Genomic DNA, 65870 nt, shown 5'->3' on the forward strand with positions numbered 1-65870 from the left:
TCTGGCTCGGCAGGTTTGAAGCACTCCTGTAACCACGTTTTTGTAGCAAAGTAAACAAACCCCTCGGTGTACATTTGAAAAGGCATTTGATATTGTCTGTGGGGAAAAAAGGCAGTTTTGTGGGATGTAAATAACTTAAACAGTGTAAGATCAATCTGCTTCCATTATAAGCTGCTGTGGTGATGCAGGGACAGACTGAAGCAACAAAAATAAAACAAAACTTCAAATGTGTTATTTGTTCCTGGTTAAATAATTTTTGTTAACAACAATGTGTTTATTTCCTTTAAAAACATTAAAGCTATACCGTATGATGTGGCATTTTTACACTTTTCTTTTGTCATCTTAAAATGCTCCTAGTCAGCATGTCAAACTAAAATGTAAAAGAAATCCACTCAAAAATGTTTAATTCTTATATATTGCTAATATTTCTGACAAAATTCTGACCAATCATTTTATTCAGTCCGAATGAAATAATTGGCCAAACCTGGCTGAGCCTCCTGTCAATCATCCATTACGGCCATCCAGCATCCGATCCATTATCGCCGTCCCGCATTCGATGGGTACCTCTGAATCTGACGCTTCACTCGCGCTGCTTCTCCTGTCACTGACCACAGTCTACTATATAGGATGTGAATGGACAGAACTCAAATGCATATGTGGAAGGGAAAAAATGGATTTATTAACAGAAACGACAACTGAGGGGAACAAACAGGAGTCTGATGAATGAAGGATGGAGATAAAAGTCTTGAAGTCAGGTGTACTAGACTAAACAGACAGGTCTGCACAAAGCTCAGCTTTTATGACCGCAGGACTCATACATGTATATGTACATGGTGTCACACGATGTAGGATTATGTAGGATGATAAATGTATGGACTATGAAACCTCAAATGTCCATGGAAAACTTGCGAAGGCCACGCGTTCACAGTGTGCGCCCCCACCGCCTGGGCACCTCATCTCCGTGGTGCAGTGAAGACACTGACCCAGCACTGCACAGACCAGACCCTTAAATTCAGGGTCTACTGATGGAAAGGGGGCTGTGGCAGGTGGATGATGTATCTGATTACTGAGGGAGGGGTCCGCGGGCACACCAAAGTGGACCAGACCTCCGCCTCCACCTCTGCTTCCACCGCTTGCATCAGGTGAGAGGAGGAGAGCATCAGAGCTCAGGCAGGGGGAAGTGGGCGGGGCTTTGGAGGGAGGCGGGTTGTTCATGTTCAAACTTTTACTAAGTGCCGTGAGAAATGCCACATTGGTAGGTATAGCTTTAATGTTGTAATACAGCACAGCTGGCCAAATTGTTTGCTATTGTTGTTACTCCAAAGTTGTCATTTGTTTAGTTACAATGGCTATTGTGCACCAATAGTGACGTGGTGAATCAGAAAAAAAATGTGATCAATATTAACGGCCATCCCACTGACAACAACAACTGTCTGATGTGGTGAATCAGGGGGAAAGAATGTCGAGTTTTGCAGGGAAGTCCCAGGATGCTCTATCCTAATTCTGTTTTAAGACTTTACTAGTGCTTTGTAAATAAGCACAAAAAATTGTTGTTTCTGAAATGTTATTCTCTGTGAATATCTTGTCTAGGTTTGTGGTAGAGTATCGTGACACACTGGCAGGTGGTTATTTAAATGTGTAATTGTGTATGGGTTGTGGGCCTAAATTTTAGAAAAAGTTCCAGGCTTTATTTTTGCTCTCAGTTCATCCCCGTCTGTCTGTCTATCCATCCATCCTGTCTGCATTACTCTTCATAGCTTTGCACAACACAAGGTGTAAACTTTTTGCAAAGATTGATGCACTCTTAGTCTTGCATTCTAGTATTAAATACCAATACTGTGTGTGTGTGTGTGTGTGTGTATACAGTACAGGCCAAAAGTTTGGACACACCTTCTCATTCTTTGCATTTTCTTTATTTTCATGACTATTTACATTGTAGATTCTCACTGAAGGCATCAAAACTATGAATGAACACATGTGGAATTATGTACTTAACAAAAAAGTGTGAAATAACTGAAAACATCTCTTATATTCTAGTTTCTTCAAAGTAGCCACCCTTAGCTCTGATGACTGCTTTGCACACTCTTGGCATTCTCTTGATGAGCATCAAGAGGTAGTCACCTGAAATGGTTTTCACTTCATAGCTGTGCCTTGTCAGGGTTACTTAGTGGAATTTCTTGCCTTATTGATGGGGTTGGGACCATCAGTTGTGTTGTGCAGAAGTCAGGTTGATGCACAGCTGACAGCCCTATTGGACAACTGTTAGAATGCATATTATGGCGAGAACCAATCAGCTAAGTAAAGACAAACGAGTGGCCATCATTACTTTAAGAAATGAAGGTCAGTCAGTCTAGAAAATTTCAAAAACTTTGAATGTGTCCCCAAGTGCAGTCGCAAAAACCATCAAGCGCTCCAACGAAACTGGCTCATATGAGGACTGCCCCAGGAAAGGAAGACCAAGAGTCACCTCTGATGCTGAAGATAAGTTCATCTGAGTCACCAGCCTCAGAAATCGCAAATTAACAGCAGCTCAGATTAGAGACCAGATGAATACCACACAGAGCTCTAGCAGCAGACACATCTCTACAACAACTGTTAAGAGGAGACTGCGTGAATCAGGCCTTCATGGTCAAATAGCTGCTAGGAAACCACTGCTCAGGAGAGGCAACAAACACAAGAGATTTATTTGGGCCAAGAAACCCAAGGAATGGACATTAGACCAGTGGAAATCTGTGCTTTGGTCTGATGAGTCCAAATTTGAGATCTTTGGATCCAACCACCGTGTCTTTGTGCGACGCAGAAAAGGTGAACGGATGGATGCTACATGCCTGGTTCCCACCGTGAAGCATGGAGGGGGAGGTGTGATGGTGTGGGGGTGCTTTGCTGGTGACGCTGTTGGGGATTTATTCAAGATTGAAGGCAACCTGAATCAGCATGGCTGCCACAGCATCCTGAAGTGACATGCCATTCCATCCGGTTTGCGTTTAGTTGGACCATCATTTATGTTTCAAGAGGACAATGACCCCAAACACACCTCCAGGCTGTGTGAGGGATATTTGACCAAGAAGGAGAGTGATGGAGTGCTGCGCCAGATGACCTGGCCTCCACAGTCACCGGACCTGAACCCAATCGAGATGGTTTGGGGTGAGCTGGACCGCAGAGTGAAGGCAAAAGGGCCAACAAGTGCTAAGCATCTCTGGGAACTTCTTCAAGACTGTTAGGAAACCATTTCAGGTGACTACCTCTTGAAGCTCATCAAGAGAATGCCAAGAGTGTGCAAAGCAGTCATCAGAGCTAAGGGTGGCTACTTTGAAGAAACTAGAATATAAGAGATGTTTTCAGTTATTTCACACTTTTTTGTTAAGTACATAATTCCACATGTGTTCATTCATAGTTTTGATGCCTTCAGTGAGAATCTACAATGTAAATAGTCATGAAAATAAAGAAAATGCAAAGAATGAGAAGGTGTGTCCAAACTTTTGGCCTGTACTGTACATCTGTTAGATGTCGTTGTGTTGTGAGGAACAGACAACTGAGCAGCAAGACTTCCTCAGACACCATTTCCTGACAGCGCCTCTATGTCATGGACCCATCCATGGGCCTTCACTCTGGGCAGCGTCTGTATGAGCATGTTAATGCTCTCCAGGCTGGTCCAGGTCCGGAAGGATGTGCTGACTGCACAATCTCTTTTTTAGGGACTGAGCTGAGAGGGCAAGTCCCTATTGTTTTTCATTCGTTTTTTATTATTTTCCCAATGTGACTTTGAACTGGAATTTGACCCCCTGAACATGTTCAAAAACTCACCAAATTTGGCACACATGTCAGGTCTGGCAAAAAATTTCATAAAATGTAAAAATTAACCCAATAGGTACCAAAATGTGCTCTGTAGCGCCACCTATGTAAAAACAAAACAAAACATGGAAACCACCACAGTGGCCAGCAAGAATGTCAGAGAGACATGAAACAAATGCCAAAATTTTTGTTACATTGAGCACTACAAAAAATACAGGAGGACGCCATAAGCAACTGGAACTCCAACAGGAAGTTGGCAAATTGCCTTTCAAAGTAAAACCTTCAATTTAAAACTAGTCTGAGGCCATTTGTCATATTGGTTTCTAATTTTCAACAAAAATAGCGTAAACCCTTCTGAAAAAACTGTCTAATCAACTTTTTAATTACTGTCTTAGTTTTCTTTTTTTTTTATAAGCCCGGAAAAATGTGATGTCCAGGACTAATTTTTCAATTGGGACTTTTTCCCACATGTTATATATCCATACATTCACAAAACTCACCACAACGCTCCTGTGCAAACATTTTTGACATAGGATGTACGGTTATGGATTAACCACAGTTTGTTTGTTTTTATGCTTTTTACACTTTAAACTGCCATTTGACCCCCTCAACATGGTCAGAAACTCACCAAATTTGGCAGACATGTCAGGTCTGGTGAACATTTTCATACAATATCAAAATTAACCCCTTAGAGGCCAAAATGTGCTCTGTAGCGCCAACTATGTACACAAAAATCGCCCTAGTGGCCCATAGGAATGTCGTACAGACATGAAACAAACACAAAAATGTTGGTCTCATCAAGCCCGACAAATCATATGCTCACATCCATGAGGAAGTTGGCAATCTGCCTTTGAATGTACGTCAAACATCAAAGAATTAACAAGACAATCTCTTTCCACAGTCACTGCTTATTCAGCTCAAACTTTTTTGGTACATATTATATATTAATCCATTCAGGAGACTCTGTACAAGCCTTCAGTCCAAGAATTTTTGAGATAGGATGTACGGTTATGGATTAATCACAGTTTGTTTGACAGGATCGCTGTCTGCATCTGTCAGAGAGAGTCTGACCTAACGAGCCGAGAAAGACACAGAGAGATTCCTCGGTGTTGTATTACGAGTGCAGACACAGAGGTAGTAAATCAAATTCTGAAAGCTGATTGGCTGAATTCCTTTCTTGTGGAATGCATACAATGAAAGTGTGGAAAAAGCACTACATAAGTACTGACCATTTACCATTTAAACGCCTGTGCATTTGATGCACTTTGTCAGAGCCTATGTAGTGCTTTCTGTGACAGCCTTTCCTTTCAAAACGTTGTTAGCAACAATGAATTCAACAACCAGTTCCTCCAGATGATGAAAGCCATGGCCACACAGGGCATGAGCCAACAGGTGTACGTACAGGGGGCAGAACTACTGAGGGCAATATTCAAAGCTGAAGTCTGGTGGCGTCCAAGTGGATGCACAGTGCCACATCTCTGCTGTAGTGGAGAGAACACTGAGGAATCTTCCAAGTGTTTATTTCACCAAACAATGTTCCTCACAGCACTGCAATCTCACCAAACAAAGCACAAGGGAAGTTGTGTTTGTTTCCACTTCCATTGCTGTCCTACAGACCTCTGGCATGGCTAATCTTGGGACTGCTGTGGAACAAGGACTCAGCCTTCCTGAGTCTTCCTACCTCAGATCAATCCAACAAGCATGTCAATGTCCCCCTGCATTCCAAAAACAAGACCTCAAACCAGGAAAAGGGCTATATGCAGGCATGGTTACTCACAGCTACAGTCTGGGAGAACCTATATGGACTGACACGGACCTTGGCAGCCATTTCACACAAACTACACCAACTCCACAGCGCCTGCAGAGAGAATTCCCTTTGAGTGAATTTCCCCCCGTTCTGGTGCGCCAAGGAAACACATTTACTTTGAGGGCAGTCGTTGTATTTATTTATTAATTTGCACATCACAAACAACAACAATGAAATTAAATAAAAGGAAATTATCATGGAAGTAACACCATTGTGCAGGAGAGGATAGAAGCCAAAAAGATTTATATAAATTCCTCCCCAGAAATAAACAATACACAAAAGAGAAAGAAATAATAAAAATACAACAGCATCATAATAATAATAACAATAATGATAATAATACTAATAATAATAATAATTATAATAATAATAATAATAATAATAATAATAATAATAATAATAGTAATAATAATAATAATAATAATAATAATAATAATAATAATAATAATAAATGAATCAATAAATAAAAATCAAAAAATATAAAACATTAAATTTTTTCATAAATTAGAGTCCTTTTCAGATGCTTTTTAAATAATGATAAAGAAGATGTTGATTGAAGTTCAGGACGTAGATGATTCCAAAGATGTGGTCCACCATATTTTAGAGGATACTGACTGACAGAAGTTCAGCAGTATGGAAGATGAAATTTGCTAGAGTATCTTGTAGGATAATTGTGAATAACAGAAGACAACATAAAGAAGTTGTGGAAAACTTTAGGAAGGACATGAGTTAAGTGAACATATTTGTACATGAAGACACAGGTCTGGTAAACATTCACATCAAAAAACTGAGAGAAGTTTGAATTTTAATGAAGAGAGGAGCAGATGAGTCGAGTCTATTTGAAATCTATTAGATCAGTCTTAAAAATTTCTTTAGAATTAGAAAATTTCTTATTGAGCTAAGTGGGACAGGTTGCCGCCCAAACAGTGTTGCAATAAATAATATCAGGATAAATTAAGCTGTAATAAAAAGTGAAGAAACAGAAAGGTTTATCAATGAACGAACTCTGCTCCAAATGCCAATTGACTTCATGATCTTTTTACAGACAAGATCAGTATGGTATTTCCAGCTCAATTTATCATCTACAATAACAACACCTACAAATTTGATATGGGAAACCTGAGTTATTTCAAAATCATCTATGAGTATTTAGTTGTTTTCATTATTATACTTCCTTTTTTTTGTTACAAAATACCCTAAAATTGGATATTTGGGTACTGAGAGAGAGTTTATTCAACTGAAAACATCTAGAAACATATGATAGTTCTTCATTTGCTTCTCCAATCAGTGTATTGAAATTTTCATGTGATATAACTAAACACGTCATCAGTAAATAAGAGATGCAGTACATTTTTACGTACCATATGAAGATCATTCATGTAAATCAAAAAAAGGAGAGGCCCAAGAATCAAACCCTGAGGAACCCCACACATTATCTTAGCTTTATTTGAATTATGATTATTGAATAATACATACTGTTCTCTGTCCTTTAGATCATCCCTTAACCATGTCAAAGCAATGTCATGAAATCCATATTTCTGTAATTTTACTATGTGGATGTGGTGATCAACTGTATCAAATGCTTTTGATAAGTCTAAAAATATACCAAGAGATATTTTTTTGTTATCTAGGTCTGTAAAGATTTTATGAACAAACTGTAGAAGGGCCATTTCTGCTAACATATTTTTCCGAAAGCCATAATGATGGTTATATAATATGTTGCTTCCATTTAAATGTTTTATTTTTCTTGCGTACACTAGCTTCTCAATTACTTTAGGAAAAGGGTAAAACAGCTATAGGGCAGTAGTTTGTCAATGTGCTGGAATCATCCAATTTTAACAGTGGTATTACTTTGGCTACTTTGAGGTCTCTTGGTACAACACCTGATTCAAAAGATAAAGTTATAATATGTGTCAGGGGTTCAGTAATGGAGGAAACTACTTCCTTAATCAAGCCTGGTCTTATTTCATCTTGTCCTGCAGAGGAATCTCTTCTTCCAAGTATGATGTCATGTACTTCTTTTATGGTAGAAGGGTCAAACATACTTATATTAGGATATTGCTCATTTATATGTACTAAGGAATTATCATCTGAATGTACAATATTTTTTAGCTAAAGAAGGGCCAATGTTAACAAAAAAGTAATCGAGTCCATTTGTTATTTCAGAAGGATTAGTAAAGTTCCTCACACCATCAGATAGCTCAGATGGAATAAATGTAGCAGTTCATTTATGAGTCTCCATGTATTATGTCATTGCAGGATTCTAAAAAAAATTTTTGTGAAAAATACTTGTTCTTTGCAGTTTTCAGTAATTTAGTAAACTGATTTTTGTATTTTTAAAAAAAAAAATAACAATCAATATTAAATAATGTGGGACTAAAAACACATATTTTTAATATCATTTATTTTTTGTAGCTCAGGCCTTCTGTAAACCAGGGGTAATCCAAGGCTTAGAGTGTTTATGCTTTTTTTTTAATCTTTGAATAAGTGGAAAACAATTTTCAAACACAGTTGTAAGTATATTCATAAACGTTTGATAAGAACAATCAGTATATTTTGAACACCTCCTCCCACGAAACCTTCTCTGTTAAGATTTTTAAATAACTCCTGATTTTTCTTTGAAAACGTACGATAATTCATTTTCACATCAAAGTTTTTTGAGAACTGTTTTTTTTTTGTTTTTTTTAATAGAAATATTGGAAAATGATCAGAATGTCAACTAACACTAAACCAGAAGTGATTTAATTCACAAAATAATTTGTAAAAAATATTGTCAATCAAGGTTGCAGATGAACTCCTAGTTGGTTTGTAAATGAGACGGTACAGGTAAGATGCATGAAGTGTATTCAAAAATTCAATTGATAGTTTATACTCACTTTTTAGGAGATCAATGTTAAAATCTCTGAGAAGAATACATGTTTTTCCTTTCATACTTATCAGCTCCAGAGTTGAGGGTAGAGCATCATTAAAGATATCAACATCACTATCAGGAGGATGATAAATGCAACCAATGATAACATTTTGTAGTCCAAAAGCACTGCGTGTTGATATTTCTATGTTGAGAGATTCAATGTCAATATTATCAAAACTAATGCTGAACTCCGGGTTGCGGGGGTAACAGTCTAAGCAGGGATGCCCAGACTTCCCTCTCCCCACACACCTCCTCCAGCTCTTCCGGGGGGACCCTGAGGCGTTCCCAGGCCAGCCAAGAGACATAGTCTCTCCAATATGTCCTAGGTCTTCCCCAAGGTCTCCTCCCGGCAGAACATGCCTGGAACACCTCCCCAGGGAGGCGTCCAGGAGGTGTCCGAAACAGATGCCCGAGCCCCCTCAGCTGGCTCCTCTTGATGTGGAGGAGCAGCGGCTCTACTCCGAGCTCCTCCCTGGTGGCTGAGCTCCTCACCCTATCCCTAAGGGTGCGCCCAGCCACCCTGCGGAGGAAACTCATTTCGACCACTTGTATCCAGGATCTTGTCCTTTCGGTCATGACCCAAAGCTCATGACCATAGGTGAGGGTAGGAACGTAGACTGACCGGTAAATCGAGAGCTTCGCCTCTCGGCTCAGCTCCTTCTTCACCACAACAGACTGGTACAACGACCACATCACTGCAGACGCAGTCTGTCAGTCTCACGCTCCATCCCTCCCTCACTCGTGAACAAGACCCCAAGATACTTGATCTCCTCCACTTGGGGCAGGGGCTCCCCACCAACCCGGAGAGGGCAAACCACCTTTTTCCGGTTGAGAACCATGGCCTCGGATTTGGAGGTGCTGATCCTCATCCCACTCGCTTCACACTTGGCTACAAACCACCCCAGGGCACGCTGGAGGTCCAGGCTCGATGAGGCCAACAGGACAACATCATCCACAAAAAGCTGTTACCCCCACGACCCGGCCCCGGATAAAGCGGAGGAGAATGAATGAATGAATGAATGAATGAATGCTGAACTCCTTTTTCACAGTAAACTGAAAATCTCTATCAATAAACATTGAAACTCCACCTCCCGTTTTGTTCTTTCTGGATGATTGTACAGCATTATATAAAGATACTGAGTAAAAGGAGGTTATGTCATCATTGAGCCAGGTTTCTGATAGAGCAAGCACAGAAAATGTATGCTTTAAGATTAGTATTGGATTAGATTAGATTATCATAATTCTTAGGCACAGTACGTGCTAAAGTGAAAAGTTGAAAAAAGATCCTTATGTCCTTGTTCTGATAAATTAGTAGAGAGAGTATTAAACTCCACTTCATTATAATATTTACTATTACCTTGGACCGCTCTGGAAATACTGAAATTTATATTAGGATCCATGCAATCATAGAACCTCGTACATTTACTATCTTTAATCTCATGTGGATTAAAAACTAAATCTGAAATTGGATACTCTTTAAGATTGGACATAAACAGAGAAAAGTAGAGAAAAACAAAAGAAAAAAGAAAAGAATACCCACAGTAGCCCATTTACAAACCATTTGCAGCTGCGGATAAAGCATGAAGTATTAAGCAGTGGAGATTGATCTGGATTGGGGAGGGTGAACAACTAGTTGGTCATATTTCAGAAAGCCAATATTCCCCTTCTTCTTCTCCTCTCTGAGCTCAGGTAGCAGTTCTTTTTGTTTCATTGCTTTCCAGGGAGGCTTGACCCAGGATGCTCCTGGACATGATGTGTCATACTGCAAGAGGGCTGCATGTATCTGGGAGATGGATGAAGACCTGGGGAGTGTAGTGAAAAGAGCATCAGAAAAAAACCAAATATGACCACATGCTGTGTCGTACACAAAACACTGATCAATCAAGACTTGCTTATATCATGCCAGAAATATCTGCAAATGTCTCCTGTGAGGCCAGGACGACCTATAACTGCATCAAGTTCTGCAAATGTTATTTGATTATCACACATTTGTTCGAAACTATCATCCAATTGGGGAATATATTCTGATACATCATTTAAAAATGAATGGCAGTCCTCATTAGAAAATGTAGAAGTGTAGAGTTGGCTGTAAAATGTAAGACTTTGTAAGTAGATCAATTTTTCATCTGGGGTTTCTTTATCAGCAATTGTTAGGGATCTAATGTTATTTTCTTTCTTCTTTTTTCCAGACCACAGAAATAAGTTGAATTTTTTTTCTCTATCCGTTTAGCTCTTGACCATATGAAGGTCCCTGGTGCTCTTTGAGTGTACATTCCATCTCATTTGGATTGGAGAACTGCTTCTCATCTTCAGTAGGCTCAGGTTTATTGCAGAAATTGTTAAGTTATTTGATAATGTTCAATTCTCTTTTTTTCAAGATCTTTTTTGATTTTTTCCCCCCTAAATGATATGGTATATTGGTGTATTTTATATTTAACAAATTCCCATTTTTTGTTTGGTGTTTTTAATTCTTCAGAATCCCTGATTTCTTCAATTAGCAACTTAATTTCCTGACAATAGTCATTACTTTCAAGCAGTCTGGAGTTAAACTTCCAGTATATGGATGAATGGGATATTTTGTTTTTAGGTTTAGTATGTAATGAAATAACACTGTGATCCATTAGTGGAGCAGCTGCAATGTCTGAACTGATTTCATGTCATAATAAGCGGTTCAATATCAGCCGGTGGTTGAGTCCTGATTTCAGATTATGATTTGAGGTGAACCTTGAATACTGACACTTTACTGTGTGAAAGTGTCTCCATGTGTCTATTAGGCTGTGTTTGTTGCAGAATTGAGTAAATAAGGTGTTCAGGTAGCTTGTAGAGTATCTTTGAGGAAATTTATCCAAATAATTATCATGAACCACCATGATCATGATCATGATCATGATCATGGATCACCTCCAACTACGATATTATTGGGTGAATGTATTAATTTGAGAGTATCTGTCTTTAAACCAGTCTGTTTAAAGAGTTTCCTGTTTTCTTTTATGTCTTGTCATAAACATTGATTAGGATGAATTTCAGTTCATCAATATTCAAGATAGGAGTCAGCCACTGACCGTGTTCATCTACCATATGGGATCGTGCTTGACCTCTGAAATTTTTGAGAAGGATGGTGACCCCTGCTGATCGTGAAGTGCCATGGCTGAAATAGGCTCCTCTCCCCATTGTTTAGACCAAAATATAGTATCCTCAGTGTTGGAGTGAGTTTCTTGTAGAAAGATAATATTACCATACTTCCCTTTACAATATAAGAATAATCTTTTTCTTTTTGTCATGTCCCTTAGTCTCTTTGCATTAACAGAAATGAGAGAAACATCACTATTTAAATTCAACGCTTAACAAGACACAAAATGTAATATAAGAATTAGTCGAACTGTTACAGAACAAGATAAGTACTTGATCTAATAGGAACTGGATTTTAGGTAGCAGAACCCTGAGAATGTTTGTATTTAGTAAAAGAGAACTCACTTTTTTAAATACAGGATTTGAAATCTCAGCCCTGATTATGGCACGACTCTTTGCCCATTAACGAAGGCATGCTTGCTCAACTTTTGGCCCCACACCTCTCTTTGCCTGTCTTTGGTGAGGTAATCTGTAAAACAAATGCAATGAACACAGAATATGATATAGTAGTATAGTATTTAGTAGTTTAGTTTTTTTTTAAAATGTGCTTTTTTATGAAAAGCACATTTTTTTTGTGCTTAACAGAATGACTAATATTAAGCACAGAGTATGTTTGTGTGCAGAAAGCAGTACATTTTGACATGATCTTTCTATACCTGGATCTTTTGATCCATTATTCTGAATGTACATTAAAAAATAATTTATTCTTGATCAAAAACACATCTCTTCCTGTGACTGAAAAAAAGGATAAGATGCTTTAATAGGATCCATATCTGTCCTTTTTTGTCAATAAAAAAAGCCTGAAATCCAGACTGAACAAAACCGAACATAGGCATTGCATCAAAAATATTTTCCTTCTGTAACCTGCAGACATTTGTGAAGATGTAGATTTGGCTTAAATTAATGTTTTAATGGATTTTTCTGCTTAACTGCCCATCTTAAAAATGTGTTAGAAGAGTAATCAAAAGCAGAGCTGCAGTGAATCTCTGAATATTCTAATTATATTCTTAGATTGTGAAGTGTTTCCAAAAGCCCAATATGACAAACGTACAGAAATTCACCTTGTTGGCCGATTTGATGAAAATGGTTAAAATTTAACCATATTCAAGTTGCTTTTAACCAGGGGCTCTGATCACATAAAATGAAGATCAGTAATTGATCTTCCCTTGAAATTACTGACTCAACTGACTGCAGGTCAAAGTTGAAGCAGACATCTGTGATGTTAAGTAAAAGGGAACTCCGACAAAAGGATTTCACACCTCTCAGACGTACAGGTGTCACCAATATGAACTACAGCTGCTCTATTTGAGTATTCCAGAGCCTCAGCACTGACACAAGCAGCCAAAAACACAACATGATCAATCATCTAAATGGAATCCACTTTTTACACTGCATCCTGGGAAAACAAATTAAATCCTTGGTCTAAACAAGATGCGAATCATACAATACATCCAATTATGTAGATATTAAAATATAATTTAGTAATGAGAAAGTTTAGTGGATATAAACCAGCTCACTGAGGGATTAAATTCCAAATTAGTCGAGTGTCAACTCAAATAGGAACCAGCATATTTGGACAACTGCAGCATTATTCCCTCTGGCTTGAAGACATACAGAATTCAGTTTTAATTTTGTTCAGATTACTTTGTTTCATTTTAAGCCAATATATTAAAAATAAATTGGAAACCACTTATGCCCCTTCTCATGAAAAATAAAAACAGCAAACAAATGCCTGATGGACACTGGAGCCATCTGAAAACTCTGATTTGATATCTTTATTTACAACCATGTTTTAGAAAAGTCATGTTAAAAATAGTATGTACAATACATACAAAAAAAAAAAAAAAAAAAAAAAACACAAAAACTTCATGTTACATGAAAATGAGACAAGGACAGTGGTACAAGTATGAAGTAGAGTCAAGGTTATGGGGAAAGTCACCTAGAAATTGAAAGTGCTTTGGTTTTCACTGATCTGAAAAGCATAACCATCAGTGGTTGTTTCAGGGGCCACAGACTGCACCTCCTCCTCCTATGAAAGACACAAGAGCAATCAAAACAGGCAAAGACCGATCAAGTTAAAATGAATTGAAAAGAAATGTTGCAATACTCACTTCTCCAGAGAAGTATTTCTCAATCAGGTTCAGAGCTGCTTTGTAGACCACCTCATTCTCATGAGATTGCAGAGACTCAATCTTGTCCAGTCCGCCACATTCTTCAATCATTAGACACAATTTGTCTGTCTCTCCAATTTTATCTGCAGCCTAAAAATAAAAATTGCAGTGTTCTCATGTGGAATTTGAGGAGAGTATTTATTTTTAGATATTTATTGCAAGTCACTGTGTTATTGTCTTAGTTGTTTTTATACTGCTTATCCAATTGTATCTTAATATTTTATACTTATACACTGAGAGACCTCTGCCCAAGAATTCCTATGTACCTCTGATTATGTGTACAAATGGAAAAACTTTCCCTTTAAAAAACAAAACCAAAAAAAAAAAACCCAAACAAACCAAAGACGCATTAGGCATTACAGCTACTTCATGTAATGCAGGATCTACGTTAAAAAATAAGAGTGATACACTTACTGTGCAGATATTATTGACAGCATCCAAGATGACGAGGACAGTTTTACTGTCCTTGGAGGCCAGCAGATTCAGAAGAGGCTCGAGCACATTGGCTTGAACAAGGTAAACTACCTGCTCAACAGTGCCCCCGCTGGTTAAGTTTGTAACAGCCCATACAGCCTCTTTCTGAGTTTTGTAGTCACCCTGCAGAACACCAAGGGGTTGATCAGTCACAGTTAAACCTTCACCGATAGATTCCATTTACCCCTCAGATGCATTTCCATCCGGCTGTTTCTGTTTGCGTTTTCAGCTTAAATGAACTGCAATAATTTTGTCTGAGGTGGAAAGCTATTATTCCAGTGGAAATGGAATGTCTACTTGCATGAACCAATAAACTGTTGATTGAATTAATAGAATAAACAAATGTTATATTAGGCAAATACAGCAATCAAATGGCACCACCTACAAGACAAAAGTTAAATCAAGGCTTTGGAAAGTAGTCAGAATATCTCTTACATTTATCTGCTTCTCAGGTTAGGTACCATGTAATTTTATACATACATACATACATACATAAAATAATAATACTACATGTGTCTGCCTAACTTAGAAACTATAATGAACAACTTTGTACTATTAAAAAGTAGTGGCTGTACATGTGAATAAACAAATATTCCTGTGCAGATTCTGAAAATTGATAATATTAATGAAGTGTTCTTGTACATACTCGCACGAGAAGGTCAACCAAGTATGGAATGAGGCCTGCGTTTAGGACCTCCTGGATTTGGGTGTCTTTTCCTGCAGTGATGTTGGACAGAGTCCAGGCTGCCTCTTTCTGAATGTTGGCTTTGTTGTGGTGCAGCAGTTTAGGGAACATGGCCAGGGCTCCAGCATCCAGCACCGCCTGAGTCTGCTCATCAGTACCAGTCACAATGTTGCCAATGGCACGCAGAGATGGAGTCTGAAAGGGAGGGATGGGTGTTGAAAAAGGACATTATACAGCTTGTTAGATTAAAGAGTTTCCTCAGGGTGAAAACACCATGTACCAGACTACATTAGCAACACAGCAGTGTATGATTAATAAACATAAGCTGTGAAAACTGGAGACACCGAACAATACACAAAGACCTCATACATACTGTGATAGTCAGCTCCCCATAGCCGAGCAGCTTCACCAGGCGAGGAACAACGCCAGTTTCAACCACCACTTCAATGCGGTCATTGGGCCCATCTGTCATGTATGAAAAAGCCCAGCATGTGTCAGCCAAAACTTCTTTGTCTTCATGGTGCAGGAGACGAAGAAGGGTGGGCAACATCTGCCTGATTGCAGGCATAGGGGGGGAGGGGTTCTTGTTGCGACAGAGGTTCGAGATTGACCATGTCACATTTCTCAGGTAGTCGCGCTGTAGAGAAATCCAGTAGGGAGAAATACAGAAATTTGTCAGGTGCATGTAGAGTTAGGACCCCCCCCTAGTGGCCAGTGTATGTAGTTAATGCACTCAGGATGAGCATTTTTATTTGACAGCAAGAGAATGTTGTACACTATTAATTTACCGGTATTTCAGACAGATCCGGGACTGCCAGCACACTAAGAAGAGGGGCCACAGCTCCATGTTTGATGACCAAGTCCCTCAGTCCTGATCCATCACCTAAATAGTCAAAGAACATGTCCTGTGGTCAATTATTAGGACAACACATGCTCTAAAATGAATTAACTTCTATCTGTACTAATTTTAAATACATTTTTGCATGTTGTATCTTTACTCACTATTCATATTTGATTTATTTAATTTTTTAAACTCTTGAACTTTCATATTGTTTGTATCATTTTAATCCATTTGTCATTTTAACCTTAACAATTTGTTTTAGTTAAAAGTTTTAAGGACAAGTATAACAGTAGTCAGCCAAATACCAGCAATGTTTCCCAAGGCCCACACGGCTTGCTCGCTGATGTGCTGATGGGTGGATGTGACCAGGGAGATGAAGGCAGGAATGGCCCCGCCGCTCACCACAGCAGCCGTCTGATCAGAACTCCCAGAAGCGATGTTTGTCAAGGCCCAGGCAGACTCAAACTGGATACATGGGACATTAGTCATCCCCAAGAAGTGGACAAATTTGGGGATCAGACCAGCACTGATCATCTGATCAATGGGAGGGTTTCTGTCACGTGACAGCAGTTTCCTGCATGGGAGCAGCACAGAAAAAATAAATCATCATGGTAGTAGTTGGAAGCATGTTGGATGTGCAATATTCTTTATAAAACACATTATTACCGTGCTGCCTGCGTAGCCTGAATCTGAGTTTCGATATTGTTGCTGTTCACTCCCTCAACAATCTCTGAAACTGTCCATGGCCTGGATGTCTGCAAATAGTCAAATTATATAATAAAGAATTAAATCAGTTGTGAAAAGAACAGTTAGTTAAAATACACCAGTATAAAGAATACACATTAAACTATAATAGTAATTAGTCACACATCAACATTTAACTTCTATCAAAACGACATGTATAATGAGAAAATACTTTACAAACATTTGACACACTTTCCATTCATTGAGGAAATGAGCAAATTAATTGTTTTTTTGCAAGGGGTAATTTATGTAAAACATCCAAAATTTAATGAAGGTTTTCTTAGGTCACTTAATTATTCTTAAATACAAATTTAAGCTCTGCATTTGACCCACCCAAGTAAACACGGGTAACTGGTTACCTCCACCAGGAGGTATTGTGATTACTCTGCTTTGTGTGTTTGCTTATGTTTATTTGATAGCAGGATAACTCAAAAAGTTGTGGACGGATTTTCCATGAAATTTTCAGAAAATGTTGGTGGTGATGGGGGGGGGGGGGGGGGGGGCAGATGGACAACAGATCTGTCTTGGTGGAGGTCTGCGCTCTCCGAGTGCTTTTCTTGTTTTAAACTTTTGTAATTATAATTCTTTATTTATGATGCATACAGTCAGTCTCAAATTGAGTTTAAGGTGCTTGAAAATGTATTGAACTGATAAAAACAAGAAAAGCACTCAGAGCGCAGACCTCTGCCAAGACAGCTCCGTCTCTCCCCCCCCCCGATCACCACCAAAATTTAATCATTTCTTCCTTGTGCCAGTATCAACATTTCCTGAAAATTTCATGAAAATCTGTCCATAACTTTGAGTTATCTTGCTAACAGACAAACACACAAAGCAAAGCAATCACAATACCTCCTGGCGGAGGTAATAATAAATGTCAAGCATACTACAGGTATATTTCAGTTGTTTAGACGAGTGCTGTCAGACAAAGTCCCCCAAAGCATCTAAACAGGAATTGTGGGATAAATTTGTGACAAGTGTAATCCACGAATTACACTGAAAGGGGGTCAAAATCAGTTTAGTTCAGGGGCCACATACAGCACAATTGATCTCAAGTGGGTCAGACCAGGAAAATACCATCACAATAACCTATAAATAATAACTACAAATGTTTCTCTGTTTTAGTGTGAAAAGATATAACCCCCCCCCCCCCCCCCCCCAAAAAAGTTTATATTTACAACCTATCCTTTTACAAAAATGTGAACATAAACCTGAAATGTCTTAAGAGATGTGAATGCAATTTTAACAATATTAGGCCTGTTACTAAACGTTTTGTGCCTTTGAAGATCTACTGTGATCTGTAAGTAGCAAAGCACATGTGAAAATGATAAGCTGTGACATAATATTGTTAAAACTGTACTCAAGTTGTTCATGGTTGTTCACATTTTTAAAAGGATAGTTTATAGAGGTAAACTTGTGTAATTTTACTTTTCCCCCACTCTAAAAACATGAAAAGTTCGGAGTGGACATGTAAGGTTAGAACATACAATGAACAAAAGGCACTGATCTGCTCTTCTGTCTCCAGTGCTTTTACCTGGGCGTTTTGAGATTTCTCTTGCAGAGGAGATGTGGGCTCGTCAGGGCATGAATTCACATTTCGTCTTTTACACATTAGGTCATCTTTCTTCGCCTTGCGGAGTTCGACATTCACCTCCACCCTCCTGCGGCGGCATTCCTATATGTATTAAAATAAAAGAGGGTAAAATAAAGCCGTTGTTACGTTGGTTGAAATAGGAACAAGTGGATGGTGAAGGCAGCTGGGTGTGTTACAGGACACAACTTACACCAACATCTTTGCCTTTGTTCTTGAACTTGTTGAGACGTGCCGCGTTCTCAGACATTTTCAAAAGACAGGAGAAGCTGGACAGCAGTAAAAACCCAAGTTTGACGGGATAATACCTGCACACAACGTTTAATCGTTAGTCAGTCGACATACTTTACCTCGTGAGTTTCCTCACCGAACGTCAGCCATGTCGGCCAGGCCGCGTGTTTGACAGTGAAATACATATGTGACAGTTAGGTCAGGTTGGGTGCATTAAAACACCACTTAAATACACACAAAAGTTGAATACTTAACACATTAAAGTTAAAAGCCGTCTAATAAAAATGAATTAGGGAGTTAAAAGGTCTTACCTCAAGCGGTGTTAAAAAGCTGTGCTACTCACAAAGTGCCGCACAGACCTTTAAGTTTCGGCCTCTCGGCCCTCTGATTGGACAATTCGAGTGAAAGCAACTGGCGCCCTCCGCTCATTGGACGGTTTAAAAAAATCACGGAGCGGACGGGAAATGCTGTCACAAAATCGCGAGATCTCCGTAGAAAAAAACACGTCAACATTTCTGACTCTAGATCGGTTTTCTGATGGTCTGGTACTTTGGTAGTGCACATTTTTAAGTGGATAACTGTTTTTGAATCGGTAGTTACGTAGTGCGTTCATAAACGCTCCACCTATGGCAAAATGAAAAGAATGCGTATAAATATAGTCAATTACTTCCCTTAACACTCACTTTGTAAATATGAAATATTTTATATAATCTTTTCACTTGTATTCTTAATTCGCTCGTTGTAACAGTGCGCATGTCAGCTTTGAACACTTTCTGAAAAGGGGAATAAAACACTAAGTTAGTTCAGACCTATCAATGCGATGATTTTCGCACATCTTATTTGATTAAAATAAACGGGCTCATGTAATCTGTTTTAGCGTATCTAATAAACATTTATTCACCGAAGGATTTAGACCTTATCTAATCGTGTACTTGTCACAAAGACACAAAATGATCAGTCTTTTGCATTTTATTAAGTTCCATATACATCAATATTTCTTCAGCTGTAATACAAAAAAAAGAAAAAGGAAGTCAAAATGTGACTAATTTTTACAAACAGGGCAGGACCTTCAAATGCGATGCTTCATCCTTCTCAGTCACTACTGCAAGGCAATCCATTTACAATAGCTTATTATTGTACTTTCAGTAGGTTATACAAATTTCACCAGTCTACTGATGTCCACATATTTAGTACAACTGTCTTTCATGCCACTTCAGATTTAACAATGAGTGGAAATAGGAGAAACAAAGTTGTTCCACTGCAATATCTCAATTTAGACACAAAACTCATGGAGCATGATGCTCAGTGTAACTCAGTTGTTGTATGTCAGTTCTTGGTTTCCTACGTCTCACTGGACATGATGACCACAAGGATGGCCTGAGGGATTTTTAACAAGAAAAAACAAAACAGAGACAAAAATAAAAGTACATGGAAATATGAGAGCTCAATTAAGAGTCTTTTCTCCGAGGTAAACTTTCTTCTGAAATGCCTCAGTTGTTCATGCTCCTCAGTACAGACCCACGGGATGTGGATGAGTCCGGAGAGGTCCTGAAAACGGGCAGATGGCAGCTTTGCCCCAACAGTTCAGCAAAAAGCTGCACAGACTTGTCAGAGGAGCAGATTCCGATCGCAGGATGAGGCAGTCCATCACAGAGTTACAGTTCAGAAAGAGCCATATTCTTGGCCAAGTGCATTTTTGTTTTGAGCAATGTACGATGCTTTCTAAGAGGCTGAAGAAGACTGTAGCTTGTTGTTATGAGACCTACAGAATGCGGAGAAGAGGGGAAAGTTGAGAGCCCTTCGCATTTAGTTTTATTGCTTTGACACCTCAACACTGACCAGACTGACAGAGGGGACGCATAAGGGGTCAGCAACGGTTCTTGCAGCCATGTTGGTGTAATTTACTGGGAATGCCTTTATTAGTGAAGACAACTGAATAGGAATAGGATGATGTTTTTGGGTGTAATTCCTTAGTCTTGGTAGCCCATTTTAGGCTCAAAATGATGCTACCTAAAATTGATTTGTTCCATAATTATTTAAAACATTATATTACAGAGTCAGGTATCTTACATCCACTGTACATGATAAAAGTATGTACATTCAAGACAGTCATCCAAGTCAAATTCAAGGGGAAGTAACATACAAAAGATCATAAATATCTCTTTAATAAAATATGCAGCATGATATATTTATATGGTCAACATAATCATCCATCCAAATCAGAAAATAAATACAAACAAGGACCTAAAATGCATTTAAAATCCTACTGAAACAATATGATTGTTCATAAAGACTAACAACCTGATCTGTGAGATGGAAAGAAAAGCATGTCCCTAAATTACATTGTGATGCTCATCAACATGGCTGCCAGTTTGTCATCATTACTACTGAAATTGAAAACATAACTAACATGAAAGCACATATGGCGTCTTTGTGTTATTTTTTCTTTAGTAATGGATTTTTTTTTCTTTTAGTTGTCACTATTATTAGAGACCCCAGCATCCAGTCCAGACTCCAGCTAGACTGGCCCACTTAAGAATCTGACAATCTGCAAGAAAGAGAAAATGGAATGGCATAAATCAAAGGCATGCAGCAAAAGTGAACACACAAAAATGCAAGATGATAAACGATACAGATGTTTTGTTAAGACATTGGACGGAATGTCTTGACGTCTGTCAGCCCTTTTGGTTTTAGTACGGCCAGGCAAGCCTTAAAACCAGTTGGAAGCGAATTCTGGTCTATGAGTAAAGCACAATCTACTGCAAAATACCATGACAACACACATGCCAGAGAAGTACAAAGACGAGTCATAGTGGATGGCACTTGAATGCACAAAAACAGAGGAAAGGGAAAAGATGAGCCAGGGTGGCCAGCTTAAAGAATATAGACTATATATTAAGAGAACAATCTTGTAAAGTATGACAGTGTGAAGATGGAGGAACACTGGCTGTTACCTGCTCGCTTTGAAGCCTTTAAGCTTCTGCACAAAGAAGGCTTCAAGCACCTCTGCACACTGAAAGAAGGGCGTATCGTTGGGGTTGTAATAGCGGCAGTTGTCGAAGATTTTGGTCACGTCTGCCACAAACTCGGTGAGCTTGTGGTAATGCCGCTTTTGCAAACGGGTTTCCATTGTGGAGAAATCTACAAGGGACAAAGAAAAGTGTTACACAATAAGTAGCCTTTTCCCCCATAGACTGTGAATATTATGGAAATTAACAAGCATTTTCTGTCCAACTACTGTCCTAGCCATTATCTATTATGAAAAAGTGCACCAGAGCCTCTCTTTCACTGCTCTATTAAACTAAAAGATTGAATAAGATTTCAATAACAACCTTCCACATCCACTACATTTACATTTAAGTATTGCATATGCTTGTAAAGTGGACACCGTATATTGCACTGATATTCTGAGTCAGGCTTCATTCAAAATGGAGGATTTTCTGATGAAGGATAAGCTGATATTTGTCAGGTTTTAGGAGCATTCTTTGGACATATATTCAGAATGTCTCGACTGTTTTTTTGTTTTTTTTTAACTGCAGTATCCAATACACCATCTGTTCTATATGTCAGGTCTGTGTGTTGCAAATAAACCAACTAACTGATAGCTTGCAAGGCTGGGTTGGGGGGATGCGTATCCAAATAAACGTCAGAGTTTTCATGCAGGAAGGACAAACATGTCTATTTCGCAACATTATGACAGACTTGGCTGCGTACTGGATTTTGGAATATAAAGACTGAAAGAGGCAGGCTGAGTTTGCCCAGTGAAACAGCTCTGCTGCCAATGAAAATGTACTTGGATGCAAACACACAAAATGGCACCAGTAGCTCAAAGCTGCTACGTTGCTGCATGTAAAGTGGATTACTACAATGTTCATTTCCATTAACCCTTCAGCCCCTGAGACAATATGTCAATGAAAGCAGCTGCTTGGAATTTGCATCTGTAGAAGTGTCATAAAAGCTGCTGTGAGTATGTGCTTGTGTTCCTTTTCTTCAGTGGTTTTGCTTTACTGTGTGTTTTAGTGTCAAAACAGGGTGGAATAAAAGAAAAAGATAAACTGAGGAATTGAAGAGTTACAGGTTTTTACTAAATAAGGCACTAAGAATGTACATCAATAAGAGATTTAGGATGTTTAACATGAACTGTGAACTGAAACATACTGAACAACAACGATTTGAATTTTGGCCCCGTAGTTTTCGTTTTGGGGCTCTTTTTTTTTCTAAATCAGTCCAGCTGCTTTTTGGCACCTGGTTGAACTCCAAAAAGCTGTTACATGGTCAAAACTCAGTAAAAACACAACAACAACAAAAAAAATCATTAACAAAAATCACGAGAAAACTGGAAACAGCAGTAAAAGCAAAAAATGACAAGGAAACTGGTGTGTAAAAAAAAAAAAGCCCAAACCATCTATTTTTATAGCAAGTTGGTCTCACTCACTGCTTTGTGATTTGCCCCCCATTCCACAGGTGGTGGGGGGTGCACTCAGTGTGCTCAGATGTCTAGGGAAAGCACAAAGTCTATTCTCTCAGTGTGTTTTGAAACGTTTTCTATTGAGTAAACAGTTTAATTATTATGAATATTTAAAATAAATCATACGTTCAGAACACTCACTGCAGACACGTCAGGGGGTTAACCATGCACACAGCTGACTAGGAGTATTGTCTTTCACAGAATAAGGGCAGAACCCAGAATGTTGTGTGTATGTAAATGTAGTCAATATGAGGTAGAAACATTAGGTTTTATCCCTGTTTGAAGAAGCTACACAGCTCTTTTGTTCTTACCCATTGGCTCCTTGATCACACGATAATAATCAGGTGCATCGTGTGGGTCCACTGGTTCAAGGAAAGGCCACGCCATTTTATGGGACTGAAATAATAAGAATTGAGTGCATCATATGTTAAATAAAAAAATGGAAAGGAAAGTCACATCAGAACCATTATGTTGGAAAAACCAAATACCTGTAATGAGCGTAATATTCTTTTCAACCCCTCATAGTCTTTGTCAGTGAGTGGCGTGAGAACTGTCATGGCGTCTTCTGTTGACTGACACTGCGGACACACATAGACGTCGATGTGATTGGCCTCACTCTGGAGGATGCCCACGCAGCGACCATGGTACCAGTTCTGGCAGCGGTCGCAGCCGATGTAAAACCTGTGGTGAAAACAGAAATTTAATGCTCCCAAAGGTGGAACAGAGTGGGATTATTTTGCCATTGTACTTTTTTTCCTTATTTTCTCTGACAAACTTTTGCTTTCATTTTAACACGAATGTCTGTACTTTCTCCACCTCCCATTTTGAAAACAGAATCATCAGTTTTGACTTAAATGTATATGATGGGATTGTTTTTATTTGTATCACTGCACACCTAACATCAAGACCAATGTCCACCTAAATCACAGGTGTCAAACATACGGCTCTCAGGTCAAAACCAGCCCGCCAAAGGGTCCAATCCAGTCTGTGGGATGAATTTGTGAAATGTAAAAATTACACTGAACATATTAACAATCAAGGATGTCAAAATCATTTTAGTTCAGGTTCCACATACAGACCAATGAGATCTAAAGCGGGTTGGACCAGTAAAATACTATCATAATAACCTATGAATAATGACAATTCCAAATTTTTCTGTTTTAGTGCAAAAATGTAAAATTATATGAAAATATTTATACGTACAAACTATGCTTTCACAAAAATATGAATAACCTGAACAAATATTCACTCATTTTCTGAATCCGGGTCACAGGAGTCGCTGGAGCCTGTCCCAGCTATTTATGTGTGAAGGCAGGGTACACCCTGGACATATAGAGACAATCACTCTCACATTCACACCTATGGGCAATTTAGATTAAACGACTAACCTATCAGTGCATGTCTTTGGATGGTGGGAGTAAACCAGAGTACCTGGAGAGAACCCACACAAACACAGGGAGAACATGCAAACTCCACACATAAAGGTCCCACCCCCATCGACTGGTGTTGGAATCGAACCCAGGACCTTCTTGCTGTGAGGCAGAAGTGCTACCTACTGGACCATGGTGTCACGCCAAATAAGAACAAATATAAACTACCTGAAATGTCTTAAGAGAAGCAAGTGCAATTTTAATAATACTCTGCTTGCTAGTAAAAGATTTGTGCATGTGTAGATCCACTGTGATCTGTAACTTGTATAAATGATAAAATGCAGCAAAATATTGTTAAAATTGCAATTATGTTTCTGAAGACATAGGTTGTTCATGCTATTCACATTTTTGAGGAACCTTTGTAGATGTAAACATTTTCATGAAGTAACTGTACTTTTTTCATTGTTATTTACTGGTTCAGCCCACTGCAGATCATATCGGGCTGAATGTGGCCCCTGAACAAGTTTGACACCAACAACAACGCATAGGAAAGACCTGTTGGTTTATCGATCACACCCAACAGACCTAAGGTGATGAAAATAACAAAACGAAACAGGATGAAATCAATGTAAATGCAAAAAAATAAATAAAAGCAATGTGACACATAAAAAGAAGAAGGAACTCAAGTTGGAAAAAATAGCAAACTGTGTAAAAAGAATTTCCAATGTGAAAAAAAAGCCGAAGTAGTAACAAAAACAATGACTTTAAAGATCTAACAAGATGAAAAGGACTTAAAAAGATGAAACTGATGAGAAAAGGAGACAGAGAAAAGCTGTCATTATTTCCAAGTTTATGCTCATAATTTTCAATCTACAGTACTTTATATATACTTTTTATTTTATTTTATTTGCTGTTAGTTTTGCACATAAAAAGGTGGTAGAAATGTTTTTCAGATGTCTACTTTTTACTTTGAACACAGTTCAGAGCCTGCACTGTTTGCCTTTCACTGTAGTAAAGCAACTGAAACAGTACTTGTGGTTCTTTTTAGGGGTCACTGCGTCTTGACTAAATGGAAGTACTTTTGCCACCTCCGTATAAAGCCTAATGATGTCACTTATATTCAAAACTGGGGGAATATTATATAAGGAGTCATACTGGGATTCGTCGTATGGCGTCCGGCAGATGCAGTACAGTTCCTCGCTGCTCCCTCCCTCCTGGCCACGTTTGCAGTCATTGCACACAAAGTCCTCCAACTTCTTGGCCTCCTTTTCTGTGATGCCGACACAGGCGCCATGGAACCAGTTGGAGCAGAGGTCACACCCGATGTAAAACCTTATGGGAAAAAAAACCCAAAACACACACTTTTATTTTCCAATTCAGAGCTTATTCCAGGAAAACTGTAGTTCGATAAGATAAGACAAGATAAGATTTTACTGATCCCACCATTGGGAAATTACAGTTGACAGGTGCAAATAAAAAAATAAAGTGTAGGGAAGACAGAAAACAGAAAATATACATTTGAAACATAAAATATAAAGAAAGAAAAAAAATCTGCTTTTTATAAGAATTTCAATGAATTTAGATTTAAATATTATATTTACACTGTGACATATTCACATGATAGAATGACCCAGGACTTACTTGGACTCATCGTAGGGCGTCTTGCAGATACAGTACAGTTTGGTGTCCTTCTTGTGATCCTTTGAGGTAGAAGACAGCTTCTTCTTCTTTTTCTTGTGTTTTAATAAGCTGGAGTCTCTGTCTCGGTCCCTGTCTCTATCCCTGTCCCGATGTCTATCCCGTTCTCTGTCCCTCTCCTTGTCTCTCTCCCTTTCACGGTCCCGATCTCTGTCTTTATCTCGATCTCTGTATTTGTCTCGGTCCTTATCCCGGTCCCGTTTCTTGTCCTTGTCGTGATGTCTGTCCCTGTCTCGGTTTCTGTCCTTGTCCCTTTCCTCTTCCCTCTTGCGTTTGTGGGACGAGGAAGGCGAGGTTACTGTGTGCGTGCTGTGGGAGGAATGTGTAGAGTGTGACGAGTGGGAGGAATGGGAGGATTGGGAGGAATGGGAGGAGTGTCCGGCCGCTTTGACCGTCGCCACAGCCGCCTGGGTGATGGCTGCTCTGGCTTTCTCTCTTTCTTTCTGTAGCCTGGCAATGTCCCGCCGAAGCTCCTCCTGTGGGACAAACAACACACAGACAGAGCAGCTGACCAACGGGTGGACCTGTCTCGCATATTACCAACATGGACAGGGAACAGATGCAGTTTGGTGACGTTAGCCGCATTTGATTTATTGACTTTTATTTCTTCAATGATGCCAAAAAAGTGTGGTAAGATTCATTGTGAATGTTTCTCCAATCAATGTCCTCACACAGGTACTTTAACCCTTTTATGACGGCTGTCACTCCGGCACTACATTTTGCACTTTATGGCATTCAAATGCCAGCGCTATTCACAAGATTGAAACGGCATCAGAAAGCTGAGATTCTGAGCTTTCTGACACTATATAACACTTTAGGGCAGAGATTCGTATTGCCTGTGGGGTAGGGGTAGAGGTGGGCGGAGCATAGACCAACAGGGCAAACAACAGGTACACTCAATCAAAGACACTTATTACTTTTAGCAGTGTTTATGTGGTGAATTCTTGTAAATAATTGTATATAATAGTGACAGTAGTGTTTTAGAGTGGTCTACTAATGTGTTTTGACATGTTTTTGCAGAGTTTAGCTGGTTTTTGTTCTTTTTTTCCGTCATTCTATCACTGTTTTTAAATCAGTATTTTCCGGTTTGTATATTTCATTGATAGTTGTATTTATCTGTAAATATTATATAAATGTATACATATTTATATATATGAAAAAATATATGCTGAGAGCTAGCCAGGACAGAGAGAGATGCACTGTATATAAAAGCAGCAGGTCATGGATATGTTTAGCTTATTTTCAGTGAAATAAGGGGCTCTGTCTATAGAGACAGAGCTAAAGAGACTATCACACAGGCTAAAAATGACTAGAAATAATAACAAATAACAAGGTATAACATGAAAACAGAATGCTCTATGCAAACAAAAATGTTTGAGCATGTAAAATAGCTGAAAGTTTATTTCTCTAATCTCATAAAATTTTGTTATGAAATTTACAGTTGTTTTTCCTCAATATGATAAAAAAAAAAAGCAAATCTGTTTATTTATTTTTTGCTATAACACACTGTTTTAAGCATTTATTACATATAATAATGATAATTAATGGCCAGAGATTGAAAGTTAAGTTCTTCCTGAAAAAAAGTGCAAAAGAATTGGCAAAAGACATTTTCTGACACTTTTATGGCAAAAACCCCCCCAGAAAAAAAAAAAACAAAAAACGTCTAGGCAGCCTGTTATAATGGAAGTCCTTACAGGGTTAAATGAATCGTCGTACAACCAAAATTAGCTGCAATGTATTTATGGCATCCTACTTCTGTTTTTGCCAGTTTATCAAAAACTGTTGCATGTTTTGTCTCATAAATAACTAGCTGATATAGAATATTGCTGAGAATTGGAAATCACATATTATACAGGGGATATAATTTCAATATATTATTGTTGTTTATTTATCTAACTTTACAAAACCAAATGAAATGCAAAAAATACAACACCATACGTAGAAAGTTGTAGTTAAAAAAAGAAACAGCAGGGTGGAAGAGTCAGCTGTCTGATAATAGGCTATGAAGGTTCTGTTTAAGTCCAGGTTTGCACTAACCTGTACTTGCAGTTGCAGCTCCTTGTCCAGCAGCGCCCTCTTCTTCAGGATCTCGGCCTTCAGCTGCTCTTTGTGCTTGTACAGTAGTGCAGTCAGTTTGGTGGCGTTCTGCTTGGAGCGTTTCTGCTCCACCACCTCCTCCTTTTTCCTCTTCTTAGCTGCCTGCTTCTCATCCTTCTCAATTTTGTCAAGGATATACTTCATCACCTGGTTGCACACAATCATTCTGAAGAAAAACAACATTGGGGTTTTAGATACGTACAGAACCATAGTTCGGATCATTTTACAGCAGTGTATGACTTTCATCACACATTTTTTTCTTCACATTTGTAAAACCAGAGTGATAGCCTCATTATTACTCATGCATTATAGTCTTTCAGTGCTTACGCACCTGAATCACTTCCTACAACTTCGAAGATGACTCCATCATAAACACAGTCTGCTTGTTTACATAACAAACCAAAACATCACTCAAGCCTGTTTGGAAATTTTGTCACGAAATGCACTGTGGGAATGGGAATTCCACGCAGCAGCAATTTTGCTGTCTCTTTGTGAGTGCTGAACCCAAATGTTGCCTTTACTTCCATCCACTGACTATACTCATTCTTTAAAACAACCCTGGTGGGCTGTATAATTTTATGTTGTAGTGATCTGGCTCATTTTCTTGCCGAATCTGTGAGATACCACTTTCACTTGGTTGCCATTCCGACAATGCACTTTCGTGACAAAATTTCCTACAAGGCCAGAGTGACGTTTCAATTTGATTGACAGTTTAATTAGGCTATCAGTTTTACAAATTTGAAAAAAATATGCGATGAAAGTCTTACCCCACTTTAAGAGTTAGTAACCTGAAAGTGTTGGAAAATGCAGGAAAAACAATGATTTTATAAAAGCATTGGTGTTAAGAGCGTTATAAAGAGATTAATAGTTGTACTATTATTAAGAGTCAAACCTCTGGTTCTCCTCTCGTTCTGCTGCAGCCAGAGTCTTCCTTTGTTTCAGCTGTTCTGCTGTAGAATTCTGTTTCAGAACCACCTGCCAAATGAAAAAAATATCATAAATATTTACAGTATTTAGAAGTTTAATTTATTGTCCTCTGCGACTCAAAAACTGTTATTTTAATACTTTTACATTTTATCCACTTTAGGTCTCAACATAAGAGTTGCCTGGTACAAGTAAAATGCAATGCAGGGAAAGTAAATTTAGAGGATCATGCACCAAATTGTCCAAGTGTAAAAAAACAAAACAAAACAAAAACAAAAAAACATGTTTTTTTGGGGAGTTGAAGATGGAAGCAGCTGAGGGGTGAGCCATCTCACTTCCTTCCCATCTCTGCATTTTAATGGCGACCAAGATAAAGATGAGGTTCTCTTTCAAATACACATCAACTTTCTGAAAAACATCAGTGGGCAGTCAAGTACCTCTGCCAAAACCTGAACGTAAAAAAAAATACAAGAAAAAAAAAATTTACATTGAACTCTTGTGCTTAAAGCAGCGTATGACTTTCAACATAATTTTTTTTTTCAAATTTGTAAAACCCAACTAATACCCTATTTATCATTAATCCATTAGTCTTTCTGTGCTTACGCACCTGAATCCCTTCCCTCACTGTGAACAACTTCGAAGATGACTTCATCATAAACACAGTCCACTAGTTTTGCATGACATTCTTTGTCTTTAGGAAGACAGAGAGTTGAGTTCCGTTTCTCTTCTTTTTACTTAGCTTTTTACACAAACAGACAAAAAAGTCAATGAACAAACATTTGTAAAATAACCACGCCCCCAGCAGGTAAGTCATTCATGGAAAACAGCTGTGGGACTGCCGAAAAGGTGCGCTGGTTTTATGCAGCTGGGTAACTGCAACAACTTGTTTACATAACAAACCGAAACTTCACTCTGGCCTTTTCGGAAATTTTGTCGCAAAGTGCATTGTAGGAATGGCGACCAAGTGAAAGCGGTTTCTCACAGAATTTGGCAAGAAAGCAAGCCAGATCGCTTCAACGTAAAATTACATTTTATATTTTTTATATTAAATAATGAGTATAGTCGATGGATGGAGGTAAAGGTGACATTTGGGTTCAGCACTCACGAAGAGACAGAAAAATAGCTGCTGTGTGGAATTCCCATTTCCACAATGCACTTCTTGATAAAATTTCCAAAAAGGCCTAAGTGACATTTCAGTTTGCTCTATAAACAAGCGGACTGTGTTTATGATGGAGTCATCTTTTAAGTTGTTCACCATGAGGGAAGTGATTCAGGTGCATAAGCACCAAAAGACTAATGATGAGTGATAATTAGGCTATCATTTGGATTTTACAGATTTGAAAAAAAATTGTGATGAAACTTATATGCTGCTTTAAGGAAACACTCCATGCCAAGCAAATAAGCTCTGGAAATGATCAATATTTACATATAAAGGTTTTTTTGGTATCTTTAACTGGAGGGTGACAGAGGCATCAATTTAACAACTGTAGAAATTTTTTTGTGGAAAATCCATATTGAACTTATTAAAATCAAAATTATTATCCATAGCAGAGTACTTTAATGTTCTGTATGAATACTGAAGCAGGTCTTTAAAATGTTGGTAAGATGAACAGTAAATCAATTACCTTATTTTGGATACCATCCCTGGGACTTGTAGTCTGCAGATTCTGCTCTTTCTGTTCCCTTTTAGCCTCACTGTGTTTCTTCTTCTTTGGTTGTGGTTGTTGTGGTGGTGGTTGTTGCTGTTGCTCTCTCAGCTGCTGCATCCTCTGGAGCTGCTCTTGGACACTTGCCGGTGCCTGTATGGTCACCATGTTCTGGATCTGGTGACCCTGAATTTGCCCCCCTGCGGGCTGAATCTGGATGGGCAGCTGCAGTTTGATCTGCTGGGGAACTGTGCCCCCCTGCTGCTGTGCCTGGGCCTGAATCTGAGCCTGGATCTGAGCTGCAACATGGGGAGGCAAGGCTGACAGCAGCTGGACTGGCTGCTGAATGCCTGGTACTGTGATGAGCTGATGCCTGATGGGAGACTGGACCTGAAGCTGAGGCTGCGCTTGAACTTGGGTTTGAGTCTGAGGTTGGAACTGGACTTGCAGCTTAGCCTGGACTTGAGGTTGGGGTTGGACCTGAAGCTGCTGCGGTGACTGAAGTTGAAACTGGGGCTGAGCTTGAACAGGTGACTGAGTGTGGACCTGGGGGGTCTGCTGCGTGGCCTGAGGTTGTGGTTGAATCTGGCTCTGCTGCTGGAACTGGACCTGAACCTGGGCGTGAAGTTGTGTTTGAATCTGGGGCTGGAGTTGAGTTTGGGCCTGAGACTGAACCTGAGGCGGTGACTGAACCTGGGACTGAGGCTGGACCTGAGGCTGTAGCTGAGCCTGAGGTTGGGTTTGAAATGAAGCTTGTACCTGGGTGTGGTACTGAGGTTGGACCCGGGTTGGGCTCTGGACCTGGGGCAAGGTTTGGTTCTGAGTTTGGGTCTGAAACTGCACCTGAGGTTGAATTGAAGCGAGGGGCTGCAATTGCGGTGGTTGCTGAGGGTGTGCACGTGGCTGAAACTGAACTCGAACCTGGGGGGTGATTTGGGTTTGTGCTTGGGTCTGCAGATGTGGCATTTGTTGGACCTGACCATAAGGCTGGACCTGAATCTGTGCACGGATTTGAGCTTGAGGCTGCGGCTGAACTTGAGTGTGGGTTTGGAGCTGGAGCTGGGGCTGGGGCTGAGAGGGTCCCACAGTGGTCACCACAGAGGAGACCGGTAGTCCCTTCATGTGAACCGGGACCGCTGACACTGGCATCTGAGACACCTGCTGCATGGACATGACGGTTGGGTGCTGGACTTGTGCTTGAGACTGAGGAGTGAGAGAGGCTTGAGGCAGCGGCGTTACAGGTGAATGTGTGGAGACTGGTGAGGGAGCAGAGGGGGGTACGGTGGTCTGGGTGGGTGGCTGAACCGGAGCTGCAGCTTGTTGAACTGGCTGAAGTGGAGTCTGAGCTTGAGACGGGGCTGGAGCCCAGGCTTGCGGCTGAGCTGGTCTGTGCTCCATCAGAGCTGCAATAAGATGAGCGAAGAAGGAGAAAGAAGCAAACCATTAAATATTTCAACTGGAACCATTGCTTATGTGTTGATAAACTCAATTTGCAGTTCTTTACCTGGCACTGAAGGCGTCGTGGAGGTGGCTGTGACAGGTGTGACCACAGCACCAGCTACAGCAGCATGAAGCGGAGCTGTGACTTGGATTTGGATTGGAGTTTTGGCTGGGGAGGGGGCAGTGATTTGGGTGGACACAACAGCTATGACAGGGGCAGAGACTGGAGCAAGAGCGGGTGTTGGAACTGCAACAGGTGAGGGTAGAGAGGCAGAAACAGGCATCTGGACTGGGTTAGTAGTCACCTGGACAGGAGGTTTGACTGAGATGGGGGCTAAAGCAGGGGCTGGAGCATTAATGTGCATCTGGACAGAGGCTGTGGGTAAGGGCGGAGGAGGGCTCAGGTTCTGCGTCTGGACCTGGGACTGAGGTGGAACTTGTCCTTGGACAGGTAGTGGCAGGTTGGCTTGGGTTGGTGAAGGAAATGAGCCTTGGGGAGGGTTGGAGGTTTGAGTTTGAACCACCGCTGGGATTTCAGCCTTGTTTTGCACTGAGGTTGAAGTAAAGATCTGTGTTGGAGTCAGAGTTGAAGCGGTATTTTGTGTTGGCGCAAGCGCAGATCTTGCCACTTGGGGTTGTGTGGGGACTGAGGCTTGAGTGGGGGATGAAACCTGTGTCTGAGGTGTTGTGTGGGCTGCAACTTGTGGCAGAAAAGGTACCGATGCAGGGATCTGAGGCTGGGCAGGGGCTGATGATGGTGTAGGAACTGAACTTTGTGTTTGCATTGTCTGAGCTGCTACTTGCGTTTGCACAGGGACTGAGGACGGGGTCGGTAAAGGAGCTGCCATTTGGGTTTGGGCTAAGGCTGAAGGAGTCGTCTGAACCTGTGCAGGGACCCGGGCTTGAACTGGAGTTGATAGTTGGGCTTGAGGGGTCTGGGCTGTGGTGGGCTTTGTTGGGGTTCCGGTAGAAGGGGTTGAAGCAGATGAAGAGGGGGGCATGGGGGTGAAGAGGAAGCGCTGGACCTGTCCATTGGGCATGGCTGCCTGCATCAACTGCTGACCAGGGCCAGGGATGACCGTCACACCCTGAGGGATGATCTGCAGCTGGCCTTGGGTCTGGCCCTGACCTTGGATTACCACAGTCAGGCCTGGGTTTCCTCCCTGTAGTGATTCAAACAAAATAAATATCACCTTCAGCTAATAATATAAAACTTAACACAAGGTTTGATCAAGTTAAATTGCAAAATACATATGAGGGAGCTTCAAAAAATTTGTGAAAAAAGGATAGTTTAAGTTTTGATGGTTATTTTTAACATATGCTCCATGTAGGTCAATACACTTCTGCAAGCATTGATACAAGGGAGTAGGTTTGATTTTGACAATGGTGGGGACACAAAAGTGTTCCAAGGCAGCACTCCGGAAAGTTGATTTTTTTTTGCATTTGCAATCATAATTTCATGTCATGTTGAGCTGATCAAACAAGCAAACAATCATAGTCAGAAAAAAAATTCAGTAATTGACATGTTTATAATGCATATCTGAATAGCTAAAGAAAACACAAAAATTTAATGCATTCTGCAATGTTATTGTCATGACTAACATATCCATTATTATTTAACCTCACCTGTGAATTTACAGCTTCTCCTCCTCTACCTCTTTACTGTTTGTCACCTGACAAATATGTTGACGCATGACATATGAACAGATCAGGGATACAGTGATCATAGAGTTTGATGGGACAGTTATTGCCTGAGCAAAAAAGGCTTTTACTTTCAATTATTACATGTAATTTATTCCCCAAAAATATGGATAAAATCACATCTAGAATCACATTTAGAACGTGAGGTTTTATTGTATTTTCCCCCAAAATTTTCTTTACGTGTGTTTTTTAAACTGTTGCTCTTCCATAGAAATGCATTAAAATAATAAGTAAAGTAACTTTTAAAAAGTGTATCTGTTTGGTATTAAATAGTGTCTTTTATTCTGTATCTTTATTGAGCTTCTACAGTTCTATACCCTTGAAGTAACTTACACTTTGACTGCTAAAGAAGTGTCTTATGACCAGTTTTCTTTTCTTTGACATCCTTCAAATCCTAATTACTGAGCACAAACGCAAGGGCGTGCACGCAAACAGACACATGTACAAATGTACATGTAAATGACACCACTGATATTCAAATCCGTCTAGCTGATGTGACCCAGGCAGAACTGAATTAGAACAGTTCTGCACAGAATTGAAAGAGAATTGAAACAGAATTGAAAACTTACGTTAGCGGTCCAACTAGCAGGTTCCTTTTACAAGTAGATGGAGTGACAGCGGGGACGGCCAATCACATGTACGTTAGCAAAACCAAAGAGCCAATCAGAGAGCGACATTCATGTTAGAGGTGGGACTTTGAGCAGAGACCGACTGTTAACCCTTTGTGTGCCATAATCATTGACTAAACACTACAGATAGCGGTTGTATTGATAATGACTACACAGTAGTGGATGGATATTGGTAGGGACATGTCCCTTGCATCCCTTCGCCCCTGCATTGATACCAGCCTTCAAGTCCACCTGTGTAAAACTGAGGGCCATGTGATTTAAACCATGTCAAAGGTATGTTCTTTTCCACAAACTTTTCATGCCCCTCTTAGAGAGACCTATTGAGAAATGCCACATTTTATAGCTTTAAAATTAAGACTTTTTAAGACGTATTTGTTAGAGCAAAATGCACCCCATGTGAATGCAGAACAACATTACACAATGAGTTCATTTGTGGTGGCTCTGTGCAGTAGTTATAGGTTTATCTGACTTCTCAAGTGAATCTAATGCCTTTATGGCCAAAGTTAATATTTGAGCATGAGGCAGGTTTGACGTGTCTGATCCAACTCTTTGCTTCAAACCTGCATTTACCTATAAAAGATGACGGTTATGTAAACACAACCTACTTTAACCCATTAGAGTACAGTGTTGACCTTCACCTGGGCACTCTGGGTGAGCTGCATGAGCTGAGCCATCGTGAGTTTGACTTGACCCTGCTGTGGTCTTGTGGTCTGGGAGGAAGCAGCAGGGGGCTGTCCAGGAGCTGTGGTAGCCGGGCGGGGGGATGGCACAGGAGCAGCTGCCCTCGGACCTGCAGGTGTTTGCACAGGCGTAGACCCGGTCTGGCCAAGGTTCATTTGGGTCAAAGCTGACTGAGGTTGGCCTGGACAGGATGAGAATAACAAAACCTGTTATTTTCCTCTGGTAACAATGAGAGGTGATACAAGAAATAAATTTCACTTTTGCTGTCTGTTCCTCATCTATCCTCAATCCATTTGGACTTTATAGTTGCTCATTTGATGAAGAAGATGGATATTATTAATGTCCAATGGGAGTAAATCTTACTTCTTCATAAAAAAATGAGCAATAACAAAAGAAAGAATCAGAGAATAACATCAAATTCAACTGGAGAAGCCGCAACCAGACAGCACCAGTGTGATGCATACCACTGTGCAGTGTTCCTGTTTATGTTTTTATGCTCATTTTAATGCTGTAGCATTGCAAGATTTGTTTTTAAATGAAAACTGCAAAATAAATAAATGTATTATTAATGTATTATTATGTGCAGCCAGCAAACATTACTGACTCATGACTGGACCTCCAGTAATTACTGTACAGGCTAGATACGATGACTATTCAAATAAGGAGAAAAAGACTTTTACAGCACATCTATGAGCTGATAAAATCTTTCAAAATATGACAAAATTATGTGAGATCTCATGAGATGATTACTTGTTACTGAAATGTCCATTTTACTTTCGTTTGCACAATTGCATATCTGTGCACTTGTAATCTTACATTCATTTCTAAAAAAAAAATTAAAGTATTGAAAAAATTATTTGATAAATTTGATACAGCAAGGAAAACAGGAAATTGCAGAATCACCTTGTTGAGCCAACGCTGGACTTCTGACCATTGTTGTACCCACAGAGGTAGACAGGGTGGGTAACTGGCTTGACGTGCCAGCTGGTGTTTGGCCTCCAACTGTGACACTCTGCAGAATAAAAAAAAACAACCAGACAAAAATAAAGTGGTAAAAACCTTTGTTCATCGTATTTAACATTTTAGAACGCCTCAAGTAAGACATGAAATGGTCAGGGTGGGGGGCACAGACCTGCTGCTGAGTGGTAGAGGCCGAGGTGGTGGCTCTGAGGTTCATGTTGCCTGTTGTGGGATGTAGTGTGCTGTAGGTCCTCAGGTTCGCAGGAGGCCCAGAGGGGAAAATGCCCAGGACTTTCTGCTGGACTACACCTGATGATAAGAACAATTACATAAGGACAAAAACAAATATCCAGTCTACAGGGAGCATGTCAGGTATCGACTGATTAGTGATTATGTTTATCTTTGTTATTTCTTGTATTTGATATTTGATTAAATAAATAATATAATAAAAACACAACGTTAGCCTTAATGTCGCGAAAATATATACTTAAATGAAAAAAGAGGATCTAACATTTTCACAAACGTATTTAAAATCAATTTAATGTGAAATATTACAGAATTGTACATCATTTGATTTGACAGTCATCAAAGACGGCATGCCAACAAAATATGGTGTTAGACTAAATCTCTAAAGTTATTCTATATAATAAAACCAGGACTTAAATTTTTGGAGCAAATGTATATCTGCTTCAAATGTTGATTGTGGGAGGGCTTTTATTAATAATTGGTACTGATTGCCCAAAAACAACACATCAATCAAACCTTAGTGCATGTAGTGATACAGTTCAAGGATGTACGCAAATCATGCAATGTGTGTGAAAAAAACATTCCCCTAAATGATCTCCACACAACTCTGAACATACTTTAAAAAGAAAAGCTACATGAAACAGAAAAAAGGCCATCTTTCACCTAATGTAAAAAAAGAAAATAAAAAAGTAAACACTGTGTATGCTCCATGTTCATGGAAACACTAGACGTTTGCTTCTCATCCAACAGTCCTCGCTCATCTATTTTGGCAAGTTTACGCCCAATCAGCGGAAAAATGGATGACACTCGTGCTCCCTACCTCCTTGTGTAATGGGCATGTTGAGCGTGACAATCTTGCTGTTAGCGGGCAGTGGTAGTTTGGCGGCGAGGACCTGGCCAGCCACAGTCACTGGACTGCCAGCGATCTGGAAGGTTTGCTCTGAGGTGGCGATGCTGCTCGCTATGGTAGTCACGGAGCCAGAGGAGGCTGCAAGACACACCATGCCACCTGCAGTCATGCATACCCACAACGGCCACCGTAACAGCCAGTCTACGGCTGTGGTGTCCACTGGAAGGTATGACTCAAAGCCGCAAAAATTGGGATTATTGATCTCCCGTATGTGGAGATGTACTGGAATGATACACAAGTTTTCCTCCAGGATAAAACGAATAGGTGCACTAAAAAACTTCAGAAAGTGGACACCACAAGCCGAAAGTTAATTCATGTATGTTAATCACACTTATCGAAGAAAAAAATTGACAAAAAAAGGTGTAAAAAAAAAAAAATCATGCCAATAACGGAATTGTTAAAGATTACAGTTGTCAAAAAATGACCAAAAAGTAAAAAATATAAAGGGGAGGAACAAAAAGGGTGATATGATAAACTGTATTGAACAAAAACAGATGGATGAGATGCATAGAGACAGAGCAAAGTGCTATGGTCTGAAAAACCTGTAACTCACTAAAACACAACATGTCACAATATAAAAGTATCACCTACATCTATCAGAGGTCTATGTTGTCATTTCCTGAGAAAAACTGGGTGTAAACCTCACACTTGTGTATGTCAGATTACATATAACAAATTGGATGCTAAATTGTGCATATCTTTGTAGATTATCCGTTGTTACTGAAATGACGTGGCGGCATCTATGTACAGCTAGTGGATCCAACAGAGAAAAGGCTGCTCCCACATCAGCACTTTTTCCAGATTCACTTTAATTTGTGTTTTGTAAATCTGGCCCTTATAGTCACCCTCACAAAATGAAACAACGAATACCTCTGAGCTGGTGACAAAGACATAGAACAGTCAAACTTGCTTTCCAAGTACAAATGTTCCACCCAAATGACTTCTACCCTGAATCTACTTTGCAAAGGCACTGTCACTACATGTTGCTCTTAGCGCCGCCCAAGAGTAGTCTGATGAAAAAACCAAACACACAAAAAACAAAAAACTAACCAAGTAACGCAGAAAATGTTTTCTCCTAATCACCTCTGATGTGATTAGGTCTGGCTATGTGAGACTACGTATACATAACACAGCGCGTTTCTGTTGTATCTTGATTTTGCATTCTTTACCCCAGGGGTGTCAAAGTTATTTACTTTCAGGGGCCACATTCAGCCCAATTTGATCCTCTGTGGACTGGACCAGAAAGATAACATAATAGGTTATAAATAATGAAAACTCAACCTGAAAAACTGAAATTTAAGAAAAATAAGTCCAGTCTTAATAATATTATGCCTGAACTTATTTATATATGAGTATTATGGATCAGATCTACAAAGGCACAAAACCTTTAGTTAACCATTATATTGTTAAAATTGCGCTTGATTCTCTTTAGGCATTTCAGGTTGTTCATATTTGTTCAGATTACTCACATTTAATGTTAAAGGATAGTTTGTTAATGTAAATATTTTCATAATTTATTGTTGTTTTTCCAACTAAAACAAAGAAATATTTGGAGTTGTAATTATTTACAGACATAATGCAATATTTTTTTTTTTTTTACATTGAACCAAAAAGAAATTTTGGAGTCATTATTTATAGGTTATTATATATCATTTTACTTGAGATCACAATGGTTTGAATGTGGAACCTAAGACATAATGGGTTCGACATCCTTGACTGTTAATATCTTAAGTGTAATTTTTGTACTTCGCAAATTCATCCTGCGGGCCGGATTGGAAACTTTGGTGGGCTGGTTTTGGCCCGCAGGCCGCATGTTTAACACCCCTGCTTTACCCTGATGTCAGTGCTTTCCAACACACTAAAGCTTTTAGAGTTTTCAGTTTTCAGATAATAGACAGAACTGTCAAGGATGCGATGAATTAGGGCCGGCCTAATGCACTCTGTCTCTATAGGACTGAGGATACAGATGGGCTAGTGTTTTACCTGAGCTGCCGTTGTTATTGTTGTTGTTGCTGCTCTGACCCTGTTTGACCCAGGAAGCAAACGACTGCTGGAAGTTCTTGTCTTGCTGGAAGGACACCGGGGAGCCCAGTTTGGAGGCCAGCACCATCTTGGTTCCAGATGTGACCTGACCAGTCCTCTGGCTTATGGATGCTGGGGTGCCAGGGGTAACGGGAACGCTGGCAGAGGTGGTGGAGGTGGTGTTTGTTGTGGAGGTGGTCACCGTTGTAATCAGTCTCTGCTGCTCCAGGCGTTTCTGAAATACATGAATAACATTAAGTCAGGAGTGTCAAACTCATTTTAGTTCAGGGGCCAATGCAGCCCACATGATCTGAAGTGGACCAGATCAATAAATAGCAATATATAAATAATGTCAAATCTAATCTGAACTTTCTCTATGTTTTAGAGTGAAAAAAGTAAAATTACATAATGAAAATGTTTACATTATCCTTTAAAAAATGTGAATGACATTTATAACTATGAAAAAACTTAAATTTATTTAGAAAAATAGGTGCAATTTTAACAATATTATGCCTCAGTTTCCCATTTATGAATGTGCATTAAAACTTACAGATCACAGTGGATCTACAAATACACAAAACATTTAGTAACAGGCAGAATATTGAGATTGCGCTTCTCTCAAGACATTTCAGGTTGTTCATATTTGTTCAGATTATTCACATTTTTTTGTGAAAATACAGTTTGTAAATGTAAATATTTTCATGTAATGTTACTTTTGTTCACTCAAACAAAGTGAAAAATCTGGAGTTGTCAGTATTCATAGGTTATTATGATATTATTCTACTGGTCTGACCCACTTGAGATTGAAACTAAAATGACTGTTAATATCTTAAGTGTAATATTTGCATTTCACACATTTATCCCAGGGGCTGGATTGGACCCTTTAGCGGGCTGGTTTTGAATCTCATAGTGTCTGTGTGGGAGTATGGTCAACTGCATTCCCACCTGCTGAGCTGCCAGTCTGGCCTGTCTCAGCTGATTCTCCAAATGGGCCTTGACATCCTCTGCTGTCTTCAGCGTTGTGCCGATTTTGGAGGGATCTGAACCCTGCGACTTCTCCTTCTCCACTCTGTAACATCACAAAAGGTGACAATCTACCAAATTAGAGTCCTGTCAAAAGAATTCAGTGATCCTAAAGTTGTTTAGAACATGCTTCCTGTATGTTTCTGACCTTTCTGCAAAGGCCCTGATCTCCCACAGCTCCAGCTCCTCTTCAGGTACCCACGTCTCCACGGCGATTGGCCCTGTCAGCTTGGCCGGCTCCTGCTTCTTAGGCCTCAAGGCGCTTGAACGCAGGCCTTTCCTCTGAGGAGTGGGGGTTTCTAAAATAAAACATTGATTTTATCTCATCAAAATTTCTTCAGCAGAGCATCGAGATAATTTATTCAAATATATAGGTTTGTCCTTAAACCCTCCACTGTTTCTGTTACCTTTAGGGGTATCTCTGTTTCCAAGGGGACAGATGATCTTCCTGATGCAGTATTCAGAGCGGATTCCATAAGGGCCGACATCTCTGCGCTTAATGATCTCTGTTGTGGTGATGTCCGTTTCAGTGGTTTCTATAATAACCATAATGAGTAATTGTTTTACAAAAGCAACACTCCATAGTAAATGACCATTCATGCATTATCAAACATCTCATTTAAATCAGATACTGACTGACTGATAAAGATGGTGGATTTCTGTTCTGGTCTAACAACCATATGCGCTGCTTATAATAAAGGCAGTGACAAAAACAGAAAATAACAGCTCTTTCTCATGTTTCTACCCCAGCATCATATCAAATATTAGCACATGAATGCTACTGAGTCTTTAAAAACACAAAAATGGTATTAAACTAGTTTACAATTCTGGAAGCAACTTCAACAGTCATGTTGGCAGAGAATGAAGACTAATGTTTCAACTACAGCAAAAATAAGGCATTATCATAGTGAGACAGACAAGATGTCAAAAATAAGGGAAAAGGACAGATCATGGGGGGGGTGTTGTCAGTTTCTCACCTTTTCGTGTCGTCCCCACGACTGCGGAGGGTTTAACAGCCATGTCGTCCCACCGAAGGCAGGCCCACAGTAGCCTCAGCATCAAACTGACACCGGCCAGCGACTTCACGGTCTGGAGGCGGTACCTGCATCAGATGGAGTGACAGAAAGAACGTTTCATTTGCATATTAACATAATGTATTCATGACTCAAACGACGACAACAATAATGATTAGCAGCATAACATCAAACATCTGAAAACCTACATGCAGAACAGGACTCTAACTGTATAATCTCAAGTGAATTGGGCATGGTTAAATTGCAGATCTTTTACATAATTAATTCTGTGACCCAATCAAATAAAATCCCAGTCTTTTAAAGTACAGTTACCTACCAACTGTCAGCTACACCTATATACCTATCAGTAAATTTAAGCAACCCACAACCTTTAACTGACTTATTGATGTGCTAGTCTACATGTAGGATTATGTAACTTAGCCTCAGTGATGGTGTACGTAGATGATGTCATTCAAAACACAGTCTGCCTGCAAATCCTTGGGAAATGAGTGAACAGTTCTTTTACAGCAATGAATGTTTATTTTCCTCTAGTTTTTTCTCGATGCATGAGACACAGCACTACACCACTACAGATTACACCACGAGATGCAGTCAGACTGATGAACTGCTCCACCCCAATATGCTGTCCACCCTGCACCTTAAAATAGGTCATGATCCTGCTAAAGCCACTACTTCTCACTTTATTTCCACCTGTAAACTCATGTTGCTGCTTCCATTCACCACCTTGACTGTTATTGTTGCTGTATATTGTGCAGTATTGTACAGATACAGAGGTTTATTTTATGGTAGTTTTTATTCTATTCTATTTAGCTTTTGGATATTTTACTTAATATTTTATCATTTTTCATGTTACAAACACCAAGACCTGGGTAACTAGATTTCATTTTATCATGTTTCTTAATTGAATGAAAACAAAGCTGAGTCTGAGACTCTCAGTTTTGATATCACACATTGACTATTTCAAGCTAAATTTCCAGTGGCTTTTAAAAAAATATGTAAAATATATAGTTAAAAAAAAAAGATCTAAATGTATTTCCCACCTCCATGTGATCCCAAACGTAGGCCGTGGTGAGGGGTAGGGCCATATATCCAGGGCTGGCTTGGCGTTGTAGTTAAAAATAGGAACCTCTCTGATACCCGCTCTCCTCGCCAATCTCTTGAGGTCATCGTTTGGCAAGACAAAGATGCTCTTCTTGCTGCTTTTGGTAACAAATTTGCGGTAGGACGGCAGGGCTGTACCTGACCTCGCCTTCTTGGATTTAGAGAACCTGAGGAGGCTGACTCTGTCCCTGGTGGAGTACTCTTTGCTGATCGTCATGGAGCTGGCAGATGTTGGACCAGAGGGGGTTGCTGCTTTGGGCTTCTGGGAGGGGACCATGGAGGCGGTGGTAGCGGGGGAGGCGGTGGTAGCGGGGGGCGCTGTTGTACTTGCTGTTTGAGATGTCACAGTGGGTTTAGTATCACTGCTGGACCCGTCAGCTGTTGATACTACTTCAGACTGTGTTGTGACAGCATCAGTGGAGGTCTTTACATCACTGCTGTTGCAATTGTCTTCACTGTTGCTGTTTAAGCAAGGACGTGAGGACGGAAGCTTAGCAGGAAGCTCCTCGCCATCCATGGCCACATCTTCATTTTTATTTGTTACACCACAGTCTCCTTTCTCAGCCACGTGGTTCTCTAATTTGGGCACTTTGTGTGGTGGGGGGTGAGCTATGTCGGAGACGTCGTTTGGACAGAGGTTACCGTTCATCAGAGACTTGACCGGCTCTTTGAAATCATTTTGGCCTGCATCTGTGTGGATGTCTGACTCCATAGAGGAGACTGTTTTCCCATTTATCTGCACAGAAATGTTCTTGCTTTGGTCTTCTGTGCTATTCTGCTCACTATCTGGCTCAACTTCGTCATACCCACGTTTCTTAGCATTGTCCCCTACTCGAGCGACCTCCGACTTCTGCAGTTTTTCCTTGCTCTCTGGTAATTCTGATATACAGTTGTTTTTGCTCTCTACTGGTTCTCCATTCACTTCTTTATGTGCTTCCTCACCATTCCCCTGCTCAGCATTCCCCTCTGTCTCTTTGCTGTGGGGAGGTGTCAGGTCAGATTTGACATCGGTGTTCTCCTTCTTTGGCTCAGTTTTTGTAGCTGTCTGCTCCTGCTCAAAATCAAGCCTTTTCACCACATGGTCTTTCATTTGTCGGGTCTCCTCTTTCTCCTCTACTTTGACACTTGGGGTAACAGCAGACTGCTGTTTACCTGATGCAGATGCTTCAGTCTTAACAGCAGTCGCCGACTTTGTCACAGCCATTTTGGACAGAAGACCCACCTGTTTCATCCGTTCCAGCCTCTGCTTTTCCTCTAAGGTGAACTGTTTCACCCTGCGCTCCAAAAGCCCATCCAGTTTGGAAGGCTTTACCTTCTTTTTATAGGCCGTCCGCAGCTGGAAGCCCTCACTGACATTCACTACATCATAATACAGTTTTGAGGCAGAGGTCTCTTCTTTCTTGGATTGCTCAATTTTTGGGATGGGTTCTTCTTTCGCAGGTTGCACTGAAGACAAGAGAGCTCCTTTGTCTTCACTTTTATCTATGACAGAATCAGAGAAGTCAGTGATTTATTAAAGCTTACACAGAAGAGTCCGATTCATTTACAATGCTTACCTTTGTCGTCACTTGGAGCTACAGTTTCTTGGCAAGGATCACCCTCCATTTTTTCCTCCTCTTGCTTTTCTTCCACATCTTTTCCCTCTGCAGGTTCTTCCTTCTCTTTCAAGCTCTGTCCATCCTCTGACAAAGTGCTCTGAGATGATTTACTGCTGGATGTTTGCTCCTTATTCTCATCTACACCATGTGGGCCTGTCTCAGTATCGATCAGTTTTGTCTCTTTATTTGTGCAAGCTGCTGTGTTTTCCTTGTTCATTTTAGCTGCTGCTGCAAAATAACATAACCATAATATTAGCCTTAAGTGCCAGAAGTAGGAAGACATATTAAGGAAAACAGAATTAATTCTGACAAAGTATGACTTTCTTACCCTCTAGTTCTTTGCGGTAATTCACGTTTGTGTTCCCCGGTAGCCTTGGAACAAAACGGGGAACCCGGGTCTTACTGACCCAGCTCCAGCCACCATAACCTGTCACTCTGTACTCCTCTCCCTTCTGCTTCCACACCTTAAAAAAAAACCCAAAACAAAACATAATGAACTTTTGGAAGAAGAATGGATATATATTCACACATAACATAGACAGCATAACAGAGAGAGTCAAGTTCTGCAATGGTATCAAGTCAAAATACAACATATTTTTCAGGCTGAACACAGGCAAACAAAGGTACCACTGCTTCAGTATGACTAATGCAGATGAAGAGAAGCTGCTGCTGTACCTGGTGTTTGATGGGGATGGTGTACTTCACCCATGTCGCCTGCTGCATCGTCTCCTCATCCTCCAGCTTTTTCTCTCGCTTCTTCACCTTCTCCTTCTCCTCCCGCTCCATTGAGGTCATACGATGCAGCCTGAAGCACCACAGAACAGGAAATACCACAACGTTTTAGTTACTCCCTACTCATATCATCATAAATAATAATTCCTGTTTAGCCTTTTGGAAATCATGCTATGCGTTACTGCGTGAAGAAAAGGACTCTCCCTTCACCTTGTGTGTCCAAGAGAATCCTTCCAAACAGGCAGCATGACTACCGGTTTGATTGCACACTCGAGTATAGCCAAGGCCAAAGCAAATTCCCTGGCCTTGCTGCACATCTGCACTGCTTTGTTCCAGTTGGTCCTAGGTAAAGAAAGCAAGAGACACACTGAATAAAATAAAGATAACACTGCTAGGTTGCTCATTTGGACAGCATTTAACCCATAAAAACCCAGTGCTGCCTTTGTGGCAGTTCCCAAATTTTTCTCTCTATTTAACCTCTCTGAAGTGACAATATCACACATCTATAGTATAAAAGCCAAGTGGCCTCTGCGTGTGTGAGTGCGTGTATGTGTATCTAGGGATTGACACAAAATCTGGAAAGAGCTGACGGCTGCAGTTTGGCATACTTATGTATTTTTGGTCAAGGAACAGACTAGCGAAAACGGCAAGTTAATAGGACCAATATTTAGGAGATATTAGTAATTTTGGAATAAAACAGCCTTACAATCGCATTGCTATACCCAGAATACTTTGGCGGTGACTGCTGAACAAATTCGGTACAGCATGCATGAATACACAAGAGCATAAAAACTACCACATCTAGAACCTGTGGATCCCCATGGGTCAATGCGCTATTTTTTTGTAGTATTATCCTCATTATTTCGCTTTTTTTGGTGTAACTCATGTATTTTCCTATATTTAATTTACTGATCATGTAGATGTTCATAAAAGCTAACATTAAAGTTGAGGGTTTAATCAAAAACAAAGAAAACTGAAGAACAAGTTACTCTTTCATTAAAGATATTAATAACTGAACATAAAATAAGTGTCCATCCACTGTTGTTTATCCAACTCCATGGGTTTTACTGGTGACTCAATGATGTAGAAGGTGACAGTGTTTCCACGTTCACTACAGAGCCTCTGAATGTCCAAATGGGTCATATCTGATGACCGTGAAAAGATGACAAACTTTATTTTACACCAGTTATTTACAATTATTGACAGGATTAATGAATGAACAGGCATTAAACAGTTTACATCAGTAGATGCTTTTGGTTGATGGTGGATGTTTGGTCTTTATGGGTTAAGTGAAAATACACACAACAAGTAAGCGTAGATGTATCCGTTTCTTTTTAAACAAAGAAACACTGATGTTGACAAAAACTATTTACAGTAATAAAAGGACAGGAATCACACAGGATTATAATTAAGCTGCAGAGGATCAAAATGCAATAAAGCTGAAAGTTTATTTCCAATGTTATCCTCATAAACACGATGAAGACGGAGTCAAAGGAGCTACAAACACAGCATACACACTTGAGAGGGTCTTCTGCAAGTTTCAACAAGTTCAGTTTAAGATTGTTTTAAGATCGCTGTGAATGTAATTGAAGAGCTTTTCTGTTTTAGAGCCACATTTCTTTGAATTTGTACTTATTCGTATTAGATGTAAGTAACATTAACACAATGTTTTTAATGTATTAATTTAGAGGCAGAAGTTTAAGGATTTGCAGAAACCCTGGTTGCGTCAATGATCCTGGAGCCACAACTCAACGTAAAAATACAATTAGAAATTAATGAGGAATTAGATCTGTTGTTAAACTAGCTCTTGTTCTAAATTTTCATTAATAAACTGTGTTTAATATAACTTCTTTGCTGTGACTTTTACCTGTGTGATGCCCAGTTTGGGTGCATAAACGGTCCTGGGACATTGGTCTCTAACTGGATGATGGTGAGACGCAGGGTGGACACTGTCAGGGACCGCGAGCCATAGATTGAACCGTTCCATTTGACTCAGATGCTGTCCGTCAGGCTAAATTGTGGTGAGAGGTGGCGCCTCTTGTCGTGGTCCTCGCGATGCTGGTGTTTGTTGAGGGCCAGGACGTTGGTGCTGTATTGGTTGTGGTAGACCCGGTACTTCCCTTCCTGACCCAGTTTGAACAGGTTGTTCAGATTGGCCCTCGAGATGGGGTCCCGTTTGAAGACGCCGAGACGTGAAGCTTCAGCATCAGAGCCAACTGGAGACGACTGAAAGATGTCAGACAGAAAATTCATTAAACTACAAGAACCAAAATAAAAGTTGAGTGTTTGAACACAAGCTATGACATATGAATCTCCAAAACTGACCCACACACGCCTCACCTCTTTGCTGCCTCTGGGTGTCTGGTCGTTAGATTCTCCTCCAGCTGCTGTTGCTCTGTCACTCTTCACCCTCTTGTTGTACTCCTCTGTCATTAAGTAAACAAAAAACACTTTCAGCAAAGAAAATGATTCCCTGTAGGACTTGGGGCTATGTAGAATTTTTAAGTAATGTCACAGTTCAGGGTTGAGCGATATGATTAAAAAAAGCCTTTTTTCAGTTGTGGATGATTCATCATTTTAAAATGTTTTCATTCTACATGAATTAAAGATATAACACAACTCCAAGATCAGATTATAGTTGAGGGTTATTATATCAGAAACAGAGAAAACTGAAGAAAAAGTGACTTTTTCTGTGAAGGTATCAATAGCTGAGCATAAACCAAGTGTCTTCATCCACTATCATTTATAAAACTCCATGGGTTTTACTGGTGAATCAATGTTGTAGAAGATGATGGTGTTCCCATGTTCACTACAGAGCCTCTGATGTCCAAATGGGTCATATCTGATGACCATGAAAAGATGACAAACTGCATTTTACACTAATTATTTCAACATATCCACAGGTTTAGAGGTTCAGAAGTTATTAAATATTTTAGATAAGTAGATACTTTAGGTTGCCAGTGGCTGTTTGGGTCTTTATGGGTTAATACAAATGCTGAAGTTGTGACATCTCACACTTGGCTTTAACTTACAACTTAACCCTTTTTTGCAGAAAATGTAGAAAAGTATATTATGTAATGCTTTTCAGCCTAAAAAAACATAACTAGATTTTTGGTCCATATCGCTCAGCCCTAAATCATGAGTCACTTAATGACTGTAATGTGTACCTGTCCCATCCTGACTGGTAAAAGAAGACTGAGAGGACCTATCAGCCAGGTCAGGCTGCTCTGGTTTCCTAAGGCCAAAAGACCCCTGGCTGCTGCTGTTGTTGGCGTCTGGTTGTGATGTAAGCTGCGGCTGATCCTGGGTTTGTACCTGCGTCTCATTAGGATGTGTCCCTTCGCTGCTCAACTCCCCTTTCATGTCCTCGTCTACAAAAACAATAGTAGAAAAAGACTGGAATAAAAGAAAAAGCATTCAAGGAGCTGATTGGAATGCATGTGTGCATAGATTCAAAGCAGAAAAAAAAGTCCATCTCGCCTACATCATTCCACAACAAGCTGTGCCCTCGCTGAAAAGCCAGCTCTGAATCCTGCATAAATATTCAGCTCTTTGTTGATGAGGTAGCAGGTGGGGCTTCAAGGCAGAGGGCCTTTTGTCTGAGCAACAGTAACCCACCCAAATGCACATAAATTGGAATGAGAATAAGGAGCGGGTTGTGACAGACGTGGCGTGGTAGCTGCTGCCAAGAACGTCGACTACCACAGTGCCAACAGCGTGCTTTTGGCAGAATGTGAGCACATGAGACAATGTAAAACACAAGACAAGGAAATAAATGGAACATTCAGCCGTTAAAGACAATGTTGAATGTTAGGACTAGACAATATGATGGGCAGAAAATGGTCTGCAGCAGCTTTAGGTCTCTGTGGAACTATTAAATGACAGGAGAAAATACCGTCTCACTGTCTAATTAGATTTGCACTGAAGTTAATGAAGAAATGCTGTGAAAGGGAAAGGAGCAGGCTAATTATGGTCACTCCAATGGTGTGGGGCTTAAATGTTTGCAAGAGCTCCTCGCAGAAACAATGAATGTTTATACAAATGAACATCGTTCAACTCAATGGCTTCAGCTGAGTGTTTGGTCTGAAGAGGCTCAGTAGTTATTTATACCAAGGTAAGAGCCCAGAGACTCTTTCACAGTGAGCTTCAGAGTCACTCATCTGAGGAAACACAACTCTTTAAACGCAGATGGAGAAAATGTTGAATAAAACCAGTAGAGACATGCAATAGCCTGTTAATGGATGTATAAAACAGAAGAGGAAAGACAAATGCAGCATTAAGCAGATGTCAGCCCACGTTGTGAACATAAACCAGCTCAACATAAGTTGCGCAATATATGATACTAAATCCTTTAGCAACGGTCGAATTGATTGGCCAGAAAACCAACAGAGTATTAGAGACATTTTAATAGTCAAGATGTGGCATTAATGAGACTAGCTAGTGCCAAGAGTGAGCAAAAAAGTAAAGAGATTAGATTCAAAGCACTGGAGCACCTCCAGTCGAGGTCTCAGTAATTACAGCTTCCATGAAGTGTTGACCTTATATCAACCTTTTCAACTCCAACAATGACAACAGATCTGTCTACTCCAAAATAAACTTAGAGCTCAGGCTTTAAAATGAATGAAATCCAGTAGATTAATCAATCTTCCCCAAATTAACTGGAGGAGAATGTCACATCTGATAATGGGTATTTTCACAAATGGAATTTCCATCAATATAATAATAATCATAATAAAATGGACTAGGCGGCTCCATTAGTGATAACGTTTTGAAATAATTGGTTACATGTCACAAGTAATATCCTATCAACACCAAAATGAGAAAAGAACATGTACATATTTAGAATCACTCTAGTTCAATGTTTGCCTTTTTTATGTGATTTGAAGCATAAGAGCACTTCACATTTTGTTTTTCAATTATATATTGAAGTCATTCTCGATTGTTAATGCAAATGTATGTCATTTCTGAGTATTGGGTGATCGTCTCCTTGATTACTAACAAATAGTAATGGTCCTTTAAAACATATTTTACTCAACCCATGATAACAACAGCAGCAACTAAAAAGTACAAATAGCCCAGCTGCGTCGCACAACACTTTGCCTCTCCTGCTCACTGATAACCTGCATACCCAAGGATTAATGATGAGTCTTAAATTTCAACCTTTTCAAAAATTTGAAAAAAAGAAGAAAAAAGCAAAAATTGAAAGAAAGGCACATGTGAAGAACGTGTCAAATTTGAAAAGAATGGGGTGAATAATGTCTGAGAAATCAGTTGAACAAATTTCCAAAGTTAACATATTAAGAAATTTGTCAAAAATCCAAAAATTGAAATTTAGCCATCAAACTGTGCACTGCACCTCTCCTAATGATAAAGAACATGTGTGTTGAATTTGAAAAGCATCAGGTGAACAGTCCTCAAGAAATGGGTTTGACAAGAGTGTGGGAGGGACAGAAGGATGGAATTTCTCTTTTGTGTGTGTGTGTGTATATATATATATTTGTATTGAATTTCATTTTTTGCTTTTCTTTCAGAAAAACTACATTTTAAATGTGTCATCTTGAATTATGGGATGTTCTAACTGGATAATATGCTATAGTCTACCATGTGGCAGCCAAATGATTGATGACGCAGATTAACATCAGATTAATGTTAGTTGAAACCATAAAAACAGACACACATTGGAGTAGCTGCACCCCTGTACTGAACAAGGCGAACCAGCCGAGCTGTAGCTGCAGCGAGCCAACACAGACAGATGATGATGACGATGCACATGGAGCTCAACAGCAGGCAATGAAGTGGAAGATGATGCTGAATGCCCAGAGATGCTGCAGAGCACTGAACACAGGACTGGATGAGTCTGTCTGCCCTCGTGTACCTGTTCTGTTCGGTGTCACCACTGGAGGCGACTCCCCGAGCTCCTGGCTCTTAACCTGCGTGGATTCAGTTTCCTTGCTAGGTTTGAGGGATTCTGTTTTAGTCGCAGCTGGGTCCTGAACGGTCAAGCCGGGGTTCGGATCTGACACACCGCTCTCCTCTGCAGCAGGTGGAACTGCAGCTGCATTGTGTACAGCAGCAAAAAACTCTCATCAGCAAGTCAAATAGTTAGTGTAGAGCATGTACCAATGAACATGCAGGCCCAAAAAGTCCAAAGTGAGCTGTACTGTTGACAGAAGACTACACATTACATTTGTTACTCCAGGTTTACCTTGTGAACTCAAGTTGTCACTGGGTTCAGAGTCTTTGTGTTCCCCGTTGTTGAACTGTGTGTTGAACTCTGTGTCCTCTGCGGTCTTAACGGAGTCCTTGTCTGCTTCCTGCCTGGCCTCTTCTGCCCGCTGCTTGACTTCCTGTTCCTCCCGCATGACCTTCAGACGCTCTGTGACCACTTCTACAAATAGAAAGACACACCATAGCAATTAATGACACTCCAACAACTAACAAGCAATGATGTATCCATTGACAAACCTGCAAAGATGTTCAATATGTACTGGAAAATACTTGATTCTGTTATGGTTTTTACAAAAAAAGTCACAACAACATCTTTGCCAGGATTTGTGAAGACACAATTACTGTTCATTTCAAAAATTGAAAAAAAGTTTCCTGCTCTCCAAGAAGTATATTTTCATTACATGAGTGTAAGAGCAGTGATGGTGTCAAGTTTATACAATGTGCTTGTTAAAAGCTGCATAATTTTTTGAGCAGAGGAAAACTTTGAGCAAACATATTTATATTTGGCCAAAAGAGTATTTTGCTGTAAGGTGATAGTGTTCCTCATGTTTATTTTATACATCAGTCTCTCAAAAACAGAAATATATTTGAAAGAAGCAATCTAAACAGCACCTGCATCAATAATTGTGTACGCGACAAAATGACTGTTTCTAGTTCCATTTCTTCTTTGACTGGAATACACAAATTTTTGACAATCCCATATGCACAAATCCAAGGAGAGGCAGATTTTCTGTCTCATTGGGCCTAAAATCTCCAGAGAACCATGGTTCATAACAACAGTTTTCACTGGTACAGAAACACTGCCTCAAATGATGAAAAGCAAGGTGCAGTCAGCATCGTACTGCAGTAGCAATGACAAATGAGAGTCCCAGCAATAGCCATAAATCAGCGAAACAGAAAAAAAACACTGCAATGCCTTCGCAGAAATTAATGTTATTGTAGTTTAACTCTAAAAATTCCCATCCTTGTAAATAAAACTGAATATGGCTCTATGGGAAACAAGAAGTATACTGACATGTACAGGAAAGCAGCGACCAAACAAGCTGTCAAATAAACGGAAACTACTGGCATCGTAATTAAAACTCATCTGTGCGCACTGCTTCCTTGGAGGAAGGTGGAGGGGAAACTGTTGCCTCAGAGCATATGAAGTAGAATGAAAAAGCAGCGCCTAACACTCGTGTCAACTGTCAGTGCAGAGCTTAGCTGCACGAGGGGAGAGAAAGCATTAGGTGGAAATGAGCCAAAAACATTTGAGAATATATTTCTGCAGGACACGAGCACACACAGACAGGACACACTGTACACTCATTGGAACATTCGATCTTTACCATTGAGAGCAGAGAGGTAGGATTTACTGTTTCCGCGGCTTTTATTTGTGAGGTCCTCTGTGATGTCCATGTGAGCTTGCACCTCCTCTTTCATCTCCTCTAAAGTAGCGTAGAGGTCCATCTCCCAGTACTCCTTATCCAGGCGCCCCAGGAGCTCCTCCAGCTGGGCCTTGGTGCTGTAGTACCAGATCTTTTTCTTCTCATGTTGTCCATCCTCCTCCCTGAAACAGGAAAAGTCCACATGAAATTGTGTACATTTTAAAGCATGTGACTTTGCAACATTCCAGTGATAAACAGTGACTAAAATGCATGTTTGGAATATGTACTGACTTCAATAAAGATTCCTGAAAATTAAAGCATAGTACAAATACTTCCTGTCATTTTCCTACTCTCTGGCCTGCAATGATCATCAGAATTATTTTACAGGTATTGAAAAAACAAGTCATGTTACAGTACTGGACACGACCAGCAGTATCAAGAGTAATGAAAAGTACCATAGCATAGTGGTGATCCCGTTTTAGTTTGAGAAGAGTGTGATCACAAACTATGCATCTTTACTGATCAGGAAGAAGCAAGACATGAGCCTCGAAAACACACTATTCATTTCACACGGCCACAGAAAATACAGCAATTCTATCCTTGCTACTTTTGCTAGTAGTTGTCAAGTAAAATTCTTTATTTCAAAATGCTACTACTGACTACATTTCTGATAAAGGAGCTCAGTTTTTATTCGAGTAATGACAACAATTTCCATGTCCACTATCTCTGTCAGCAACACCAAGTGTGTGGCTGAAAAATATTTTTCTGAAAATTTGCTAAAATCATTAAAAATTGTTTTCTTTATAAAATGCTGTTTTACAATGAAAACATACTGGAGTGGATGTAGCCTTAAATAGACTAAATATTAAAACACACATTATATGTTCTGACACTGGTTTAGAAAATCCTTACACATTTTTTTCAGTTTTAACTTTATCCAAGGAACCATCATGCCGTTCTCCTTCATACTGGGTTATTATAACATTTTTCCAGTCAATTAAACTAACTGCGCTTGGGGGGAATCCTGTGCCTGCAAGCTGGACAATTCAACTTCCACACCTGAGTGAAACTGCAACATCCAGCAAAATGAAAGCAGCCATTTGTGAAGTTAAGATAATCAGGCTGAGGATAAAATGGGTGTCAAGGACAGGTTAAACTCTGAGTCTGGTGGATCGCTCATCTACTCCAAGTGCCTCATGAATATTCTGTTGGGTGTTCCACAGCTATGCTCCGCATCAAATTCCTTTTGTCATCCCACCAAAAAAACATTAAAATGACTCTGTCAGACCATAGCCCCTAAATTGAATTCAGCGTCTTTTTTTGTGAACTTACAGATAATATTTTGATGATATTGCGCAGAGACATTCAGGAAAAGACAGACAGTAAGTTTTCACAGCTTGGTTTGCATTTCTCAAGTCTAAAATAAATGAGTGAATTCATGGAAGCAAACTTTTCCCTTTCACTTTCATTTCACCATTTACCTCATTCATATTTTAGGATGGGGCAGTTCACATCCAGTGAAGAGATAGGTCTATCAACTGACGAATTTCCATAAATATATTTACTTGTTTTTTATTTATGGAAATGACAAATGTCCAAAAAGTCCAAAATTTTATGGAAAAGTTTTGTTTGCTCACTTGCTGGGTTTTGCCTTCTTCATTCAAGGGTAAATTCAAGGGTAAATTCACATAATGAAGTGGAAACACCTTTTCCAGATAAACTGGGATGTAGCAAACATTGAAGTCTGATGATTGATTAGCTGAATAAATAGCTGTTTGCATCATTTTTCCAGATATTTCAGTGTGAAAACATGTTTGGTACAACATGTAGTGTGGGCATAGGAGACTAAAGTACTTCTCTGTGTCAACATTACAGCCATTACAGCTACAGAATGGTCTACTTTTACTCTTTTCATCAAAGTCAAGTGTACTGTAGCCTACAACGCAGCCTCATTTATTCACTTCATGGGAATCCATGGCTTTCAGTTCACTTTAACTTTGATGGACATTTTATGGGAACACAGCTAGTGAGACATTTAGAGAACCTATATTCAACAAGCTGTCAGGTAACTGTATTTGGAAAGTGAGCAGAGAGCTACAGGAGGAAGGTGTGTATTCTGAAATTCTGGCATTTTTCCCCTTAACTTCTAACTCCTGCCACTTTAACACAAAAGCAAAGAGAAAACAAAGAGCAAGGCACAGAATGAATGAAAGGTAATTCTAGTGGAAAAGCGCAGTGAGGGTCTTAACTTACACAATAATCCTTCTGTTTAGAAACCAGTATTTCCTTTGGTGACGGTCATATCCAATGGGCTCTTGGCGGATGTAAGGCTTGTTCTTTTGTGCCTCTGTCACACAGTCTGTGACACCAGGCACCTTATGTGCAACACAAATCTCACACTGCCACTCGTCCTCTGGAACCTCCTCCAGCGGCGGTTTCACACACTCCAGGTGGTAGACTGCTGAACAGGTCTCACAACACAGCAGGTCACCCAGGCGGTGACACACACGGCAGTGATCATCATACTGCATGACACCGTCCGACATCAGCTCCTCACGGGCAATGTTAGTCGTAAGAAACTGGTCTACCAAGAACTGTAGCACTTTGATCTTGCTTTCAAGTGGGCCATAGGGATACTCATCCAACTCCTGGAACGGCAGGACATGATGGTACTCCCTGTCACTCTCACAGTATGCCCTCAACACCTCAGGCCATGCCATACCATCAATAAAGTACAGAGTGGAGTTGACGCTGTCCTTGAGATCAGCAGGGCCAAACGTAGTGTTGGAGGAATCCTCCTCACGTAAGATGGCCTTTAACAGGGAAATATGGGTCTCTGCTATTAAAGTGCTTTGCTCCTGGCCCACCAATGCTGCACAGAAGTCCTCAAAGCGGAAGGGTGAGAGACGCAGCACGGTGCTGAAGTTCCGTACCACCTCGTAGATGGAGGTGGCATTTAGCAGCTCCTCATTAGGCACCAAGAGATCCTCAGAGGTTTCAGGAAGCTCAAGAGGGGGAATCTCCTTCTCCTCAAGGATGGGAGTACGAGGTCTTGGAGCCCGTCCTCTTTTTTTTCCTGTAGGATTAAACAGAATTAATTGACAATAACTACATTACTTTCATCCATGGTCTACAAAAGAGGAAGTACTTCTAAAAAGGGTTGTGCAATATGACATTTATGAAATATACCATACGACCTTATAAAACCATGTAAAATTTAGTTTTTTGTCTTTTAAAACCCTATATAGCAGATTATACCACAGACTATGACCAGAGCAGAGTCAAACACCATTAACAACTACTTGTCAAGTCGCCATTTAGGCATATAGAATATATAAATCATATTTTGGACATAATGGGAACAGAAGTCTATTCAAGACTACTATGCTGCTACTATGACAGTGTCTGCTGAACACATGGTCAGGATCAGTCTTACAACAGGGCTACCTCATCTTGCTGTATTCAGGAAACTTAAGCTGTGCAGTTGGTTCCTATTAATGTTTTATTTTCCATATTAAAAGTAAAAACATATTTTATATGGTGTTCCACTAATAGTCTTCCCCGTTTTAAATTTTGGACTGGTGCAAAATAGGATTCTGTGAGATTAAAGCTAACAAACTCGCAAAAGTGACACATATGCTAGCCTGATAATTAGCTAGGTTAGCCAGCTTTTATGGACGCTTTATGATTTATTTTGGTCATTGCCAATATGGTGCAACTTATGAACTTATTCTCCTTAAGGCTCTCACTGTAAACTAACTAAATAACTCACATTGGCGGTTTATAACTACCCCCGTCTGTCTTCAGAATGACAGCTAATTTAACATGCTAACTTTAGCAGCTAGCAGCTAAGTAGCTGACTGACAGGCTGCAAAGCAAAATGATAATTGGAGCCAAATGCAAACCCAGTTAATAAGTCATGGGTGAATTGTTTCAAGTGTGTTGACAAGAGGTGATGGCAGTGAAGTAAGCTTGCGATACAGCTACCTATCCACCTGCAGTCGCATTAATGAGCTGACTGCGGCCTGTGTTCATACAGTGTGCATTCTCCATTTTGAACAATAACCTATACAGCTTCCTGCACTGATCAAAAACACTCAGCAGAGTATTTATGGATCTATTTCCAATAAATGCGAAGGATGTCTAATGTCTGCGGACACCGTGTGATCGTAATGCTTATTTACCCGGAGTGCTGGCGTGTGTGCTCTGACTCCGAAAGCTACTCTCTGTACAGTAGCTGGCATCATCCTCCTCCTCCAACTCCTCGTCCAGCACATCATCATCAAGGCAATCAGAGTCCTCTTTGAGGGCCTCATCCTCCTCGGACTGAGGTTCCTCCTCAACATACTCGTCCTCCTCCGACCTCAAACTGACAGCATCGTCCTCCTCCTCGTCACTCTCGTGGTCGTCGTACACCACTGTTTTGGACGCAGCCGTCCTCCTCCCTCCACGACCCCCTCTGCCTCCTCTGCCACCACCGCCACCTCTACCTCGTCCCCTGCCCCGTGTTGACGTGACGGAGCTCCGCTTCTTCTTCCCCCTGGAAGGCTTGGGGCTTTCCCGTGTGGGGCTCTCGACGTCCTCGTCCCCGCTGTCCCTTGCCCGGGGCTTCAGATTCCTCCTGGGTCGTAAGTCCCGGGCCGAGGCTGGAGATGGCTCCTCAGCTCCTAGCGGTTTGGGCGGCCTGCCCCTTTTCCCTCTCATGATAAGCGAAACCTATTATTTTACAATCCCAATTTTTGCGTTTATTAGCTTGAACAGACGTTAGCGAAAGCACTCCCTTCACAAAGCCAAACCAGTGGGTGTGCAAACGGCGCGGTAACTCAGTGAAGCCCCGGTGTCTTTTCGGGTGTGAAAGCTCAAAATGTTAGCCCGGCGTCCCGTTTGGGTTCGCCTAGAGCCGCCATTTTTCTTCTTCTCTGCCTCTGTCTGAACAAACAGCAGGCCCTCACCGCCGGAGTCACGTGGTCACACTGCTTCCAGCTCAGTGCCATGACCAAAATCATCATCTCTCCTCGTTTTAACATATATTTAAGAACTTATTTGTTTCAGAACAGGCAGACGGCTCCACATTTTATGCTGCAAAACACACTGAGATTTATAGACGCGAATTAATTTATCGGTGATATATTTAGCGAATGGGAAACTAACACCTGAAATTAAGATGTTTAGGTGGTGGTTCGAAATTCATATAAATGTGTCATCCAGTGAACAACATAATGAGTACTTTATATTATCAAAAAGTGTAAGAGTTTAAGATTAAAGTAGTATTAGCAGCATTCATATGTCATACATAATAACAATCTTATCGTTTAAACTGTGCTAACATTCATCCTAATTTCATTGAAAAAACGGCACATTATCGATTTGTTACTGTTATATTATCATATTGTGATATTATCGTGACAGAACAATCGAAATAACTGTTGTCGTGGCCGAGTGGTTAAGGCGATGGACTAGAAATCCATTGGGGTCTCCCCGCGCAGGTTCGAATCCTGCCGACAACGAATTTAGTTTTTCGAATAAGTGTTATTCAGAGATTCCCTGTGCACCTTCTTATGAAACACACAGTACGACCGTGGCGATATGTACAGTTTAGTTCAGTCAATGCATTACAACCTAACATCTGAACTCCTTTACAACCTGGGTGTAAAACAGTGAGCGAGTGCCCCCTGCTGTTCAGATGCACGACATGACCGAATCTTATCGTCAAATCTTAAAACTTCAACAGATAGTCTCATGTCTTGACACGTCCCAACACTGGGTGATACCATGTCAGTGACAGTTAGGTTTACATGTGCACATACAGCTCTGGAAAAAATGAAGAGACCACTGCAATTTCCTCTGAAAACAGCATGTGTGCATGTATGACAGCCATTCCATTCTTGTGTCTGTTGAATTCCAACACGACCTTATTCCACTTAATGAACACCTGATCCATGTCTTGTTTAAGAAGGAGAAGTATAAAAACCACCACTGTGGCCATCACTATCTTCTTGCAATAGGACTCCCTGGGTGGCAAAAACAGTGCCAGTACCACAAAAGTAACTGAAATAAAAAAAATTAAAGCCACAAGCGGCATTGAAAGGCCCTCGCCACGGGCACGTCCAGTACAAGTATGTCCATTGTTCAGCAGGTGGCGCTCTACCACTAAATTTTAATGTCTTCTGATGAATGGGTGTAGGTCTGGGAGATTGAAAATTGACTCAAACTTGAGGCAAATCGGTGTTCGTATGTCCGAACTAAAGACATTTTTGTATAAGTAAATCTGTAGAGGGTGCTATGCAGGCAAAATTCAATTTCTTTCATTGAATGGGTGTAGGCCTGTGAGACATACCACCGAGTCAAATTTGAGCCACATCAGTGTTTGTATGTCCGAACTGATGCAATTTTTCCATCCATCCATCCATTATCTTCCGTTTCATCCAGGGCCGGGTCGCGGGGGTAACAGTCTAAGCAGGGATGCCCAGACTTCCCTCTCCCCAGACACCTCCTCCAGCTCTTCCGGGGGGACCCCGAGGCGTTCCCAGGCCAGCCGAGAGACATAGTCCCTCCAGCGTGTCCTGGGTCTTCCCCGAGGCCTCCTCCCGGCGGATGCAATTGATTGGTGACGCAATTTTTGTAAAGGTAAACTGTAGGGGGCACTATTGTGTGAATTTTCAATGTCTTCTGACAAATGGGTGTAGGCCTGGGAGATCGGCAACTGATTCAAATTTGAGCCAAACAGGTCATTGTGTGTCCAAGCTGAACCAATTTTAGTAAAATTAAATTTGTAGGGGGCGCTATGGAGCCAAATTTAAACTTTTTCAGATGAATGGGTGTAGACCTGGGAGATAGACAACTGACTCAAATTTGAGCCAAATTGGTGTTCGTATGTCTGAGCTGAAGCAATTTTTGTAAAGGTAACTTTGTAGGGGGCACTATAGCGTGAAATTAAAATTTCTTCTAATAAATAGGTGTAGGCCTGGGAGATTGACAACTGACTCAAATTTGAGCCAAATCGGTGTTTGTATGTCCAAGCTGAAGCAATTCTTGTAACGGTAACTGTTTAGGGGGCGCTATAGTGCAAAATTTAAATTTCTTCCAATAAATGGGTGTAGGCCTGGGAGATTGACAACTGATTCAAATTTGAGCCAAATCGGTGATTGTATGACCGAACTGAAGCAAGATTTGTAAAGGTAAATTTCCAAAAAAAAATCACAAATTTTGCGATCTCCTTGAACAAAAATGGTGAAACTGATCCCAAAAATTCATCTAACTTTTGATGCTGCACTTCTCTTGATACTGTACACTGATTTTGAGCTCATTTGGCCAAATGCCCAAGGAGGAGATAGTTAAAATACGATGTCAGCGAAAACACTGACTTGGCATTTTGGAAATTTCAATCCAATATGGCTGACTAAGGGCTGGTTTAGGGGCATGGCCATAATAATATTTTTTGTTTGTCTCCTGACGAATGAATGAATCTGTGTATCAATTTTAATGGCTCTACAATCAATCAATCAATCAATCAAACTTTATTTCTATAGCACTTTTCATACATGTTACATGTAGCACAAAGTGCTTCACAACAAACCCCCCACTGTCCCGCGGTTGCAAATAAAAATACAAGCAACAAAGTAAAGTTTACAGTAAGGGTTTAATTAAAAACTAGGCTAAAAAGATAAGTTTTAAGTTTACTTTTAAAAATATGAACACTCGCAGCGGACCTCAGGTCCTCAGGCAGGCTGTTCCATAGTTTGGGGCCATAAAAGCTGAATGAGGCCTCACCATGAGTCTTAGTGTGGACTCTAGGAACAGTTAAGAGATTACTACCTGAGGACCTGAGGGTCCGAGAGGGCTCATACATTAAAAGCAAATCAGATAAATAAATAGGGCTAAGACCATTAAGAGTTTTAAAAACCAATAAAAGCACTTTAAAATCGATCCTGAAGCTCACAGGGAGCCAGTGCAGAGACCTGAGCACTGGTGTTATATGCTCTCTCTTTCTGGTCCTCGTCAGCAGTCGGGCTGCAGAGTTCTGGAGCAGCTGCAGCGGTGCAATGGTCCTCTTAGGAAGACCAGAAAGGAGAGCGTTACAATAATCAATTCGACTTGTGACAAATGCATATATCAAAGTCTCTGCACTGGCTCGAGAGAGAAATGGTCGTACTCTGGCAATACTTTTTAAATGATAAAAACCAGTTTTGGTAACAGACCTTATGTGTGGCTCAAAGCTAAACTCACAATCTAGTAAAACACCCAGACTTTTAACCCTCTCAGAGGAGCCGAGTGAATGGGTTTGGAGCTTAGCTTTGAGCCTCTCCCTCTGAGCCTCAGGACCAACAATTAAAACCTCAGTTTTGCCCTGGTTGAGCTGGAGGAAGTTTGCTGCCATCCAGGACTTAATATCTAAAATGCAATTAAAAAGGGTGTCAATGGGGCTGAGGTCATCTGGAGACAGGGCAATTTAAAGTTGAGTGTCATCAGCATAACTATGAAAGTTAATGCCGTGTCTCTTGATGACCTGTCCTAGTGGCAGCATATAAAGGTTAAAAAGGGTTGGACCTAAAATTGACCCTTGGGGAATACCACAATCCATTTTGCACTTTTTTGATGAGTGTTCCCCAACATAAAAATCCCTGTTTGTTAAAAATGATGCAAACCAGTTAAAAACAGACCCAGAGAGACCAACTGTGTTATGTAATCTGTCTGAAAGAATGTGGTGGTCCACAGTGTCAAACACTGCCGTAAGATCCAGTAGGACCAAGATGGCAAACTTTTTGCTTTTCTACAACAAACTTTACATTGGGCGTGGTCCCATTGACGTAATGTATTTCCACTTTTCAAGGGGGCGCTGTTGCAGCATTTCTTTACCGACATCTACGAAACCTATATGTAAATTAAATTTCATGCACTTCTGAATCTTGGGCAAAATCTGTTGAGTTTTCGTAAATGTTCAGGGGATCAAATTTGAGCTCAAAGAGCAGGAGAAGAAACATAAATAAAAAAATTAAAGCCGCAAGCGGCATCTAAAGGCCCCCACCATGGGCACGCCCAGTAAAAGTATGTCTATCGTTCAGCAGGTGGCGCTCTAGCACCAAATTTTATGTCTTCTAATGAATGGGTATAGGCCTGGGAGGTTGACAATTGACTCAAATTTGAGGCAAATCAGTGTTCGTATGTCCGAACTGAACAAATTTTTGTATAAGTAAATCTGTAGGGGGCGCTATGCAGCCAAAATTCAGTTTCTTTCATTGAATGGGTGTAGGCTTGTGAGATGTACCACTGAGCCAAATTTGAGCCAAATCGGTGTTTGTATGTCCGAACTGATGCAATTTTTGTAAAGGTAAATTTGTAGGGGGCGCTATAGAGTGAAATGGCAATTTCTTTTCTTTTTTCTTTTGATTTCTTTTGACTGACCCTGACTGGGCGTGGCCCACTGACTCCCATTCATTCTGAGCAAGTGTAAATATGTGGTTTGTGCACATGTCATGTACATGTTCTTAAATGGTCTCACTGCCCTGAATGTGAATATGAGTGAGAGTGGCGCCAGTGGCGAAACGCGACCGCGTCACTGGTTATTTTGTCCCCATGCGCCCACTGCAGACTCAATAGGCCCTGCACTGGCTTTACTTGGCTCGGGCCTAATAACTATTGAAAACTACTGGACTTCTGCTCTGACAATGTTCCCAAACTCTGAGGACTGGTTTTTCCATCAGGACAATGCCTCCTGGCCTCAGTTAAGTCTATAAAGGTGTGGATGACGGACCACCATTTGAAGACCCTGTCATGGCCAGCCCAGTCTCCAGACTTGAACCCACTGTGAAAACTTCTGAAGGAAGATGGAAGGTCACAAGCCATTGAACATTGCTGAGCTTCCTGAATGTCTATGCCAGAAGCTGAATAAAGTTATTCAACATCAGTGGAGGAGAGCCAATACATGTGAAAGCTATCGTTGAAAATCAGGGTCTTTCCACCAAATATTGATGTCTGAAGTTTTCCCAAGTAACAACATTAGTGTTGTGTTGTTTAGAAATGACTATAAACTGGTTTACTTTGCATTGTTTGAGGTCTGAAAACACCTGCATATTTTTGTTATTTTGACCATGTGTCGTGTTCTGCAAATACATGCCTTAAATAAGAATGTTTTTATTTGGAATTTGGGAGAAATGTTGTCAGTAGTTTAGAGAATAAAACAAAAATGTTCATTTTACTCAAACACATACCTATAAATGGTAAAATCAGAGAAGGTCTCTTATTTTTTTCCCAGAGCTCTATATGAACATAATCTTTCTCTTTCTTTCTTTCTTTCTTTCTTTCTTTCTTTCTTTCTTTCTTTCTTTCTTTCTTTCTTTCTTTCCTTTTCTTTTATTGAGCGTATTAAAAAAGTGAATTTACCCCTGGAGATCAACGAAGTCCATTTAGATCTGTATAAAATTGGTTTAACTTGCAGTGCTTCTATGTTTAAACAAGAAAAGCACTCAGAGAGCGCAGACCTCTGCCAAGACAGATCTGTTATCGCCCCACCACCACCACCACCACCACCACCCGATCACCACCAAAATTTAATCATTTCTTCCTTGTGCCAGTATCAACATTTCCTGACAATTTCATGAAAATCCGTCCATACCTTTTTGAGTTATCCTGGTAACAAACAAACACGCAAACACACAAAGCAAAGCGATCACAATACCTCCCGGCGGAGGTAAAGATCAAAACGATTCCATTACAAACTAATTTAAAACAAAATTTTCAGAGATTTGGTGATATAGTTAATTCTTCAGTTGTATTTTTACATGAAGATTGGAATTTGACATTTCAGAGGACTACAGGAACAAAATGCAGATACAGTGTAAGTGTATACAGTGTACAATGCAGTGTAATATTCAGCCAGTAGATGGCAGCAATGCACCATTAAAGCAGTACACAGCACAGACCTGAATCAATCTAAAATAACATGGGATGTCACATAAATAATTAAAAATATTTGGATTTGCAGTTTTACCCTTTGTGTGTGACACACACGCTCCTCCATCATGTCACCTTTGTTTTATTGTGACATTTCGAGTCAGAAATGTAAAGAAAACACTTAGTAGAGTATAAAGGATCTGTTGTATTGACCAGGCAATTTGCATAGTTTACCTCACTACAATATTTTTGCAGAACGGAATAATTCTATCTAAAAGGTAATTGTTGAAAACAGCTTTTGAAACACAGATGTAGCTGATGATGATCACTGATCTGCAGAGGGCTGCAGTGTGACCTCTGTTTTATGGAGCAGAGTGGAAAGTCTCAACCTTTGCGTGCACAGTTGACACAGCACAGTTAAAACGGGTGATCTGATAACTATTGCATATCAGACACCTACACAGTCAGAGATACGGATTGTTTCCGTGGGTTTGTGATTTAATATATCATACAAGTAAGCATCAAACTGCACCTCAGTGGCAGACCACAGCCCACTCAGGGGACATGATCAGAAAGCAGCAGTAGATGTACAAAAATAGAGCTGTTAGTTTCTCTGATATACAGCTTTATTTATTAATTTAATATAAAATCTCACATTTACCTTACCAATGCTAGGTTTTATTTCTCACATCTATTCAGGTTTTGCACACACGTCACATGATCACGTGGTTTTCTGTTTATGACGCCATATTGGTAGGCAAGCTTTCCTTGGATCGTACAATTGCCCATTGTTGGTGATATTTATCTTTCTCCTGTGTAGATCTATAATAGCATAAAGCTTTAAGCAGTGTGATCATGGTAACCACGTGTTGCGGTTGGTTGCAATAGATGAATTTCATGTGACGTATGCATACATTACATCTTGGAGGCGGAAGTCACGCCGAGTTCGTAGCGTGTTAAACAATGGACCTGCTAAAGTCCTGTGTGCCCTTTATTACTTAGCTTTCACCAAGTATAAGTTAGGCAGAAAGACTGCTGGGCTCCATTGGTGGCAGCAGTGGTTCTGTTCTGCTGACTGCTGTTTATAGTTATTACCGCGGTTAGTGAAGCTTCTCAGTATAGTTAGCCTGCGTGTCTGTTGTGCTTTGTGGTGTGGAAAAAACAGAATTGTCATCATGTGGTACGGTGATGAAGACCCCTTTAAACCTACCAGGAGGGCTTCCTCTGGCCCAATTTTTTTTTTTTTTAATTTTTAAAAATAACTTTATTAACAACATTTGAATATACAATACAAAAATTTAAACAAACAACAAGATGTCAAAAGGGAAAAGGCATTTGAACATATGAACATATAAGTTTAGGAAAATAATGCATAGATTTATAGATAGAAAGCATAATATACAAATAATAGTCTAAAAAAAGTAAATAAATAAATAAAAATAACAAATCTGACAAATATAAATAAATAAATGCAACAGAGAGTTCAGTCATTATTAAAGAATTGTTTATAAATAGCCAAGGTGTTAAAGCTTTTTTTTTTTTAAATTATTATAAATAAATTCTAAAGATTTAATATAATTTTCACATTCTAATAGGAAGATTTTAAAATTTGGGTGTGTTTTAGTATATTTGTTTTTATGTGTATGAAATTTTCCAAATAATATGAACAAATTTACAATAAATTCTAGATTGTTAGTATCATGTTTAAAATATGTAATGACATTTTGGGATGTTATATTTATTTTATTGTTACTTTTAGATATGATATAATTTTCAATCTTGGACCAGAATTTAGAAGAATGTTGGCTTCCCCTGGCCTATCACCCTATAGAGGGTATGCACATACGTCACTTCCCCCCTTGGGCCACGGCCCTCTAAGTCAGACTGAGTGGCAAAAACCAACCTGCTCAACATGACGGAGTATAGCAGTAAATACAGCCAGACCAGGAAAATGTGAAATATGAAATTAAATGAAGGATAGTTGGACTGGACATGGATCCGTACAAGCTACCAAAGAACAAGTGGTCCACGAATGAGACCCGAAGTGTGACCTGAAATCACGTATCTGGACATCCAGGGTAAGTATCATCGCTATTTTTACCTGAAACAAATATACATGGTTTCATCATTACTGACAATCAGGGTCCAAAACTAGGGCCCAGAACCAGCTGATCCAAAGTGTATTTACAGTAGACAGTGTACTGACCCCAGTGAATATATGCATGATCTACTGGTACTGAGGAGATTTAAGTCTAGTTCAGATCAAGTACTTTATACAACACAGATACTACTGCTGTGGACCAGCAGGGTACGACTGTATTCTTGTAAATTATGATATTTTTCCACCTGTTTTTAAATTACGACATTATTCTTGTAATATTATGGTTTTATTGTCGGAATATGACGACTTTAATCTCATAAACGAATGATATTTTTACGAGTTTTTTTTTTTTATAACTACAATTTTATTCTCATAACATTGTGATTCTTTTTGTATTCGACTTTATTATCATAAGATTACGGGTTTTATATCGATATTTTATGACTTTATACTTGTAGTGACAATCATTTTTATTTTCTCATGTGGCCCTAATATGCCGTCGTAGCTTTATTCTCTAGTTTCCCTGTATTTGAAAAACTAGGTTAGCCTCAGTTTCAGTTAGTTTACAAAACATGTAGGAGCACAAGGTTCATAATCACAAAATGAAGACAAAAACCATGAAAGATCTGAT

At 40.0% G+C, this 65870-nt stretch overlaps 2 protein-coding genes and 1 non-coding gene across 3 annotated transcripts; 1 reads left to right on the forward strand and 2 right to left on the reverse strand.

Annotated features, from left to right (window-relative positions):
- Nucleotides 1–13378: 13378 nt before the first annotated feature.
- On the reverse strand, nucleotides 13379–18766 carry kpna2 (karyopherin alpha 2 (RAG cohort 1, importin alpha 1)). Its single transcript, XM_030142318.1, has 11 exons — nucleotides 18685–18766; nucleotides 18336–18450; nucleotides 18086–18226; nucleotides 16477–16565; nucleotides 16116–16384; nucleotides 15758–15852; nucleotides 15343–15606; nucleotides 14931–15164; nucleotides 14225–14407; nucleotides 13751–13900; nucleotides 13379–13668 (listed from the first exon to the last, which is right to left on the reverse strand). Exons 2-11 carry the CDS (start codon nucleotides 18390–18392, stop codon nucleotides 13579–13581), a joined length of 1572 nt encoding a protein of 523 aa, XP_029998178.1. The 5' UTR covers nucleotides 18393–18450; nucleotides 18685–18766; the 3' UTR covers nucleotides 13379–13578.
- A 560-nt stretch (nucleotides 18767–19326) lies between these two features.
- Nucleotides 19327–57153, reverse strand: bptf (bromodomain PHD finger transcription factor). The gene is given in 34 exon segments (XM_030140146.1): nucleotides 19327–20135; nucleotides 21328–21514; nucleotides 23153–23237; nucleotides 23330–23522; nucleotides 25367–25543; nucleotides 25853–26213; nucleotides 26216–26292; nucleotides 26294–26385; nucleotides 27947–28172; nucleotides 28899–28981; nucleotides 30556–31979; nucleotides 32081–33179; nucleotides 34985–35208; nucleotides 35931–36039; nucleotides 36160–36296; nucleotides 37054–37221; nucleotides 39127–39400; nucleotides 40111–40234; nucleotides 40337–40487; nucleotides 40596–40724; nucleotides 41166–41290; nucleotides 42263–43805; nucleotides 43880–44149; nucleotides 44250–44385; nucleotides 44597–44726; nucleotides 44864–44995; nucleotides 46521–46879; nucleotides 46994–47079; nucleotides 47821–48024; nucleotides 50529–50708; nucleotides 50859–51041; nucleotides 52210–52430; nucleotides 54502–55324; nucleotides 56433–57153. Coding segments are annotated over 34 exon segments (10272 nt in total). The 5' UTR covers nucleotides 56953–57153; the 3' UTR covers nucleotides 19327–20095.
- A 520-nt stretch (nucleotides 57154–57673) lies between these two features.
- Nucleotides 57674–57755, forward strand: trnas-aga (transfer RNA serine (anticodon AGA)). The gene has a single exon. It is a non-coding gene; the product is annotated as a tRNA-Ser (tRNA).
- The last annotated feature ends 8115 nt before the right edge of the window (nucleotides 57756–65870 follow it).

The sequence above is a fragment of the Sphaeramia orbicularis genome, chromosome 8, assembly GCF_902148855.1.
Source record: "Sphaeramia orbicularis chromosome 8, fSphaOr1.1, whole genome shotgun sequence".
Taxonomy (NCBI): Eukaryota; Metazoa; Chordata; class Actinopteri; order Kurtiformes; family Apogonidae; genus Sphaeramia; species Sphaeramia orbicularis.

Bases quoted from the DNA above. Each gene is read 5' to 3' on its own strand.
- kpna2 (XM_030142318.1), bottom strand. From the start codon at position 18,392: ATGTCTGAGAACGCGGCACGTCTCAACAAGTTCAAGAACAAAGGCAAA. The intron at 15,853-16,115 runs GTATTTGGCTGA...TTGACTATTTAG, and splicing joins GGCCTTGGGAAACATTGCTG to GTGATGGATCAGGACTGAGG. The intron at 13,901-14,224 runs GTAAGTGTATCA...TTTTATTTTTAG, and splicing joins CTGTCAATAATATCTGCACA to GCTGCAGATAAAATTGGAGA.